Below are 71752 nucleotides of genomic sequence, written 5' to 3' on the forward strand. Positions count from 1 at the left end.
CTATCTATCTATCTATCTATCTATCTATCTATCTATCTATCTATCTATCTATCTATCTATCTATTATATTCATTCTCTTCAATCTGTCAGCAGTTTTCCTCCTCAGAGGTCATTTATTCTCCTCTGGACCTAAAACTGCTGAATAATCAGATCAGCTGCAGAAACAGGAACATGAAGCTGATTGGAGACGATCTGATCGTTTTTATCTGATCGATCAGTTTCTCTCTAATCTCCTGGTTCTGTTCTTTATCACTTCCTGTGGTTCATGATCACTAGTTATATTTACATCACAAATATGTTAAAATCTTTTCTGCTAATGTCAGAAAAACAATTTAATAATAATGTTTAGGGCGTGCCTTGGTGGCGCAGCGGGTTAGCACGCCCCACGTTTGGAGGCCTTAGTCCTCGACGCGGACGTCGCGGGTTCGATTCCCGGTCCCGACAACCTTTACCGCATGTCTTCTCTCCTCACCCTCCTTCCTGTCTAGAAAAAATACGAGCCGCTAGCGCCGCAAAAACTCTTCGGAGAAAAAAAAATCACGATGTTTAAATGAAATAAGAAATTAAAATAAAATCTGCATATAAAATCATGCAATAAGTTATTAATTATGGCAGTAAAAGATGTAAACATGAAATATATTCATAATTTAGCCATGGTGGCCCCAGCATCTTTCAGCCAATCAGGAGACGTTGGCGTCTGATTCAGGTGTTGGAGCAACAAGCCCCGCCCACTAGGGACATGTTCGGCGTTTTGGAGAAACTGTAGTCGGCCATTTTCCAGAAGAGTTATGGATTTAAAATGTTTGTGTGACCTTGAGTACAGTTTCTGTTATGTGTGGAGAACCTTAAATCCTCTTTTTACCAGATCACACAGATACGGTTGTAAGAATTATCAGAGGCACTGTTGCAAATTAAATACAGTTTATTGGATTCACAAGTTCCTTTGGACAAAGATAGTCAGTTTATTTTATTATACAAAAATGACCACATTAAAAGTAAAAGTCTATGCTGGCCCTGGAAACCTCAAGTTAAGAGACATAGTTAAAACCCAATTAAATAAAGTTAGACTGTTTGGGGGAGGAATAATAATAAAGAAAACACAAATACAACTAAATGCACCAAATGTTCCCCAACAAAAACACAGTCACACAAAAAGCCCTGGTGAAACAGCAAAGGAAAGAAAAACTCCCCTTCTACTAGTCTCCTCAATCTGAATAATAGCCTGGGACCCAGAGACAGCATAGGTCCTTTTTTATTATTTAAAAATAATTATAATTAATTAATAATTAATATTATTTAAAAAGACAATAAAAACTCCCCTTCCTTCAACAAAACTAGCAAAAAGAAAACACTTTAATAAATAATAACTATCCCCAAAAAAGAAAGAAATTCTAAACTAAAACAAAAACTGAAACAGAAACAGGCCAACCTGCACAAAGATATCAAATTAGACAAGAACCTTAAGTAGTCAGATAATTATGAGAAACTGTCTTTACCTTCTTTAAACCAGTCAGTGGTGCTCTGTACGTCACTCGCTCTAGAAGTTTCTCTCCTACAATAATCAAGTGGAGGAATCAGAAATAATTCTAAACTCACCTGATGCTCAATGCACTAAACTTCTGGGACAAGATGCCCCGGCTACATTTGAATTAAACAACTTTATGAAATATGCTACAGTTGAAGTCTGTTGGAACCAGCTGCTCATTGTCATAACAGAACAAATATATAAAATTAAAGAGGAATATGGATTATTGAATACAAAATGATTTTTTTATGCAAAACATTTCTATTAGTGAAGTTATGCAGAAATATGCAGATGATAAATGAAGAAGTTTAGGAGTCAAAGATCTGAATGTTTCATCACTAAACCCAAATACCAGCAGCTCCACATCTAGAAACGGACCTGGTTCCTCACAACTCACTGCATCATTTCTGAGAACCTACCAGTCCATTGAACATCACCGGCACCATGAGGCAACAGGAAATGGAGCAGAACCCAGTGACCCGTCCATAACTGTCATCACTCAGGCTGAAAACAACCTTCCAGCTTCTGTAGATCTACTGTAGATCTACAGTAGATCTACAGTAGATCTACAGTAGATCTACAGTAGATCTACAGTAGATCTACAGTAGATCTACAGTAGATCTACTGTAGATCTACTGTAGATCTACTGTAGATCTACTGTCTGCTGTTGCTGCTCTTCACTCCAGAACCAGAACCTGCTGATGCAGGAAGGTCAGTGCTGCAGGTCAAAGGTCACCACACCATGATCTCCAGGTTATCCAGGCACATCAACAGTGAACCAAGATGACCAGGTTTCACCCTACCACAGGAAGTTAGTCTCCTCACTTCCTGTGGACGGCATCAATACACAGCTGCAGCGTATCGATGCTCCATCAGTCTGCAGTCTGATGGTGAAAACTAGAAACATGCAGAGGAGAAAACTGCTGCTGAATTTATTTATAATAAATCAGACAAACTCCAGACTATAAAAGTTTTTATTGAGATCAGATGATGGAACCATCCTGACACCAGAGGTTCTGCTTTTGGTTCTGGAGACACAAACAAACCAACTGAACTGGATTAATGACAAGAAACTGATAGAAATAATTGATCATTTATTAACTGAAACAAACTGACAGTAGATCCTGTTCACTGATAAAAACATCAGTTAATAGTTTAATGTTATAAATGGAAGATTTAAAGTCAACTTTAAACTTTCTAAATAGTTTATATTAAATTTACATCAGTGATGAAGAAACTGATTCAAGTGAAGAAGAATAAAAAAAAACAGTTTAAATCTGAACATAAATCACTGATAAACCATCAGCCAATCAGCTTTAACCAATCAGCTCCAGCCAATCAGCTGCACTCGTTCCCTTTGATCAGGAAGAAAGTTCCCACAGCGACTCCCAGCAGGCCGATGGTCAGACCGACTCCACAGAAGATGGCCGGACCGGGACCGGACTGAGAATTGTTCATCTCCACATCTGGAGACACAGAGAGACAAGAAACATCTGGATGTTTAGTTTAATCAGGATTAATCAGGTTTATCATTAAATTAAAGGTTCCTGTTGATGCTTCTGGTCTAGTCAAAGTCTCCTCACCCCAGGTTCTGGTCTGTGGTTCTTTCAGAGCCAGATGCTTCACTGTGCAGCTGTAGATGTCTCCAATCTGAGGGACGAAGTCCAGCCTGGAGATCTGGGTGAAGGTCAAGTCCTTACTGGGAAAGGGAATATTGATGCTGGTTCCTTCAGTCACTTTCTGACCGTTTCTGGTCCAGGACACGTTGACCGGAGCCGGATAGAAACCAGAGACGTGACAGACCAGGATGTTCTTCTCTCCCAGCTCCACATCGTCTCTGGGGTAAATCACCAGGCCGGAGGGGGCATCTGGGGAGAAACCAGGAGGGTAACTGGAGGAACAGGACCAGATGGAGAAACAGGACCAGATGGAGAAACTGGTCCATGATGGTTCAGAGCAGGACGTCTGATGGTGGACCAGTCAAAGTCTACAATGTTCACAGGACCAGAACAAGAACTGATGACCTGCTCTAATGTAGATCAGTAAATGATAAACTATGGAGGAGGGAACAGATCCAAAGTGAACCCAGTGGTTCTGGTCCAGTTGGCAGCAGAACTCATCTAAAGGTCCATATTTAATTATTCTAAACTGAATAAAAATCAGAGTCTAGAACATGTATGCCTTTAGGACAGGTTCTAGAAAAGTCCATCTCTGATCATCCAGTCAGTCATCAGGTTAGATCTGTGGTTCAGGAATAGACTGACTCTAGAAACGTCACATTCTAGTTCATGTCTAGTTTTCACCTGTGTGGATTTTCTAGAATAGATTCTCTAGTTGATCCTCAAAGCTTCAGGATCTATAGAACTGTGTGAACAAGCAGCTTCTCCAGCAAAGACCTTCTGTCTCTTCCTGTTGTCCATGTCTGTCTGTCCTCTGGACGTCTGTCCAGTCAGCAGGTTTTGTCCCAGTGAAGCTGAGAGTTTGTTCATTTATTCTGATTATTGTTGTTTCTGTCTAAAGAGAGCAGCAGCTTGATCTCCATCATTCAGTCAGAGCCTCACGATCCACATGATGATTTATTACAATAACTTATTGTCATAAATCATCTCTGATCCCAGATAAACTATTGACCAGATTTCTGATCCTGTTTCTGATTCTCACTGCTGTGAAAAACTCCACAATATGGATTTACCAGCAGATCAATAATCAATAATAATGTAATAAAACCTGTTGGCTTCAAAATGATGAGAATTTATTAGTGATGATCAGTTTATTACAGATTAATAATTACTGGATTTACAGGAGGTTCTGGTTCATTTTTCACTCTGAAGTTCATCTTATGGATTTATTTACATTCATTTCACTTAATTCATTTGGTTTAGTGATGACAGATGACATTCATGTAATTAGATATAGAAAATATCTAATTAAAGTTAGATATTTTTAACTTAAATGAACTTTTTAAAACTTGAAACAGTTAAATTTAACATCATGTTTCTATCCTGACTGAAGTCATGATGAAGATTCACCAGAGACTTTGACTATAACAGGAGGAGAAAACAAAAGTGTTCATAGTTTTAGTTTAAAAACTAAAACTGGTCATAGTTTTAGTTTAACTCTGGTTTTCACATTTATAAAGTTTTGTTGTTCTTTACTAAAAATTATTAATACTTGAAGGTGAAATCATTCACACATTGAAACCATAAACTTTATTTCTGTCCTTCCAGTTAAAACAGACATTTTAAGGTGTCAGCAGTTTAACCTTTGACCTCTGGCTGCTCAGCCTGTTTCTATTTGTAGTAAATAGTTTTAGCTCCATCTCTCCTCTGGGTTCTCATTGTTTAGTTTTAATCTGGATTAAATCTGTTTCTGCTGCTCACTCACTATTGGCTGATTACCCAGCTGCTGCCCTCTGATTGGTCAGGGGGCGGGGCTAACCAGCAGCAGGTCTGTTAGAGATTAGAAATAAACTGATGGAAAAGTTTCCAGAGGAACTGGATCAGAACTGGATCAGAACCGGATCCAGACCTTCAGTACGACCTGCTTGGTTTTTCTCTATTATGGGATGTTCCCAGTAACCATCATCGTCTTTACTGGGAGTTTAGGACAGTTATTGTTTATTAATTATGTAAAGATGAAAACGATAAATTTCTGTTTTATTTCTAATTAATCTAATATTATAACTCTACCTCTGACTGAATCTCTGTGGGAATATTTTAGTTATTTAGTTTCTTTTGGTTTCTGGTTTATATTTTAAATTTCTTAATTTTACAAACTTATTGATAGTCAGATGGAATAAAGTTAATTAAATGAAGAGTTTTACTTATATTAATTATTTTATAAATCAGATGAAGACTGAGATATTAATATTAAATGATTAAATAAAATGTGTAATAGAACTGAAATATATAAAATCAGATTATAATATCTGATTTTATATATTAATAAAACTCTGTGTGTTATTAATAGTTAATAAACAGTTAATAGTTATAATATTTGTTTAATATAAACTGTAATAAACTGAAGCATCTTTAATTAACATCATATCTCAGATTTGAGACATTATGATTTTTCCTCACAGACTGGATTTAATTTATTAAACTATTATGATTTATTAATAATAAACAGTTTATTACAAAATAATCAGCTGATCAATAATAATAATAAATCAGTTTAAATGATTATTGTTCTTTACCTTTTTCCACTGGAATGTCCTTCATGCCAATACGACTGTTCTTCAGGTTTGATCTGCAGATCTGTTGTTCACCCACAGCAAATTCATAAACTCCTTCCCTGTAGCTCGTATGAACAACAAAAGGAGGTTGAGGTTCGACTCCTTTTCCCTTCTTGAAGTCGGCGTACCAAACCTCTTCTCCATCCAGAGTGTACATGTCCTCTCCATCAGAGTCTGAACATCCAACGATACTAAGGTCCTCATGTAGAACTAGAAACACAGAGAGAAACTGATGAAGAACCTGCAGCAGAACCTCCAGAACCCAGTGGGTCCATCAGAACCAGTTTGGACCCGGTCAGAACCAGTGTAACTCACCATCAGCAGAGACCCAGAGGACCCCACAGAGGAAGAGGAGCAGCTTCATCATCATCTTCATCATCTGTCAGCTTCAGAGACTCTGAGAGAAACTGAAGCTGCTGCTGAACCAAACGCTGGCAGCAGCCAATCAGAGGGCAGGAGGGCTGTGACGTCATCAGGAGCTAGGCAGAGGAAGGCTGGAGCTCTGAGCTGCTGGAGACCAGGAACTGGTTCTGGAGGAAACCAGTAGAACCAGCAGAACCAGCTGATGGGTCTTTATTTGTAAACTTTGTTCATTTATTCATTTTTAAATCTATTAAATCCTGTCCAGACCTGCTGGTTCTGATCCGGTTCTGATCCAGTTCTGAACAGAGTTGGGTTGTTCTGTCAGTAGGTCCAGTTGTTCCAGTAAATGAGTTTTTATTGAGTTTCTCTGTAGAACCAGAACCGGTCCACTGGACCAGCAGAGACCTGGTACTGGAACAGAACCAGAACAGAACCTGGGTTAGAAAGTTACTGCAGACAGAAAGAGGAGAGAAAGAACCAGAACCAGAACCAGAACCAGTTTCTCTCTCTGATCTTCAGCTTCAGTCTTTTCTACCCGGTAACCAGTGATGCAGAGGTCATGTGACTCTGCTCTGGTTTTTACTGCAGTTCCCATCAGAACCAGTTAGTTCCTCTGACTGGGAGAGAGAGAGAGACATGGCTTCATCACTGCTCTGCTGGCTGCTGATCATCATCACCATCAACGCTGCAGGTAGGATCAATAACTGATAATCACTGTTAATATGATCAATAACTGATAATCACTGTTAATATGATCAATACTCTGCTAGTAACTGATAATCACTGATCAATAATTATTATATGGATCAATAGTCAGGGTTTAAACTGCATCAGTCTGTACAGCAATAAGGATCAATAATCTGATCAATACTGATCAATACTTTAACCTTTTATCAATCTGTAAATCTGGTTGGATCAATAATCTGATCTCTGATCAATACTATAACTAATATCTGGATCAATAGTATTTTAATCTGGATCAATTCTGCTGGAGAATCAATGATTAATAACTGATAAACTGATCAATATTCTGATTAATTATTAATCATTAATATACTAATCATTACTTCAGTCCATTCAAATGTATTAATTGATAATTAATCTGATCAAATGAACACATGATAGGATCAATAACTGGTAATAAATCAATACTGAGGTTCTGTTCTGGTTCCAGATGGATTCATGGAATTTCGAGTGGTTCGTTGTGTTTTTAACTCCACTGATCTGAACGACATTCAGTTCATCGACTCCTACTGTTACAACAAGAAGGAATGGGCCAGGTTTGACAGCAACCTGGGAAAATATGTTGGATACACGGAGTACGGAGTGAAGAACGCAGAACGATGGAACAAAGATCCTTCAGAGATATCAGCAATGAAAGCTCAGAAGGAAGCCTACTGTCTAAACAACGTTGATGTCTGGTACCAGACCAAACTGACTAAATCAGGTGAGTTGATTTGATCATTTCCTGATTGATCCTCTGATCAATTCTGACTGATGATCATTAAACTGGATCTATCAGTTTATTTATTATTGATTAGATAAAACAATAAACTCTGATGTCATCAAATGATCAATATTGATCTGATCAGCTGATCAATACAGATCCAATCACTGCTGATCAACTTATTAATAAACTATTTACTACTGTAATTAATCAATATTAAACATTTTACAGTAATAAATTCATCATCAATATTAAATGAATAGAAATATTAATAATAAACATTTTATTTATATCTGGAAACAACAAAGAAAAAGAAAATAATTTTTCTGTTAATTCATAAATATAAACTATAGAAATTAAATACCAGAAGTTCCATCTAGTTCTAGATGGACTCAGTCTATAACATCCAGATCTATCTGTATTATTATTATTGATGATCTGTGATTTATCTACAATAATAACTTTATTTAATCTGAACTCTGGTCTGTTTATAATTATAATTATTTAATAATTATAATTATTGTTTGGATCTAAACTTTTATTTCCCTCCAGTTCTCCCAGCAGCTTCTGTTCTGGTTAAACTGGTTTTATCATCAATAATCAATGATAATATTGATATAATAACAGAAATAATTCCTGTTACATCCAGGGATCAGTTATGGATTCCTGATCAGACCTCAATAATGAACCAATAACCTGTTATTGATCTCCCAGTGGCTCCCACCGTCAGACTGTACTCCACTACGCCCCCTGCTGGCCACCACCCCTCCATGCTGGTCTGCAGAGTTTATGATTTCTATCCTAAAACCATCAAAGTTCAGTGGCTGAGAGACGGACAGGAAGTGACATCAGACGTCACCACCACTGACGAGATGGAGGACGGAGACTGGTACTACCAGGTCCACTCCCAGCTGGAGTACACGCCCAGGTGGGTCACAATCAGAACCAGAACCAGAACCAAAACTAAAACCTCTGAGACAACTGGGACCAGAACCTCTGAAGTCTGACCCAGTTTCCTGCTGGTTCTGACCCGGTTCTTTTGGTTCTGACCCGGTTCTGTTCGTGTCTCCAGGTCTGCAGAGCGGATCTCCTGCAGGGTGGAACATGTCAGCCTGAAGGAACCTCTGATCACCGACTGGGGTAAGAAGGACTAGAGAGACCTGGAGACGGAACAGCTGAGATAACAAGTCCTGACATGTTGCTACCTTCCTCCATGTCCTCCTCTTCCTCTTCCTCTCCCTCCTCCTCTTCCTCTCCCTCCTCTTCCTCTCCCTCCTCTTCCTCCCCCTCCTCCTCCTCTTCCTCTCCCTGCTCCTCCTCTTCCTCTCCCTCCTCTTCCTCTTCCTCCTCTCCCTCCCCCTCCTCTTCCTCTTCCTCCTCTCCCTCCTCTTCCTCCTCTTCCTCTCTGTCCTCTTCCTCTCCTCCTCCTCCTCCTCTTCCTCTCCCTCCCCCTCCTCTTCCTCTCCCTCCCCCTCTCCTTCCTCCCTCCTCTTCCTCTCCTCTTCCTCTCCCTCTCCCTCCTCTTCCTCTCCTCCTCTTCCTCTCCCCTTCCTCTCCCTCCCCCTCCTCTCCCTTCCCCTCCTCCCCCTCCTCTTCCTCCCCCTCCTCTTCCTCTCCCTCCCCCTCCTCCCCTCCTCTTCCTCCCCTTCCTCTTCCTCCCCCTCCTCTTCCTCCCCTTCCTCTTCCTCCCCCTCCTCCTCCTCTTCCTCTCCCTGCTCCTCCTCTTCCTCTTCCTCCTCTCCCTCCCCCTCCTCTTCCTCTCCCTCCTCTTCCTCCTCTTCCTCTCTGTCCTCTTCCTCTCCTCCTCCTCCTCTTCCTCTCCCTCCCCCTCCTCTTCCTCTCCCTCCCCCTCCTCTTCCTCTCCGTCTCCTTCCTCCCTCCTCTTCCTCTCCTCTTCCTCTCCCTCTCCCTCCTCTTCCTCTCCTCCTCTTCCTCTCCCCTTCCCCTCCTCTCCCTCCCCCTCTCCCCCTTCCTCTTCCTCTCCCTCCTCTTCCTCCCCCTCCGCTTCCTCCCCTTCCTCTTCCTCCCCCTCCTCTCCTCCCCCTCCTCTTCCTCTCCCCTCCTCTTCCTCTCCCTCCCCCTCCTCCCCCTCCTCTTCCTCCCCTTCCTCTTCCTCCCTTCCTCTTCCTCCCCTTCCTCTTCCTCCTCCCTCCTCTTCCCTCCCCCTCCTCTTCCTCTCCCTCCCCCTCCTCTCCCTCCCCCCTCCTCCCCCTCCTCTTCCTCCCTTCCTCTTCCTCTTCCTCCTCTCCCTCCCCCTCCTCTTCCTCTCCCTCCTCTTCCTCCTCTTCCTCTCTGTCCTCTTCCTCTCCTCCTCCTCCCCCTCCTCTTCCTCCCCCTCCTCTTCCTCTCCCTCCCCCTCCTCTCCCTCCCCCCCTCCTCCCCCTCCTCTTCCTCCCTTCCTCTCCCTCTCCCTCCTCTTCCTCTCCTCCTCTTCCTCTCCCCTTCCCCTCCTCTCCCTCCCCCTCCTCCCCCTCCTCTTCCTCTCCCTCCTCTTCCTCCCCCTCCTCTTCCTCCCCTTCCTCTTCCTCCCCCTCCTCTTCCTCCCCCTCCTCTTCCTCTCCCTCCTCTTCCTCTCCCTCCCCCTCCTCCCCCTCCTCTTCCTCCCCTTCCTCTTCCTCCCCTTCCTCTTCCTCCCCTTCCTCTTCCTCCCCCTCCTCTTCCTCCCCCTCCTCTTCCTCTCCCTCCCCCTCCTCTCCCTCCCCCTCCTCCCCTCCTCTTCCTCTCCCTCCTCTTCCTCCCTCCTCTTCCTCTCTGTCCCTCCAGACCCGTCCATGCCAGAGTCAGAGAGGAACAAACTGGCCATCGGAGCTTCAGGACTGATCCTGGGTCTGATTTTGTCTCTGGCTGGATTCATCTACTACAAGAGGAAGGTCAAAGGTCAGAACCAGAACCAGGACACATTCAGAACCAGAACCTGGATAGGACCAGAACCACAACAGAACCAGTACAGAATTAATTCAGACCAGTTCAGATGTTTTTAGAGACGATTTAAAACCAGCTGCATTCATTTAATGAAAGAGGTCAAAGGTCAGAACCAGTTTAAAGCAAGTTTAGATACTTCTGGTCTTTATAGAACCAGAACACTTTAGGCCCGGTCCAAATCCTCTCCCTCCCTGTTCATGTTGGAGGTTAAAGGTCACAGTGCGTCTCTTCATCCTCCTCATCCTCCCTTCGTCCATTTTAGGTTCTATTTCCCCTTTAAGCAAAGTTTGTATTTTTACAGACTTCAGTGAATTACCCACAATTCATTGCTGGTGTTTTGATTCATGGAAATGTTTTGTTGTTTTTCCCATTTTATAGAAAATTTATATCAAATATCATGGAAACATTAGTAATAAAAAGTTTTATTTGATTAACTGAGCAGAAAAAATAATAAATAAAAATAATAATCAAACTGAGGAAAATAAAACAAAATGTCAGAAATAAAAACAAATTTCAAACATTAAATTAAGATTTTAACATGTTGGAATAAAAATTGGGCTTTTATGATTTTATTTAAATAATCTCTAAAATAAATAATTTCACATTAAAATGGAGGCCAGAGGATTAAATATTTCATAATTTAACTCTTCATCCTGTTACTAAACCAAATTATATTAAAACTTAAATATTGAATAATTTATTCTACAACATCCACTTGTACAAAAAAAGTTTTTAGAAAACTTTCTAAAAACTTTAATAAAGTCGCAATTTAAAAATGTTTATTGTCTCAAAATCTGTCAAAATGCAGGAATTGATATTTATTTTTAGTTTGTTTTGCAGAAAATCACCTGGGAAAAACTTTATATATGATTATGAAATTAATATTCCAATATTTTGTTGGAGTGGTAAAGGAAGGGGTTTGGTTTTATCATCATGATTTTTAAATAAATATTGTTTTTCTCAGACTAGAGGAGAAAAAACTGATGAATTTATTGGAACATTTTTGGTTCATAAAGTCACAAAATTCATAGTTTGTTTTAAAAATAACATTTTTGATCCATTAGTCTTTTTATTTTTATTATTTTCTATATATTATATATGTTTGTCCTGAACTTGACCTTTGTTATCATCTCCACTTTATGCTTTTATAAAACATAAAACAGTAAAAATGAGTCAAATAAACTGATAAATTAATTATTAGAACATTTTAATGTGAATTTTTTTACATCTTGAAAATATGGTAAAGTTCACAGAGATCCATCTGTGGCAAAAATAAAAATAAATCAGTTTTCAAAAGTAAATTATGAAAATAATCACGTTTCACTAAACATGATTATATAAAATTTTCTGTATTTAATAAATCAAACATTTTTCTGCAGCAAAAACTAAAAGCAGAAATAAATTTACAGAATAAAAGAATCTGATTGGTCGTTTTTAGCAGCAGGATGTTGAAACAGTGACGACCTCTGACCCCTGATGAGACTTTGACTGAGCCACTCTTCATAAGGCGCTGGGCTTTGGACCGGGCCTGAGAGCAGAAACACAAAAACAAGTTCTGGATCATTTAGAGCAGAACCTGAACAGAACCAGTAGAGAACTGGTTTAAATAAAGATCAGATCCAGTCTGACCCAGTTCTACATCCAGTACCAGTATCAGGTTCTGACCCGGTCCATTGTTTCTCTTCCAGGTCGTATTCTGGTTCCGACCAGCTGAGCTTGGATGGAGGTTCTGGTTCCGGTTCTACCTGCTTCCTGCTGAACTGGACCATCTGATCCAGAACCAGAACCAGAGGAGGTTCCAGTTCTCCATGTGGGTCGGTTCTGGTTCTGGTGGCCCGGCTGCTTCTCTTCATCTTCCTCTAATCATCTTCATCAATAATCAGATTTTAATCTTTGATGTTTGGACCTGAAATAAAATCAATAAACCATCAGAACCTCTAATGTCTTTATAAACTGGACCAGAACCAGCAGGCCCGGTTCTGATCCAGTTAAACCAGCAGTAACACTTTAACCCTGACGGTGGCACTGTGAGCGACCCAGACTGGATCAGAACCAGAACTTCTCTGGTTCTGAGATCCAGTTTGGATCTGAAGAAGAACCAGAGTTCAGACAGAACCAGGTTCTGAAGGCGGTGCTGCCCCCTGCTGGCTGAACTCTGCAGCTGCAGCATGAACTGGTGACCCGGTTCTGATGTCAGAGACCCGACCCGGTTTTATCAAAGGGTTCTGATGGTTCTGAGTCAGAACCAATGGATCCAGGTGAGTTAGACGGACCGACTGAGATTCTCATCATGGAGGTTCTGTTTCCTCCTGGTTCTGTTCTGCAGCCTCATGGCGCCGTCCACATGTTAATCAGCTGTGATAAAAACCACATGGTTGCCATGGTTACAGCATCATGACAACTAAATATCGATCCAACTGTGAAGCTTCATTATAATCGTTTAAAGAAACAACAACTGAGAGGAAAAAATGTTTTTAATAAATGAACAGAAACTCAAACGGCCTAGTCCAAGTCCAAGACCTGCAGCCTGACAGAGATCTGATGACAGTCAGTAATTGGACCAGGTGCAGTGGACTCACCTGTCCAGGTGTTTCTGTCAGACTGAGATCTGCTGGGGAACATTTACTGACTGTTCAACATCCAGGTGAACAGGTTCAACAGGTGAACAGGTTCAACAGGTGAACAGGTTCAACAGGTGAACAGGAAGCTTGATGTTCATCTTGTCTCCAGGTGAGTCCAGGTCAGATAGATGACTCGGAGTTCTGACTCGGGTCATCATGATTCTTCCTGCAGCTCCAGGTGAGAACAGGTGAGCTGCAGGGGGCGGAGCCTCCTGGTCAGGAAGTCTCTGTCTCCTCGGATGAAGCGTCTCACCTCTGATGGAGACAGAACCGGATCAGAACCGGATCAGTCCTCTGGACCGGGTCCAACAGGTTCTGCTGAGTGTCCCTACCTGCTGAGCTCTGATTGGTCCGCTTCCTGCAGGTGAGGATGACCTGCTGCCCGATGACATCACCGCTGCAGAGGGACAGCAGGAAGTGCAGCAGGACGTCCTCAGTGTCTCCGTCTGTCCTCTGGAAGAGACGCACCAATCAGATCAGAGACTCACCTGACAGCCAATCAGAGAGCAGACAGCTACTGACCAGGCTCCGCCCCCCAGGGAACACCTGGACCTGACCTCTGACCCTGACCGCCCTCTGGAGCCCCGCCCACTGGGAATCAGCCAATCCCAGCGCAGCCTGGACCGGTTGCCCCGACAACCAGACATGAGCTTCAGCCGTCCCGTCATCCATCACCAACCTGGAGACAGAACCGGAACAACGGGTCAGAACCAGGACCAGGACCAGAACCAGAGGGCAGATGGTGCCAGGTTCTACCAGCACTGGAGCCAGAACCAGGTGACTGGGTCGGTACCACCTGGTTCTGGTTCTGTTCTCACCTGGCTGTGGCCCGGAAGGCGGCTGATCCACAGTGAGAGCTGCAGACCTGGAGAGGAAGAGGAGGAGGAAGAGGTTAGTGGTGGTACCACAGCAGGCCTGCAGGGGGCGACCAGCTGATCCTCAGCAGGTGAACTTTAACCTTTCAGCAGGTCAGGATGAGACTGAGAGACCAGATAGAAACAGAGGAACTAGAACAAACCCTGAGGAGATCAGGAAACTGATGATGAAGATAATAAAGAGCAACATTCAGCTTCTATAGACCACAGATCTAGAACAAACTACCAGAAAACTGATGATGAAGATATTAATGATCTTTGTTAGAAAATCTATAATCCACTAATCAGCTGGTTTTAACAGTGGAGATTAAATGACAGACTTTCAGCAGATGGAGGAGCCGCATTCAGCTTCTATCCACCACAGATCTAGAACAAACTACCAGAAAACTGCAGCACAGCTGAAACACTGAGTTCCTGTAAATCTAGACTAAAACCTGTCAGGTTCAAACCTCATTAATAACATAAAGAGTCAGATTTAATTTTACTCGTGAACAGAGACGTGTTTAGGGTTAGGGTTACGTGTTTCAGTTACAATCTCTTCCTGCTCTGAAGTTCGTCCTTCCTGTTGACTGAAACAGGATCTGCACTAAATCACATGAACGTTGCAGCTCTAAAGGCTGAGAGGCAAACAGCTTAATTCATTCCACAGCATTTAAATATCAGCTCCTGTCTTTAAGTCTCTGCAGGACTATGAGGTCTAGATCTCAATGGGGTTTACCTGATTAAATAAAGAAATAAAATATGACTATTAACATGACATTTATCTCTGCAGATTTTATCTCAGTGAGTCACAAACTTTGATCTTTTAGCCTTTAGTGTTTTTCCTGCCAGGTCATTTCTCAGTTTGACAAGTTTATAACTTCCTGCAGACAAAACTGACCTTCCAGAAACAGAATCTAACAGCCCTTAGATATAATGATTAGTATTTATATAGGTTTTTATTTTAATTCTATCCAAACCCTCCTGGTTAGAACCATAATAAATGAAACATTAATCAACATATTTATGATTAAACTCATCAAAATGTAACATTTGTTCAATTTTCCTGGAGATTTATTGAAAACTTTGTTATTTTCTGTTTTTATGATTAAATCACCTTGAAATGAGCAAAACTAATAAACTGATTAGTTTCAGCTTCTAATATTAATGTTGGCCATAAAAACCAAAATCCTCCCAGATTTTTCTACAGTCCAGTTTAGACAAACTAAACCAGTTGGAGCTCTGAACTGGTTTAGTGTCTGATTCCAGGTCAGGACTGGTTTCTCTGCCACCATCAATCCAAGGAGACTGACTAGTTAAAACAACAAACTTTGAATGTATTCACCGTCTCCACCCAACTGGCACACACCTTGCAACGAATCAAGCGCTCCCATCCCTTTCACTGCTCAAGCTTGAAACACCTTTGCTGACAATAATCTCTGTTCAGACAAACAACCTGAACTGAAACTTCCTCAAAGACACCATGATAGGAATGAACATTATTCATAAAATTAAAATAGATTTATTATCTGATGTTATGTTGTTCATGTGTTTGGAAACAAATTCATTGCACTGTTTGGAATATTATTTATTTATTTATTCACTGATAACTTACAAGTAAATTATTGAATCATTATTTGACAAACTAGTTAATTAGTTAAAGTTAAGATTAAGTTAAAGTTAAGATTAACTCATTGTGATCTGTAATTAATATTTCTCCTATTTATTTGTAGGTTTTCAACCTGCTCATGTGAACATGTTTGTTCAGAAAAAGAAAGGATAAATAAATAAATAAATAATAAAGTCACTGAGATGAATTGTTGCTGCGTCTCTTCAGAGGAAACTAGTTGTTTCAAGTTTGGGAAAAAGCTGAAGTGGCTAAAAAGAACAAAAACTTGATAAATCTGAACACAGAAACTCATCAGTGGCCAGAGAACAGCAGCACTGAGGAGCAGCAGATGATATCAGATTATAATCCCAGGCTTTAGTCTGGACCAATGACTAAAGCCTGGGACTGTGTGACCGGAACCAAATGAAGTGACCGGTCCATTTGGGTTCTTCTATCATACATTTATTGTTTTTAACCTGAAATTCAGATTATATCCATACCTCTGATTCACATTTATAGAAAAATCCCTTCAGTCCAACTGATCCAGGTTATCAGATTATTATCAGTGAGAATAAATCAATAAATCAATAAATCAATGTATTCTCACTGACAGTGTTTCTGTTTCTCTTTATTATTATTCAGACTTCCGTACATTTTATTACATCCAACTATTTCTACAAACTTCAACTATTTGTGCTAATTCATATATCAAACGTTCAGCTTATTCTGCAGATTTCTGCTATAACTTTTGCTAAATTTCACTATTTTACTTTTTGAAATATTTGTGTTTTTGTGCAAATTTCAGCCCCATTGAAATTCCACAAAATTCTGCTAAAATCTTCTGCTCTTTCACACTAACTACTTCTATTTACTTCAACCTAGAAACTCCATTCAACTTTTAAACAAGTCACCAGACTTTAAACTAGATTCAAATGTCTCAGCTTTATGATATATATATATATATATCTCGGTTTTTCCACAGTTTAAGTTTCATGCAGATATTTGATGTTTTCAGGTTTACAGTTTAATCCTCTAACTGCTGTTAAAGTCTGAACTTTAGTAACTGAACATTTTTTAACTTTTCATGTTTTTAACAAACAAAATGATGCTGTTCATACATATTTAACTGTACAGGAATAATTTATGCATTAAAACGTAGAATGTCTACTATATAGGAACTATTACTGTCATTGTTGCAGGTCTTTCTGTCAAACTCTTCTGGACTACAGACCCGTCACACCTTGTCCTAGACCTTCAGTGGATTTCTCTGTTTGCTCTGTTTCTATCTGTGTCAGCATTCTGCTTGTGTGTACATGCCTACTGGTTTTACTGGTTTTACTGGCTACAAAGGTCTTCTGCAAACTTTGATTTTAGGAATTCATATGTCAAAATGTTCTGCTTCTGCTAATTTATGCTTTTGTAGCTGTTTCACTTCTCAACCTTTTCAACTATTTCAGGTTCTTATGTTTTATTTTTCTATTTCCTTTCTGTAGATATTCGTTCTGTAGATATTTATTCTGTAGATATTCATTTTGTAGACATTCATTCTGTAGACATTCATTCTGCAGATATTCATTCTGTAGATATTCATCCTGTAGATATTCATTCTGTAGATATTCATCCTGTAGATATTCATTCTGTAGATATTCGTTCTATAGATATTCATTCTGTAGATATTCATTCTATAGATATTCATTCTGTAGATATTCATCCTGTAGATATTCATCCTGTAGACATTCATTCTGTAGATATTCATTCTGTAGATATTCATCCTGTAGATATTCATTCTGTAGATATTCATCCTGTAGATATTCACCCTGTAGATATTCATTCTGTAGATATTCATTCTGCAGATATTCATTCTGTAGATATTCATTCTGTAGATATTCATTCTGTAGATATTCATTTTGTAGACATTCATTCTGTAGACATTCATTCTGCAGATATTCATTCTGTAGATATTCATTCTGTAGATATTCATCCTGTAGACATTCATTCTGTAGATATTCATTCTGTAGATATTCATCCTGTAGATATTCATTCTGTAGATATTCATTCTGCAGATATTCATTCTGTAGATATTCATTCTGTAGATATTCATTCTGTAGATATTCATCCTGCAGATATTCATTCTGTAGATATTCATTCTGCAGATATTCATTCTATAGATATTCATTCTGTAGATATTCATTCTGTAGATATTCATTCTGTAGATATTCATTTTGTAGACATTCATTCTGTAGACATTCATTCTGCAGATATTCATTCTGTAGATATTCATTCTGTAGATATTCATCCTGTAGATATTCATCCTGTAGACATTCATTCTGCAGATATTCATTCTGTAGATATTCATCCTGTAGATATTCATTTTGTAGACATTCATTCTGTAGATATTCATTTTGTAGATATTCATCCTGTAGACATTCATTCTGTAGATATTCATTCTGTAGATATTCATTCTGTAGATATTCATTCTGTAGATATTCATTTTGTAGACATTCATTCTATAGATATTCATTCTGTAGATATTCATTCTGTAGATATTCATTCTGTAGATATTCATTTTGTAGACATTCATTCTGTAGACATTCATTCTGCAGATATTCATTCTGTAGATATTCATTCTGTAGATATTCATCCTGTAGACATTCATTCTGTAGATATTCATTCTGTAGATATTCATCCTGTAGATATTCATTCTGTAGATATTCATTCTGTAGATATTCATTCTGCAGATATTCATTCTGTAGATATTCATTCTGTAGATATTCATCCTGCAGATATTCATTCTGTAGATATTCATTCTGTAGATATTCATTCTGCAGATATTCATTCTGTAGATATTCATTCTGTAGATATTCATCCTGCAGATATTCATTCTGTAGATATTCATTCTGTAGATATTCATTCTGCAGATATTCATTCTATAGATATTCATTCTCTAGATATTCATTCTCATGACTTGTTTCATTAGGAACATCATTTTTTCTAGTTTAAATTAAACTTCTTGTTGTGAACATCTAGACCCAGATATTCATCAGTCTAGATCATTTCTCCAATGTTCTCATATTCTACTATTTTAAACACACTTGTGTGTGTTACCTGTGTGTGTCTGTGTTACATGTGTGTGTGTGTGTTACCTGTGTGTGTGTGTGTGTTACCTGTGTGTGTGTGTTACCTGTGTGTGTGTTACCTGTGTGTGTGTTACCTGTGTGTTTTGCCCCCCCTGGTGGCTGCAGCTCCACTGCAGCTGCAGGTGAAGGACACAGACCACATGACCTTTGACCTGGGCCTCAACAGTCTTGCTGGAGGCCCAGTGGGCCAGGTGCATGCTGGGAGCAGGGGGCAGGGCCAACCTGTAACCAGGAGCAACAGAGGGTCAGCAGCAGGTGAGTCCAGGTGAGTCCAGGTGAGTCTAGGTTTACCTGCTGGAGTCTCCCAGTGATGTCACTGTGACACAGCCAACAGGTGAGAGGCAGCAGTACACACCACCTGACCTGAGACACAGGTTAGAGGTTAAAGGTCAGGCTGGAGGTTAAAGGTCAGCTCCAGTGACCATGTTATCTACCTGGAGATCTTCCTGAGGAATCCTGACAGCAGCACCTGGTTACCTGGCAACAGACCTGGTGGGTAGGGGGCGTGGCTTAGGTCCAGGTACACACAGAGGCTCCGCCCACTCTGGTCACACACCGTGAGACGAACACCTGGAAACACCTGGTTACCAATGGATACCAGCTTCACCTGGACAGGTGAGTGTCATAGTTTTTACCTGAGGCTCCTCCCCTCCTGTCCATCAGACTGACCCTCTCTGTGACCCGACCCTGGAAGGTCACGACCTCTGACCTGAAACACAGAGACCAGGTGAAGCGGCTGCAGTTCCTCTGGTGGCCACAGGGGGCGACGCTGATACCTGCAGTCCAACACCTGGGAGACCGAGAGGACGGAGGGGGGCGGAGCCTGGAGAGAGAGAGAGAGACATCAGAACCAGATCCAGAACCAGAACCAGGCCTGGTGGGTCTACAGTGAGCCGTGACCCCCTGCTGCTCTTTAGTGTTTTGCCGATCGATCGGCCACCGATCAATCAGCTGATTTTATGTGTAACTATTTATTAGAAACATGTCAGCAGCAAAACAGACATGAAGGAAAAACATTATTTTGTACCTCAGTATTTTAACAAGCTGGAAAAGGAAGAAACTCATAAACTCTGATTATTATTACATCAAATAAAAAATAAACATTAATTAATTTTACATTTGATCAAACCACATTGGCGCTGTGGGAGACGGCTGCCTCTCCAGTAGCTCTACAGTTTTTAGTTTTTAGCTTTTTTCTTAAACTTCTTAAGTTGCTGTGTGTGCTCTTTATTTATCCCATGGATAATTTCAAACCAAATACGCAACCAGGAGACTTTTTTCTCACTTATTCAAGAGAGGAACTGCTGGACTGGAGAACAATGGGACAAGCCGGCATAAGGCACAACATTCCGGTGGAGCTGAGGAGGAGACCGAGGGGCTGCAAGGCTGGGGCTAAACTGAAGGCCAAGCTAGTGGACAATAGGAGGCTATACAAGCCATCGATTCCCACTGTGATCATGGGGAATGTGAACTCGCTGCCGAACAAGATCGATGAGCTGTCTGCACTGAACAACCAGCGGATCTACAGAGAGAGCAGCTTGTTCATCTTTACAGAGACATGGCTAAACCACCTCGTGCTGGATGCTAACGTGGACCTGCCAGGATTCACCGCTGTGAGGGCTGATAGGGACACGAAAGCGAGTGGTAAAAGAAAAGGTGGGGGACTCATCATGTATGTGAACAACCGATGGTGTAACCCAGGACATATCACTGTAAAGACTGTTTGGTGTTGCCGGGACCTGGACCTACTAGCCGTTAGCCTGCGGCCATACTACCTGCCGAGGGAGTTTAGTCACGTGATCTCCATCTGCGTTTACATCCCACCGAGAGCGGACGCTACCACTGCATGTGAAAAAATCCACTCTGTCACAGCAAGGCTACAGACACAACATCCTGACGCTTTTATTATAATTTCTGGGGACTTCAATCATGTGACTTTGGACTCTACTTTGGCCACTTTCCACCAAGCTGTTGACTGCCACACTAGGAATAACAGGACAATCGACCTCCTGTATGCCAATGTGAGGGATGCATACAGAGCAACACCCCTGCCCCCACTAGGGAAGTCAGATCACAACCTCGTTCACTTACAGCCACTGTACACCCCCCTGGTCCAAAAGCAGCCTATAACATCCCGCTCCATCAGGAGGTGGTCCCCTGAGATGGAGAGTGCTCTGAGAGACTGTTATAACACCACGGACTGGGATGCACTGTTCAGCCCGCATAGCAAGGACATAGAGGGGCTCACACACTGCCTGACGGACTATCTGAACTTCTGTGCAGATGTGGTATCCCCTGCCAAGACTGTCCGCTGTTACCCTAATAACAAGCCATGGGTAACGCGGGAAGTCAAAACTGTCCTCAATAAGAAGAAGGCTGCCTTCAGGAGAGGAGACAGGGAGGCCATGAAGGCAGCACAGCAGGAGGTGAAACAGTGTGTGAGGGAAGCAAAAGACAGTTACAGGAGAAAGGTGGAGCAGAAGCTGAGAGAGAACAACATGAAGGAGGTCTGGGAAGGTGTGAGGACCATCACTGGCCTCAACACAAAGACCAGAGTCGTTGGGGGAACAATGGAGAGGGCAAACGAACTGAACAACTTCTTCAACAGGTTCAACCAGTCCATGGCCCCCCAACCCCCTCTCTCACTGCAGCCACCCCTGCTCCTTACCACACACCTCCCCCCAGACAACACTACACTGACAACCCCCCCACACACCTCAGCACAACCCCCGCCCCACATCACCACAGACCAGGTCAGAGAACAGCTGAGGAAGCTCAAGCCCAGGAAAGCAGCAGGGCCGGACCAGGTGTGTCCAAGGCTGCTGAAGACCTGCGCTACTGAACTGGGAGAGCCACTACAGCGGATCTTCAACCTCAGCCTGCAGCTAAGGGAAGTGCCCACCCTCTGGAAGACATCCTGCATCGTCCCAGTGCCCAAGAAGAACAGGCCCAGCGAGCTGAATGACTTTCGGCTCGTGGCACTTACTTCACACCTGATGAAGACGTTGGAGCGGCTCTTCCTCGGCCTCCTCAGACCCCAGGTGGAACATGCCCAGGATCTCCTGCAATTCGCCTACCAGTCAGATGTTGGTGTGGAGGATGCCATCCTCTACCTGCTGCACCGGGCCCACTCCCACCTGGATAAGGGCAGCGGCACGGTGAGGATCCTTTTTTTGGACTTCTCCAGTGCCTTTAATACAATCCAGCCCCTTCTGCTCCAGGATAAACTAAACAGCATGGGAGTAGACCCGCACCTGGTCACCTGGATCCATAGTTACCTCACCAACAGGCCGCAGTATGTCAGGCTGAAGGACACCGTGTCTGACACTGTGGTCAGCAGCACAGGAGCCCCCCAGGGCACAGTGCTGGCCCCTCTTCTCTTCACCCTGTACTCCTCTGACTTCCACTACAACTCGGAGCTGTGTCACATACAGAAGTATGCTGATGACACAGCCATAGTCGGATGTATCAGGGACGACAGAGAGGAGGAGTATCGCTGTCTGGTGAGGGACTTTGCTCTCTGGTGCCACACAAACCACCTGGAACTCAACACCGCTAAGACGAAGGAGCTGGTTATAGACTTTGGGAGGTCCAGACCAAAGCCGAGACCAGTCGCATTAGAGGGAACTGAGGTTGAGGTCGTGGACTCCTACAAATACCTCGGGCTGTGGCTGGACAGTAAACTGGATTGGTCAAAACACACTAGCCACCTGTATGGGAAAGTGCAGAGCAGGATGTACTTCCTGAGGAGACTGCGGTCCTTTAACATCTGCAGCAAACTGCTCTGGATGTTCTACCAGTCTGTGATTGCCAGTGTCCTCTTCTACACCGCGGTGTGCTGGGGAGGCAGCATATCCAAGAAGGACACGTCCAGACTGGACAAACTGACCAGGCGTGCCGGCTCTGTGGTCGGCATGAAGCTGGACTCTCTGGTGACGGTGGCAGAGGCGAGGACACTGAACAAACTGCTGGACATCATGAACGACAGCAGCCACCCTCTACACGCCGTCATCAGCAGCCAGAGGAGCCGGTTCAGTGACAGACTGCTGCTTCCCAAGTGCCGGACCAATAGATTTAAGAACTCTTTTGTCCCCCATGCCTTCAGACTGTACAATTCCTCATTGGGGGGGGGGGGGGGGAGGTGACACAGGACAGAGGATGGAAGGAGTAGTGACCCCTTGTATTTTTCTCCATACTTATCAGGTCAAACCACATAGTGCAATACGATATCACTGGTCAATCTATCCGCCAAATTCTTATATTTATTTTGTGTTGTATTTATATTCATTTATATTCTTATATTCTATATTCTTATTCCTTGTTTCTTGCATAATTTAAGGTTTTTCTTGCATAATTTAAGGTTTTGGTTACTCACATTTGGTGTGTACCTTAGTATTTAATTTGTATTTTGTATTCTTTTGCACTTTACTTACTGTGTGTTAACTTTGTTTTTTGCCTGGGAGCTGCTGGTAACTTCAGTTTCCTGAGGGAGTCTTCCCAAGGGATCAATAAAGTACAAGTCTAAGTCTAAGTCTAAGTCTGATCTTGTTTACATGTCTAAATATAAACATCTACACATTAATAAGCGTTAGCCTCAGTTTACACATTAGTGCTAACGCTCAAACATATTTCTATATCTTGTGAAAATAACCTCCTTATATTTCCTTTAAATTGTATTTTGACTTTAATTCCTTATTTAACTTGTTCCATAATTTCTCCTCATGAACTGAAATACAGAAACTCTTGTTGTTCATAAACTATAAATCTTTAAGTTTTATCTCTAATAAAAACATGCTCTATATGATCTCAGGCAGAAGTTTATTACATCCCTTAAACATAAGTTGAGTTATTTTAAATTCCACCAGATCTTCAAATTTAAGAGTTTTAGATTTTAATAATAACAGGTTTATTTTCTCATAATAACCAACATTATTTATGACTCTAATGTTTCTGTAAGATACTCAGTGGATATAATTAATTTTGTAATTAATTCCCCAAACCTCTGAACAATATGTTATATATGGCAAAATCAGAGTATGAGGTGATTTATTATTAAATAAATATATTTAATAAATCCTGGATAAAGCTAGAATATTTCTGGCTTCAGCCAGGATTGATTTGCTTTAACTCAGTTTATTCTGTAAATGTTTAATTTGAGTTTTCCAACTGATTTTGTTAATTATTCTGAGAAACTTATTAACATAAATAAACCATGTCTAGAGTTACATCTGCCTGAACTTGAATTTCAGTATTTTTGTAACAATTTCCAACAACAAAGATTTCAGTCCAAATTTAGTGATTTATTGTCAAACCGTTTCTTTAATTTACTGATTTCTGAGGCGACTATGGAAAGTTTTCATCAGAGACTAGAATATTTGTGTCGTCAGCAAAGAACACAAATTTTGATCCAGTGACCCCTCGGTACCAGGGGCGATTCTAGACACAAGCATCACAAGATCATGACAAAAACCTCGCAACAGCGTTCCAGAGGCTCAGAGAGAAAGGTTTTGCCCTTAATAAAGATAAGTGTGAGTTCAACAAATCTAGGCTGGAATTTTTTTGATTCATCTTCCAAGCTGGTGGCATATCTGCCGATCCAAAGAAAGTCGCTGCAATCAAGGAAGCTAGCGCGCCGGAAAACCCCACCGAGGTGAGAAGCCTGCTAGGCATGGCGACATACTGCTCATGTTTCTTTAAAGACTTTGCTTCTATTTCAGCACCACTTTGTGAACTTACCAAGAAAGGCACACAATGGTGCTGGGGTTCAATCCCAGCAAAAGCCCTGCAAAACCTGAAAGACAGCTTAACCAGTGAGACTGTGATGTCATATTTTGACCCTTACAAAGACACAGAATTGGCCGTAGACTGAAGCCCTGTTGGCCTTGGAGCTATTCTTTATCAACTTGGAAAGGAAAGAGAGACACACTATAGCATAAGCTAGCCACGATCTAAGTGACGTTAAGAGACGCTATACTCACAAACGGAACGAGAAACATTGGCAATAGTATGGAGCTGTGAACATTTCCACCTGTATCTGTATGGACATCCTTTCACTTTAGTTACTGACCACAAAGCGCTGGAAGTAATTTGGACCAACCCTCGTTCAAAACCACCTGCAAGAATCGAACGATGGGGACTAAAGCTTCAACCATACAACCTTCGAGAAGTCTACAGGAAAGGGACGGATAAACCAGCCGACTACATGCCAGACATCTGATCCCTATACGGACCGGAAACCACACAACAGCAACAAAGGTAAAGAGTATCTTAACTTCCTGGCACAACATGCCACAAAGCCATGACTTTAACTGACATCAAAGAGGCAACACTCACAGAGACAGTCCTACAAAAGGATGTTGCACAACTAAGAGACAACACCTGGACCAAGTCAAGGATGACTCACAAGACATCACCATTCTACAAAAGTACAAGCAAATCTGCAACGATTGGATGACATTCTTTTTCGTGGCACTAGAATCGTCATCCCCTCAGGTCTGGAGGACAGAGAACTACAATTAGCCAACGAGGGACACCAAGGAATCATCAAGACAAAGACATTGGTCAGGTGTCTGTCATTACGCAATAGCCAGCCCCACCCACTCCTCACAACTTCTCCTGGGCTGACTACTGACCAGTTCTCTGTCTAACAGGTCCGGAAAATCTCTGAGACCTGGGTATTACCCTAAAAGAGATCTATGAGAGATAATCTGTTCAAACTGGTGGCGAAAGCGATTCGTCTAGCTCTAACTACCTCCGATCCAGAAGTTACGACCCTTTACAGTTAAGAAACAATCAGCTGAGTAGCCCTCGCAGCTGCATAATTCCAATAACCACTTCTGTTAACGGTAGCTCGCTTTCTAAAATATAACTCGCTCTTGGAACCGGCTAGATTAAGTTTAGTGACTAGGATATAAGTCCCAGGGTCATTATTTACACTCACCAAAGGAAATTATGAAGCCACCTATTTCCTGGAATCATGTACATTAGTTTTACCTCAATTAAAAGAACGGAAAAATGATCAAATGACTCAATTAATTCCAATGTCCACCAACCTCATTAGAATTTTATAGTATAAATTTATTAAGCAAGCTTAAGCAGGGATATGTGACATACAAATCAGTAATCAATTGTATATAATTCAAGAGCAGTATAATAAAATCCACATGTATAACCATATTATCCTGTCTCTTTTCTCTAACCTATGTCGCAAGTTCTGAGATCGAATTTTTAGGGAGCAGGTTCAACTCACACCCAGTTGTTAATGGATCTTTAGCAACAGGAACATCCAGAAGTCTTGGTCAGAGTCTTTGTCCTTATGTGGAAAAATCCTCCTTAGAATAGATGCAAAGCAGAACTGGTCCAAATCCTTCGAAAACCCAGCTCTTTTATCCCTCCGGGATCTTTGTCTTTTCTCCAAGTCTGTTGCAAAGTTTGAGATTGATGGGTGAGGCAGGGCCGACGATCAAATCAGGAACCCGGGCTTTGGCGGTCGGATCTTGTCCCTTCTTGGCGGCGTGAAGTTTCAACTCTTCCCGTGGATCAGAGGTGCGGTCCGTTGCTGTTTCTTAATCTGCTTCTCCGTGTTGACTCTCTTTCAGCGCCGCGGACTAAGAACCCCTCCTTCCTCTTTTCAGTGCGCCTTTATACTTTCCCTTCCCATATGTGTGTATGGAGCACTTTGGTCTACGTGACTTCCTGAACATCTGCTGAGTTTCACAGGAAACCCCGACGGCCCCTCCTGTCTGCCGAATATTGTGGAAAGCCCCGTCCTTCCCCAACTTGTTGATCTTAGCTAAACGCACCGCACCACCCATCCTGTGCTTCCTGGCCATCTGTTCAGAATTGCTTGCGACATTTCCTGACAGCAGGACCTCACCCATAAATTCCTCTTTCTTTCTCTAACTCACTATATTATCTGTTACTAATCATTAAACACATTCAACTTGTATTAAAACATCACAACTTTGATATTCATTATGAATTAATCACATTTTTCACTTATTATAAATCATCAAACATAATCATTTCATTGTTGTTGTCGTTACAGATCATTATTCAGAAATACATTTCAGAATGTTATTCAGTGATTACTCAGTGATTACTTATACCCATATCGTACATATACAAATTCAATTATTATTATAATCAAATCACAAGATTGCTGTATTTCTCTCAGGCCCTCATGCACCTTTTCTGCGTGTACCTGGAAAGATCTCACAACCCCATGCCAGTTTTCTTGACACAGGTCGAAAGCATGGTTCCCTAACATGGACCAAAAAGCAGAGCTTGTAGTTAAGAACTGTTTAGCCTGTCAGCCAAACACCCCAGTAACCTTGAGCCCCTCCGAATGTCAGAACCACCAGAATCACCGTGGCGTACAATCAGCGCTGATTTCTATAGCCACTGAGTTCTTGCTAGTTATAATGGAGGAGTACTCACGCTATCCAATAGCTGAGGCTGTTGGGTCTATTTAGCAAACACTGTTATTCCTGTCCTAGACAAATATTTTCAATGTTTGGGATTCCCTTCAACAGTGAACATTTTTCAAAGTTTCTGACAGACATGGGCTGCCAGCACAGGAAGATGACATCTCTATGGCCTCAAGCAAACAGAAGAGCAGAGCTTTCATGTGTTCATTGGGAAAAGCAGTCAGAGTCTCAATGCCAAGGTATCACATGGCAGCAGACATTAAACACATTTCTCTGTGAGTATGTGTTTACTCATGGAGGAATGTGTAAACACTCCTCATCGTTCATAGTACCACTATGTGGTACTATGTGGAGAACCGCTCTACCCCACATAGCTCCACCAAAGCATCTCCAGCAGAGCTCATGTCCAGTAGAAGATCTACACAAAGATTCAAATCTTCTCTAACGTTGTGACCAGGTGATCAGAAACCGAGACCGGACTGCAAAGGCAAACATTAGACTTAATGCAGATGTACGTCATTGTGTCAAGCCCAACACTCTCAAAACTGACGACACCGAACTGTACCGACAACCGAAACGCAGCAAGCTGGCAGCATCCTACAACAGTGACCCCTAACCTGTAACCTTCACGGCTCCATGGTTACAGCCAGAAACAATCGACATGCGATCACAATAAACTCCTCCTTCTTCATAAAGATCAGTGCCAGTGTCCAACATTCTTCACCTGATTCTGGAAATGAAGATACAGACGTTACTGTTCCCCACCACCAGTCCAGCCCAAACGACACCACAGACGCCTATCGGACTTAAATACCTGTGAGGAGGCTTGAAAGGATTTAAGGACTATAATTTTATCAATGCATTACTTCAACAGTTTGTGTTCAACAGTAATTGAGGGCTAATTTACATTCTGACATAGCAGATCACACCAAATAAAGCACTTGATTGGTTTTTTCTCTCAGCTCTAGATAGCAGTGCTGCTTTGTGTTGATTTGTTTAGAAATGGTGCCGTTATGGTCGTCATGGAGTTGTGATGCGTCTCAACACTGAAGGACATTTTGTTTACGACAGAAGTAAAAAAAAAAAAAAAAAAAAAAACTAAGGCTGTTTTAAAATGAGAAATTGCTTGGTAAAAAAAAGGAGTGATGTAATGTAAACAGTGATGCTTATGCATTTATGTTACAGACTGTCAGTGAACGCACCAGGAGAAAGACTGAGAGCCAAGTGTGTTACAGAGAACAGAAAACATCGAGACAGATTGTAACCATTATTGCTGTATGAGAAGCATTTCGTCTAACTTGACCAGTAAAGCAACATCAACTCCAATCCAGTTTATTTCTTTATAAATGTGTAAACATCACATTTATGTCTTTCATTCATTTGGAGGAGATCAGATCTACAGTTAGAGGATGTGTTGAAACAGGGAACCCAAACATCTGGAGACCAAGATCTACTTTTTCTGTCACCTGAGATCCTGATGACACCAAGAACCTGAGGCCAGCAGGTCTCAGTCAGTTATGGCAGATCTGAACTTTGACCTCAATATGAGAAACTTCAGCCTGACAGCAGGAACCACAGAGCTCTGAAGGTTAAAGCCACATCTTGTGATGTTAGGATATTTTTCCTCCAACAGGATCCAGAGGAATCAGCTCAGATGTTGGATTTTATTTTAATGTTATTTAATGTTGCTCCTCATTTTCCACAGTGGAGCTAGAAAGGTTGATAAAGGTTATTATTTTGGAGAAAGTTTCATCAACATCAATATTTTATTTCGTCGTTAAGAACGCCCGTTGCCGTGGCAACCGTCTGCGCCCCGCAAGACGAGCAGAGATTACGTTAAAAACATAACATTCAGCTCGTTATGATATCAGGTTTTCAGACTTTATATTTATTTCTCGATTATTAATCAGCTTAATAATCGCTTAGTGAAGGATGATTAATTTAAACTCCTGCTCTGATAGTCAGTCGGTATCTGAGTCCCTTTTTTTTTATCATTGAACGGAAACGTACCAAGTTGCCCAACACCTTGTTGAAACAATAATTACAGAGATTATTAATTTGAACAGGTTTTGTTTTTTTATTTTTATTCTTTAATAAAGTTGAAATCGTTTTGGATCTTTGGATAAGAGCATCAGAAGAGGAAGTTCTGGTTTCAGCCTCTTGGCGTTCAGTTTGATCGACGTATTGATTATCTCTGTATTAAAACATTTTGTGATATCTGGCAGCCATTTATATCTTACATAGAAACAGTTTCAGCAGATAAATTTATGTAAAGGTCAAATGTTTCTTGTTTCATTTATGCACAAACCTTAACTGACATATGAACAAAAGGTGGATTAGATCTGGAGTAGGAGGGATTTCTGGTGTGTGTGTGTGTGTGTGTGTGTGTGTGTGTGTGGGTGTGTGTGTGTGTAAAACAACAACCCTTTGATGAAAATAAAAACATTCATTATGTTCTAACATAAATAATAATCTTTTTAAACTTTTTAAAATCTATTTATATTAAATTAAAGTCCATTTAATGCCCTCTCTTCCCCCTCAACATCAGCCACTGACTCCAGTTACACTCCCCTGGAGTCGGGTCTGACCAGAACCAGAACCAGAACCAGGTTACCTGAGTCCAGGTGTGCGGCAGCAGCAGGGGTCGGGTCAGAGTATGGATCCTCCAATCAGGTCGCACCTGGAGGGAGGAGTCAGCATGAAGCTCCACCTCCTTCTGCCCAGCAACGCTGCAACCAATCAGAACACTGGAATCCTGTTGGACACACAGAGGACCAATCAGCTGCAGGCGGGACAGGAAGCAGATACCAGAGTGAATAAACCATGAAGAGCTCCAGAACCAGAACCAGGTAACCAGTAGAACCAGTCCAGAGGGAACCATCCATCAGGTGTTTTACCTGAGTGTTTGGTGCTGTGAGTCTGTAGACGGATCCAGGCTGGAGGAGAGGAAACCATCGAGATGAAACACCTGAGAACTGCAGCAGCACCTGGAGACACAGAGAGAGTAGAGGCATCAGGTAAACACCTGGTGGTCGTCCAGGTAACCGTCAGGTAACCTCCTCTCTCTCCTCCTCACCTTCTCCTCCCTCCCTGGCTCCGCCTCCTTCTCCACCATTGGCTGGTTCTTCGGGTCCCGCCCCCAGCTGACCACTGGACCAATCAGCAAAGCCGTAGCAGAGAAGCCCAACTGAAGCCCCGCCCCCTCATCACTGCCACCAATCACTGTGTTCCTCCAGGCCACGCCTCCTTTAGACTCCACCCTAATCACCATGGAGATGCAGGGACGGGGGGGCTCCCCCTCCTCATGAGCTGTTACCATGGCAACGGAGGAGGAGAGCTCTTCATCACATCGTCTTTTCTTCAGACATGAGCCTTCATCATCACCTTCCTCTTCCTCCCTCTGGAGGTTGTCACTTCCTGGCTCCGCCCCACTCATCCTCAGGTGTGTTGCCATGGTAACAGAGGGGCTCAGGATGATCAGGTGATCCAGAGAGAACTGCAGGTAAACTCTATAGAAACAGGTAGAGTCACAAACACCTGACTGAGGTTGCTGGTCAGATTCCCCTGCAGCTCTGAGCATGCTCAGTAGCGCCCCCTGCTGGTTCTGGTACCAGACATGAACCGGGTCAGAACCAGCTGGTTCCAGTACCTGCTGGTTCTATTGGAGATGAAGCCGTTCTGGTCCAGGTGTCGGCAAGACGGGAACTCTGATTGGAGGAACCGCTCCGTTACCATGGTGAAGCTCCGCACACACACCAGGCTGCCTGAAACACACACACACACACAGGGAGACAAAGGGTCGGTTCTGGACCTCCACAGTGAATGACCCGGTTCTGGTCCGGTTCTCCATGATGGTTGGATTCACTCAGCAGTTTAACATCATTGTTACGGTGCAACCAGTAAGGCACAAGGACAAAGGCATATATGAAAAAATATTTTCTATTTATTTTTCAAAAAGTCTTAACAAAAGCCTTTCAACAACAAATCTAAAAAATATAACGAATTGGGCCCAAAAGAAATCAACTAAGGCAGACCTAGCTCAGGATAACAGACCAAAAACTGACCTCACAATGAACACATGAATTTATACACAGAGATGACACAGACAAACAATGATAACTCATTCATTTGACGACACCACAACTATAAAAACAAAACAAATAACACCAAAATATTGAGCAGCTGTGCTGTTAGTAGAGACTCTTCATCATCAAGTCCTGCTTCCAGCAGCCTGATGGTTTGTTCCACTTCCTGGTTTTTGCCTTTCAACCTCAGCAAAACAAAGTAGTTCATGATTCACAGAAACAAAAGGAGTTTATTAAATGTGTGCATCCATAATAGTAAACAACCTCATGCAATAAACACAAAAAGAGTGAAATTATAAATATATTGTGTGAAAACATTGAAATAAATACTAACACTGGGGAACAGATGGAGGAACCTCCACAATCATCATCATCATCATCAGTAAAATGTTTCAGTGTCTGATGGAGGAAGCAGCTCTACAGGTTTTATCTCCATCAGAGGATCAAAGATCAACCAGCTGATAATCTGACAGATTAATTTATTATTATGACAGGATTAATAATCTGCTTCTGACTTAATGATGTCAGTGAATTAAACTGGATTTTTTCTGATCTCTGCTGATGGTTTTTCACTTCATTCCTGTTAGATAAAGGGTCTGATGAATGAATGAATGAATGAATGAATGAATGATCATGAAATCATGTTGGGTTTATAACCCAGTAGAACCAGATCAGCTGGTTAAACCAAACTGGGTCCAGTTAGAGACTCTGAACTGGACCTGAAGATGGTGTGTGTTACTGTGTGTGTGTAGACGTGTGTGTGGTTCCTACCGATCCAGGCGGTGTTGAAGGCCGACCTCTGACCTCCATCCTCCTGCTCTGTGGTTTCCGTGACGACGCAGCTCACAGCTGCTGTAGCGTCTCTGAGCTCCAGGCTCTGTGTGAACTCTGACCTTTCAGAGGGGAGCTGGAGGACGCCGACAAGCAGGAGGGGGCGGGGCCTAACAGGAAGGATAACATGAGACACTGAAAGGGGGCGGAGCCTAAAGCTGGTTCTGATCCGCTTCCTCCCAGCTGATAGTCCTGATGCTGCTGAGTTTACCTGAGACTGTCTCCTGTCCTGGGGTCAGAGGTCAGCGTCCTGCAGGACCAGGAGAGAGCAGAGTTGACCTGAGACGAGCTGAGGACACCAGGGGGCAGCAGAGAGGACCAGCAGGACGACCGCAGGGACTGGAGGACATCTGAGACACTGAGGAGCTGAGGGACAAACGGGTCCACCTGGTACTGAGGACAGAGGGACAAGAACCCAGGTCCATCTCGCTGCAGCAAACAGGAAGGGGCGGGACGGACCGCTGGCATTTGGAAATGGGACCATTACACTCCAGAAGTGAAGGGGGCGCTGTTTCCTATATTATCTGTGATATATCTTCACCTTTAGGAAGGATTTTCACTCTCAGCATGTATTTAAACTTTTCTCTTTTATTTACTTCAGCTCAGCTCACAGTTTTTAACAGATTCTGTAGCTTTCTGTGAACTTCTAAATCTGCTCCTTAGTCACATCTTTTCAGGCCTGATACTGCCTCTAGTGGCGTGGGGTGGTAACACAACTAATATAATTACATTACTAAATCAGAATAGCACAAAGTCTTTATTATTTACTATTAATTTAGGCATTACTGGAACCATAAAATATAAATTATCTTATAAAACACCATAGAGCTAATTAAATGACGTAAAGATATTTATACATATATTATATATAAATAATATATATTATAGGAGGCATAAAAGAAATAAGGAGACATGAACTGCAACATAATGAACTATAATAAAATCAATTTGTAATGTAAACATAAGAAATTTAATTGAGCAAAAGTCAATAATGAACAGAAGAAAAACTAATCTGGTTGTTAAACACTCAACATTGTCTTGTACACAACCTCTAGTTAGGTAACCCCAAGAACATTTCTTAAAGATATAACTAGTGTTTTTAGCAAAGTTGAGCTGACTGTCCAGGAACAACACAAGGAATTTAAAATTAGCCTCAGTTTCAACAGGTTGGAAATCAAGTAAAACTGGAATCACTTTCAGGTTTTGTTCATGTCATTTAATTAGCTCTACTTCCTAAAGGAAATGAAAAGGCATGTTCTTTTGTGAGGGACTTTATCTTTTACTGTTAGGCCTGTCAATTAATCGTACAATAAATTAAAACTATCGACGTCATTTTAATTATCGGCATTATCGTCTCTTCTGACCTTTTTCTCGTTCTGTTGATGACACCGAATGAAAAAGGCTCAACTCCGGTGCTCTCCACTGACCCTCCCTTCTTCATTTCTTCAGTGTAAAGCCCAGCACACACAACACGATCTTAGAGCTGTCAGCCGATTGTCGGCCCATTTTCAAAACCTGACAGGCCACACATTAGCAGACAGAAATCCTAGGTATAACGGTTCGATCGGGTTCCTTCCTGCCATGTGGTGTCCAACAATGGGCACAAAATAATGGCTACAAGTTCAGTGAACTAATTGTAAAACCAGGCATTAATCAATGCTTTACTACAATCTACCTGCAATGCATGTGGCTAGTGTCAGTGTAAAGTCCTGACTGAATGAAAATCATTAGAACCTATTTATGTCACTGTTAAGGAAAAAGGATTATTTTAGTGCTTAATACAGTTAATCTTACGACATGTGTAAAGTTATATTTAGTACTCTTATTTGGAACAGTTTTGTGTTGAGCATTTGGGAAGGAGCTGAAATAGCAGGCATTCAGCCAAGCAGGGGCCTCCCCCACACACAGGGCAATAAAATTAGCATTCAAAATGGGGAGAACTAAGGAAGTTTGGGGGAAGAGACTTCAGAGGTGTCTGCGAAATCTCATCTTAAGATGTTTGGCGCCAGGGATGCCCGTACCAGACAGAGATGAGCACTAAGTGGTCCGCCCTTTTACTGAGACAAAAAACAGACACCTTTGCCATAAATGAGGGGAGTTTCCAAGTTTCTCTGGGTGCCTGAGGGAGTTTCCAATTGGTCAAAGAACGGAACGCCTTGGCTGCATAAATTAAATAGGGAAACACCTATTTGGTATAAGATTACGTATAAGGAGGAAAAGAGAGAGAGCGGCCGCTATTTTTTGCCTTTTTTTCTTTGTCTTTGTTTCGTGTTTTGTCTGTCTTCCCCTTTGTTTGTCTTTATTTTTATGAGAAAATGCATATCTCTGTTCCTCTGCAGCTTTGTTGTTCATTGCTTTGTATGGAATAAAACTCTGTGATCTGTGACGTCAACACGCTTTGTTGTTGTTTCGTTTTAGCAGCACGCCGCCGCTCGTGGAGGATCCCGGGGAAAAATTAAAGAGGAAAGAGCCAAACGTTTTGTCCAAAGTTAACGTTAAATTACCTAACGAAGAACAGCTGAAAAGTTACCGGGTTTATCAACTGCGGTAGCAATTTCGCTCCAACTCCTCCTCTTGTCATTTCTATATTCTTTGTGTAACCTAAGTGTCATTTTAAACCTTCATGTCCTCTGATTTTCTACTTTTGCCTTTTAGCCTTAATCTCGCGATGTTTTAATAACCTTAGGAGTGATTCTCGCGAGATTATTTAGCCAATCGTGGCTAAGTATTGGGGTCACGTGTACCGTCGCAGTTTATTGGCTCGGTATATTAGCTGGAGCGAAAGGCATGAAGGTTAGATCGCGTCGGAAGGAGCAGAGCTGGCAGGTCAGTTAAAGCGTAGTATCATTTAATGTCTGTAAATATGTACGATGCTCACTTAATGTACTGAACTGTAGGAGCCCATTATTGTGAGCCGGAAAGGGAGATGGAAAAGATCCGGTAGTATGACACAAAACTGCGGAACTGGTGAGTGTTGTTATGAATGACTTAGCGTTGGCTTGTAATCACTGCTATTGTGTAGCCACTAAAAACTGATTGAACATTGCTTTTGATAACCAAAACGGGTAATTGAAGTATTTATTGAGCACTGGTTTGTATTAGTATTTTACATTTCATGTTAATTGATAATATGGTGTATATTTATTGAATGTTTCATGAATGTAATTTATATTGAATTTTAGATTTATTGCAATTGATTGAATATGATAGAATTATTTATTGAACCGTGTATACACTAAGAATATTAGAAAATATAATTATATTGAGGAAGTGGTCCTGTTTTGTTGTTCAGGCCAGATGGATGGCGAGCTATGAGACCAGGCCTAGAGCCAAGGAAAGAATTCACCTGTTGGTGATTAAGGACTGTTTACTTCTCCTACCCAGCCGGTAGGAGAATCCTACAAAGGACTCTGCTCCTTCTTTGATTGGACTTTCATTTACCCAAGACGTGAATCAAGCTCCGGATACTCGCCTTGTTGGTGAGCCTGATTGATCCCCATTCGGGGTGGATGGACTAAGGGGGGGTGTGAGATGAACTTTAACTTTGGGACCGATTAATTAATTAGTTTTTTTTTGTCGTTTGTTGTTTTTTTTCCCTTGTATTTTTCTTTTTTTTATTTCATTGTTTTTTTTCCCCTTTTCTTTCATTCATGCCTATGTTTCATATCCCAATGTGTGGTTGTAAATATAATATTCACATTGCAAATACAAAATACTCGCAGCTGCAAAACTCTAGCCTACCTGCTCCTTTTTTGAGTCGTACCTACTCTTCTGAAAAAGGGAAGAAAACCTAGCCTGTCTACTTGGTTAAAAGCTATTTTATATTGAATAACAATTCAGTTATTTTCAAATATGCTACATTTGCATGTTGAATAAACATTAATGTTGTTTCCACATATCATCTCCAATGTCCGCTGGACTTCGGGTTGCGCCGTGTCAGCTGTTTGGGATTCCCCTCCGTAATTTCCCCTCAGAAAACACAGAGGAGAATCCGCGCTTTCTGATTGGCTGCCTGTCACATTCATCAGGCTGCGTTAAGATCCCAGTCGGGGAAAAACCTGATTTGGATCGGAGCGGCAACGACGATCTACCGTAACACACCACACAATCTTAGAAAGACCAACGTTTTAAGATTGTTGTAAGGGGAAAAATAGGAGCAAAAATCATATAGTGTGAACTATTGCATCAGGTAGTCGATGTGCCCATCTTCTCTATTTAAATCTAATTATTACTGAAGGGCAACATAATATACAGACTTCATAATCTGCACTCTTTTGGTTGAATGCAGTATTTATTTCCACTTTGGCTTTATGTTGTTTAGTTTTTATTCTAGTACATTCTTTGTTAATGGAGACTGAGAATCCATTTTATTTTTGTTTTTGGTTGTTTTGTTTATTTTGTTTATCAGCTCCAGTGTTAAATATTCTTTTGAAAATAAAGTGTATCTATCTTTGGCAGGAAATCGCATGCATTATTACGTCATTTCCATTAAATCAGTGTAAAAAGGTCTTCAAACAATATTATCGTTTATCGCAATAATTTTTGAGACAATTAATCGTTCAGCAAAATTTGCTATCGTGACAGGCCAATTTACTGTAATGCCGAAATTAATAGTAACAAGTGGCTGGGGAGAGGGAAGTCTGGGCCTCCCTTCTGAAGCTGCTGACCCCACGACCCGACCCCGGATAAGAGGAAGAAAATGGATGGATGTTTAAATACATGGATCAGCAATATGGGGGCTAATCTGTCATTTTTTGTGACAGATTAGCAGCACCAGATTTTATTAATAGTAAATAATAAAGACATTGTGCTATTCTGATTTAGTAATGTATTTATATTAGCTGTGTTACCACCCCACACCACTAGAGGCAGTATCAGGCGCGAAAAGATGTGACTAAAGAGCAGATTTAGAAGTTCACAGAAAGCTACAGAATCTGTTAAAAACTGTGAGCTGAACTGAAGTAAATAAGAGAGAAAAGTTTAAATACATACTGAGAGTGAAAATCCTTCCTAAAGGTGAAGATATATCACAGATTATATAGGAAATAGCGCCCCCTTCACTTCTGGAGTGCAATGGTCCCATTTCCATATAAGGTCAGAGACTGACAGCGGTCCGTCCCCTTCCTGTTAGCTGCAGCAGGTCCTTCTCACCTGGTCCAGAGGACAGCGGTGAGGCCTGTCCAACATCTCAGAGTAAATGTCTCTCTGTCCTCTCTGTGTCCACAGAGTCTCTGATAGTTTCCAGGACAGGAGACAGACGCAGTGAGGAAGAGGAGGATGAAGAGGAGGACAGGGGGGCTCGCTGGGGACCAGACTGGAGACAGAGGGACAGTTAGTGGGACATGTTGGAGACATGAGACGCAATCTGACAAAGTGACGCCATGTTTGTTATTAATTATAAAAACTACGACAGAAAAGATCAGAGAGTTTCACAGGAAAAAGTTTTAATTAAAATAACATCTAGAAAGCAGGAAGTAGATCAGCTGTTAGCTTGGACAACATTAGCATGTAGCTGAGCTGCAGTTTGGTGTTTTTAGCTCTAAAATAAAACACACACACAGTTTCTCTATCTTTGTGGGGACTTTCCACTGATTTCCACTCATTTCTACAGTCAACCAAAACTCAGTTCACATTTAACTCTGAACCCAGAAATGTTTCCCCTTATGGGGCCCAAGAAAATGTTCCCACCAGGAGCAAAAAACACATTGTACACAGAAAACGGTACACACACACACACACACACACACACTGACTGATCCTCAGCAGATGTTTAAATGATCTGATCATCACTTCTATAAATGAGGATAAAAATCTTCTGTTTTTTTTACGCTCTTCCTGTGTTGGAAACATTTTTATGGTTTTGGTGTTGATTCCTAATTGTGAAGTAAAATTAGAAAAAAAGAAAAGAAATAAAGTCAAAAGGAGAAAAGGACAAGAAAGAGAGAAGACCTGCGCTCACTGTGTTTCACACAGACAATAAGGAAAAAAGCAGAAAATAAAAACAGAGAAGAAGAAGTTTGGTGACTGATCAGATCCTGGTGGATCTATAGACGGTCAGGCAGAAACTGAGTTATGAGTCGGACTGATCTGGACCAAACCGGACCTCCAGCTGAACCATTAACACCTGCTGGCATGACTGGACTGAAGAGTTGGATTATATTTATGGATGGATTGATGGATGGATGGATGGATGGATGGATGGATGGATGGATGGATTGATTGATTGATTGATTGATTGATTGATTGATTGATTGATTGGTGATTTTTATGATTGATGGTGAACTTGGTGTTGATAGAAGTTCAACTATTAATTTATTGAGGATTAGATTAATAAAAATAATAACTTGAAGATATTTATATATTTATGAAATAAATATTTATGATCAATATTGAAAAGTAAACATGTTTATATTTAAATAAATATAAATATTAATTTGAAATGTTGCACTTTAAAGTTAAAGAATTAACTTTAATTACTTTGTGGTTTGTTTATAATTTATATGGTTTGTTAACATTTTCTTTGTAGTTTGAGTGAAATTAATTTATAGTAACTTTAATCCAGATTATTAATACTTATTTTTCTCTTTTGGGTTTGTTTAAAGGTTTTACCTTCTTCTGGACCAACTGTAAAACAATATCCTGACACACTTATAAATAAATGGAGGATAAATGAATGAAACTGTTTGGTCCTCTGAGTGAAATCTAGTTGATAAAATCTACATAGATCCATCCATCGTTTCTCAAGAGGAGAAGATGAACAAACTAAAGGAAAATCAGAATCTAAGTGGTTAGGGTTCACCTGTTTATCAATTTATTTCCCCGTTGCCATGGCGATTTGTTGCCACTGTAATTTATAAATAAATTTATAAATAAATTATCCAATAAACAGAAACTAATTTCCTCGTTTGTTTGTAGGACATTTTATTAATGATTTTTATCATTAATAGGATGAAATATTTCATAAACAATAAACTAATTTTAACACAATCAGTTATGAAAATATAATTATTTAAAGAGTCAGTTCGGTGTATAAAGACGGTGTATAATTTCACACATGCGCAAAATGCTGGAGGCCAAAAAGACACTTTTTTCTATTAACAATTACGTTGACATAAAACCTAGAGATGTGGGTGTTATTAATTTAGTGCGATGCACCACAGCAAAGGGAAAAATAACGCAAAAAAAAAACTGTCAAAGATTAGCTCAAAACTGCACATATTTTTCCTTTTTCTCTCTTTCTCGGCTGCGCTACTTGCAGACTTGTTGCCATAGCAACTGACTGAGAACAACGGCACGGAAAATTCTAATGTTTCAGAATTCAACACCAAAAAACACGCAAACATATTTCCCACACAAATAACAGAACATTCAGCCTGTTAAAGTTTTATATTTATAAGCCTGATGTTTATTTTGCGATTATTAAGTGATAAGTCTGAACACTAGTGGTGGTTCTGATCCGTCAGAGTTTTTTTTGCGTTTATTTAATTTTTTAACTGAACCAAAACACACTGAATTCCACAGCACACCCACATGTTAAGATTGTCAAAGTCAAGCTAGCATAACTGACCTCCTTCCCTCCCTCCTGCTATCTTTTGTTTTATGAAAACTTTATCCAGTTGTCCAACTAGATACAAGATACAAACACTAAGCTTTTTAGGATGATTGACATGCCCATGAATATGTAATTTTACTCTTTTAAGCCATTGTGTTACAGAAAATTAACAAAAGTTGTTTTAGGGTATTTTTACTCGGATCAATTAAAGACCAAAATTGAAACATTTGTCACATTTTCAACTAGTGCAGTTCACTTTCACACTGTACTGTGTCAACCAGTCTAAACTAAATGAAAAACTTGTTCACCCCCTCGCCTGTGGGGGCGCTGCATGAAAAACCACTGAAAGAAATGACACGAAAATCTCAAAAAACATGATATGAACGTCCTTCTTCACAAAATGTAAACAAAATTGGAGTGGCTTCAAATTTTAGCATTTGTAGGATTTCTCTTTTGTCTTTTGTAACCATGAGTCATTTCTACCACTAGTGCTAAACTAGCAAGTTTGTTTTGGTTGTATTTACCCAAAATGCCCTGTGCTATAGTCCGCTTCCTGCTTTTGGAGCAGTGTCTGGTTTGCTTGGTGTTCACATATATTTGAACCGCACTAGAGTTCACTTTAACCGAACCGAGACCGAGATTTGTACGTGGACTAGAGTTCATGTTTTTGGTTCAAATCAGAGTTCAAGTGTATGTTCACACCTCCCATCTTTCTAGACAAACAAGAGTTGGATTGTAGCAGACTAAAGGCAGATAAGGAGACAAATCAAAGCAAGGAGAACCAGTCAAAACAGTGAAAGTGATTGGGTTGCAGTAGACCAAACTCTGACAACACGATGCATCTTCATCACTGTTTGGTGAGGTGCAGGAATGTGTCCTTCCAGCTGGAAACTAGAAAGTCACCAGAGTAGGTCTGTGGTGACAGATTGGACACAGATTACGAGGGTTTGGCTTGTGCTGGTGTGTTTCTGGGCAAATTGGTGTTATGAGCACACATCCAACTCGACTTTTCATCCAAAAGACTGTTTTTGTACCTTCCCAGAGCCTAAAATGGACACGGTGGGAAGGTGGAGGGATGAAAAAGGCTTGAAGACCAGCGGTAGAAGGATGGAGGGGGAGGCAGCTGCAGCCAGAGGATGAATGAGTGCTACTATGTCCTCTGGCTCCAGACTCTGTTCACATGTGTGTGTGTATGCGTGTGTGTGTGTGTGTGGTTGAACGGGGCTCCTTGAGGAGAGGCCGACAACCTCTCACGCTCATGCGGACAAGCAGCGATTATTTTTGCGCAAGTCTGAAAAAACACACTGCTGCTCAGTTTGGTCCAGTGCAGACACCGTAGGAAATCAGAAAAAGGCTGTGAAGAGTTCAATCTGTTGGTTTTAAAGAGTTTAACGTCACAAAGAGACAAAGAACTTTATTCGTTTCAGAGACACTTGTGAGCTTTGATGTGTTGTTCCTGTACATCCTAACGAGTTTTTTTTTATTTTGTACGGCACATTTCAGATCTTATTTGTTATGAAAGTCACCTTGCTCTTGAATTAACCAGAATGAAGACATTTGGAGTAATGTCCAATGGGTAGTTGGAGAGAATGGAGAGTACAATATTTGGAGAAAACCAAACTTTCCAAACCAACTTTTGGCAACTAGCAGTTGTGCTGGAGTCTAATTTTTGGAAGTAGGTATGTTGTGACCACTTCCTACTCTGGAGTTGCAGCCATGACATATACCATATATTTGCATTCGCACAGTGCGCTGTATTTATATCTGGAATTCAATGGAGCCTTTTTCATTCATAAGACCGGTCAGAACATATTTTGAGGGAATTCAGTGACATTAAGGCTGAGCAGTATGGCTGAGAAACGTATCATAATATAAGCATTTTTATCAGTCGATATAGCTCATGATGCTATTATGCTGCGCGATTTATCATTATGCTAATGAAACCTGTGTCTTGAGTCATATCCCTGGTTATTTTAAATAGTTTTATGTAAATCTCATGCATCACATAGACTACACCACTGCCTTACAGGAAGTATTCAAGAATCAAACATGAATCCATTTGTCCATCAGATTGGTGAGTAACAGGACATTTATAGTAAACATATCAGAAGGCCCAGTGGCCCAGTCAAAGTCCAAACCCTTATTGAAATGGCACACTGAGAGATATTCAGAAGCAAACAAACCAGAGTAAATGTGACTGCTAGGAGTCATTGGTGCAATAGATGGTTCTACAGCAACTGAACCAGGAGTTGTACCATCTCCAGGTTTCACCTTTGTTTTATTACGACAGTATCAATTTTTCTAAGTGTATTTGAATGTGGAACCCTAGAATTGAAAAGAAGTGTACCCTCTATTTCCTGCCAAAAATGCATTTAGGGCTGCATTCACACCAACCCTGTTTGACTCAATCAAACTCTGGTTCGTTTGTGTAGAAAGTCCGGTTTGTTTGGGGAGGTTTGAATGTGTAATCAAACTCTGATGCGGAAGCTTTTGTGTCGTTTTCTTCAGTAGTTCTTGGTGCAGCGCCCCCACAGGCAATGAGAGGAACAGGTTTCTCAAATGGTTTGGTTGATTTGACTCAGTGCAATGTGAAACCAAATCATGGCAGCTGAAAATGTAACAAATATTTCAACGTTTGGTCCCCAATCCAACCAAATCTACTGGACAACCAGGTTTGAAAGCACCCTATATGTACAGTGCTATTCTTAATTAGATAAATATTAGACCTGTTCATCAAACCTTCTCCTTCCAGTCTGCATATTGAAAACACATTGGTTGTTTTTTTTAAGGTTTAGGATAATAAAACAATAAAACGTTGAAACAAATGTTAAAATTTTGGTCGCCAATCGAACCGAGTCTACCAGACTATCAGGTATGAACATATTCATCAATCCTCTGTCTCTACCTGCTGGTCCTTGCAGTGCACGGTCTCAGGGTGCCGATCTTTGACGTTCACTGGACGGATTACATCTTGGATATGTCACCAAACCATTTGTCATAGGACAAATGACCATGCGGACAGTCAATCACACACACACTCCTTTGGGTAATTTAGAGAGACCAATTAACGCAACAGTCGTGTTTGAGCTCACTGTTGGTTATTTTTGATGCTTGGATTTTGATAGCTCCTAATGTCTTCCATCTATACTAAAATCATCAACTCATGAACCCAAAGTCAGAAGAGTCTGAATTCGTACTTCTCATCCTGGCCGGTTCAAGTCTCCTGAAAAACACAGAGAAAGGAAAAGCAATTTGTCAGGCCAGACTGGCACTTTGTTTTTGAACGTGGAGGAATGTCCAGGTCTGAAATATCTTCTCATCTCGGGGTCTTTCTTCCTTTCCTTCTCATTTCTTCATTTCTGTGTCCCTCTGTAGACCTATCGCCCCTCCCACTTCGCTCCCCCCTGTCAAAATAAACACGCTGAGAGCTGGCCTTCTTTTCATTCAGACGCTCCAGGTCCACAAGGCTAATTTCAGGCCCCACTGTCCTCCAATATTTGTGTGTGTGTTTGACTGTACCTTTGTAGTATTTATAACGCTCGTTGAAAAGCCGCTTTTTTACATCCCGCCATTGCTCTTCCTTCTCCTCGTTCGGTACCATGATGGTATCTGACATACCCGGCACTGGCTTTCTCTCCGTTCCTGGCAGATAGAGGGGCCGTCGACCGCTGCTGGGGGAACTTTCCTGGCTCGTGGAAGCTGTCGGACAATCACACCTTTCATGGGCCAGAGAGAACGCCGCCCATCCGCCGGCATACAGGCCCAGGCCAGGGAATTTCTCTCCTTTCAAAGACCCTCTCTTGCTCCATTTTCAGTCTCTTTTGTAACTTGTTGAATTCTTAAATCATGTTAGGATTTTCAAAGATATCCCTGGCAACAAAGAAAGACGTCTTGAAGGATCTCAAACACGGCAGACCAAAATTAGACTCAGATGAAAGTAGATTTTTAGAAGCGGATTCAGGAATCTCTTTTCTTTTAAGGGTATTTTCACACCTGATAGTCCGGTAGACTCGGTTTGATTCAGCAACAATTGTTACATTTTCACTGCGCTGTGTCAAACAATTCAAACCACTTGAGAAACATGTTGTAGAAGAACCAGTTCTTCTTGGTGTAGAAGTCGTTCTTCTACACCAAACAAATGGTGTAAATGAACTGGACTTTTTGTCATTCAATCAATCATATTTGTTTGGATCACACATTTCAGTAACAAAGCAGTTCAAAGTGCTTTACATCTTCTAGACAAACGGACTAGAGTTGGTGTGATTGCACCCTTAATGTTTTATAGGTTCAAAAGGTTTGGTTGTGGTAATTTAGCAAAGACAACATAATTTCTTAATAATCTTTGTTTGTTTTCCTTCCTTGATCTCCGCAAATTTTCTCCCCACATCTTTCTCCTCAAGATCTAACTCCCTGTGGGTCAACAAAGCCACCTTTTCATGGTTTAAAATTAGCATCACCTTCGTTGGGCCGCGGCTTGTAGCAGAGGCCATCATGAGGAGAGAGCGAGAGAGAGATTTTCTAAACTTGACCCTGAATTAGTATGTTCTGTGAAGACCGATTTGGAAAGGCTCGGTTTGGAGGCATGAGAGGTGCAGTTGTGATGTTGAGTTGTGTGCTTCCCGTAAGGGTGGTGAGTAGCTTTATTCAAAGAGCAGCTGTAAAAAGGCCAAAAAAAGATCAAATCAGCATGGAGGAAGCTCAGAGGGACGACAGCAGCGGTAAGGGCAACCTGGGACGTGGAAAACATTAAACACCGTTTCAAACATTTGGAGAATTTATGGGCATCCTGGGAGAACATCACAGAGCAAGTCTTCAAAGTGCAAACTGAATGAAAACGGGTAAAAAGCAAACAAGTTTGATTCCAACTTGTCAAGCTGCAGGAATGCAAAGCAGACACAATTTAATGACTCAAAGACACTTTTGTGCCTGAACATGATCAACCCGTACTCAGTTTTTTGACGTAGATACAGTAAATCAGGTTCAAGGCGAAAGTAACGGACAATCATCGAATCCAAGACGTGGATAGAGATGGAGACAGGATGTCATCGGTGCAATAAGTCCGTTCTCGCTCCTGAATATTCCACGATCAGCTGTTAGGAAAGTGGAAAGGGAACAACTGCAATTCAGCTAATAAGTGGTAGGCTTGTTAAATCACAGAGTGGGAACACCGAATGCTGAGGAAGACGAAGTCAGCAACTTTCTGCAGTTATTGGATCTTAAGGTCAGAGTTAGTGAGAAACCCTATGACTTTCCTACTTCCACTGCTGGCTTCGGAAAACCTTTCTGTTCATCTTTTTAACTTTGAAATAAGAAATTTATCTCCATAGTACAAACTGAACATGTAGTTTTACCAAATACTCAGCGGCAATCGTGTTCCTTATTTGCCTATTTAGATTATTTGTTCTTTACAACAAATCACAAACAATTAAGATAATCCTAGTTTAAAATGCCATAAATTTAAAGTGGTAGTGTAATAAAACATTCCACAACAACCACCTGAAAGTCATTTAGTCTTCTTTCAATTCAGAGTGAATGTAACTGAAAAAGTTCAATAGAAAGCTCCACAGCTTGATTTAAGGCAGAGGAACCTCCAGAACCTTCAGAACCTGGTAGAACCCAGTATACAGGCTGAAAGCTGGTCGGACCGGTCCAGACCAGAACCATCACCTGTGGGCCAGCTGGGAGGCCAGGTTGCAGGTCCAAAGGTACTGGTCCACCCCTCGGTTGCTCTGCAGCAGTAACTGTGGCAACACTCCGTCTCCAGGGCAACCGGGCTCTCTGGAGGCTCCGCCCACTTGGCTGAAGGCCGACACCCTGAGGGAGGAGCTGAGGCAGCAGCAAAGCATGCTGGGAGGGAAGTCAGGGCTCGGCCGGAACAGGAAGTGGACCTGATGCAGCTGGAGAACGGAGTACAGAAGGTCAGGGGTCAGATCAGAGGTCAGGAACCAATCAGAGTTCAGTAGCAGTGCTCACCTCCACCTGATCTCCGGGTCTCAGTTTCCTCCAGGCTGGCGGCTGATAGGCCAGGCAAAGCCCCACCTTCCTGTCCAGCAGGTAAAGCCCCGCCCCCTCACTCACCACCTCCGTCACTGTGCCCTATCAGAGGAGAGAGGCGGAGCTTAGCTCTCAGGTAAACATTGCAGGTGTTTCACTGCAGGACCAGATTCACTGGAGAACATCTGGACCAGAACCGGACAGGCAGGTCCAGAACCGGGACAGGAGCAAAGGGTTGTTACCAGGGATTGTGGGACAGCCAATCAGAGGCCTGCTACATAGTGACAGCCAATCAGAAGCCTGCTAGATAATGACCATGACTGGTTCTGATCGGACCTGAACTACATAAAGATCTGAACATTTAGCATTAAATGAAAATCATAGTTTGAAAACTAAAGGCAGAAAAATAATTTCCCAACTCTGAAGCTGCCAGAGAAAATATTTATTATATCTAAATGTTAAACCCAGTGGGGCCTTTGGTGTCTCTGGAGGTCAGGGTTCATGACCCCTGACCTCTGGGGTTCCACAGTGGAAACAACTGATGCAGACAGACATGATGCTGCGTTCCAGTTATAGTTGCAACTGGGAAATTCTGACTTCCCAGTTTTAAAATCATCAGCAACACAGGTCAGATTTCCCAGTGGGAAACTGGGAGAAGCTCCAATTGACCCAGTTACCATTTACAAGGCCAACTTCATGCTTCAATATGGCCGCTCTTCCTGTTAACAGTTCAATATGGCCGCTCCTCCTGTTAACACAGGAAGTCGGAATCTGAAATCAGCGCTACATTTAGCATCTGCTGCTCTAAGATGAACAGGTTCAAACTGGAGTTAGCAGATGGAAAAAAATATGAAAATCAGAACCCTCCTAGATAATAACAGCCAATCAGAAGCCTCCTAGATAAAAACAGCCAATCAGAAGCCTCCTACCTGGTAGCTGATGACGCTGGAGCGTTTGATTCTCCCTCCTGATTGGACAGGAAGCTCCTCAGGCTCTGCCTCCTCCTGGTCCTTCTGCAGCTGGTCAGAGTGGGCGGGGCCAGTAACAGAGAGGGGGAGGGGCTCCGGCTCCTCTGGGTGTGTGTGTTCCTGTGTGTGTGTAGCCTCAGAGTGTGTGTGTCCTGGTGTGTATCCAGTGTGTATCTCTGAGCGGTCGGTCACACACAGGATGCTGTTTCCTCTCCATCCTCTGAGAACACACACTCTGAGAGCCGTAACACACACTGTGACACCAACACACACACACTGGGCCCACCACAGCCTGCTGCCCTGCACACACACACACACACACACACACACACACACACACACACACACACACACTATTCCATGATTGGTTCTCTGAGCAACTGAATATTTGTGACATCATCCAGCCAATCAGAACCATGAATCACCATCATAAGTTCAAAGGTCAACAGACTGTTGCTGATCAAACTGTGACCAAGTCTGCCTGTCGCCATGGCAACACCAGGTGGTCTGACATCATCAGGATGCTATCACCTGTCCTGATGATGTCATCAACCAGCCAGGTGGACACAGAGACACCTGAGAGGTTAAAGGTCACAGAATGACAGAGGCTCAGAGGAGGAAGGAGCCAGGCCTCATCATCATCATCATCATCATCATCATCAGTAGAGCTACTGGTTCTGATGGTTCTGATGGTTCTACTGGTTCTGATCTCCACCAGAACCCTCTCCCAGTACCAGCCCACCGGGTCGGGTTGCCTACCTTCACCAGAACCGGAACCGTCTGCTGTTGGTCCTCCAGACAGAAGAAGAAGAAGCAGCTTCCTGAAACCTCCAGCAGGGGGCGCACCGAGCCCACCTGACCCCACACTGACACCCGCTGACCTCTGACCCTGAGACAGAGAGGGGACAGAGGCAGAGAGGCTGGTTAGAACCAGAACCAGAAGAACCTCCATCAGCTGATGAAGCTGATGATGAAGAGGAGGTGAACAGGTAGAATCTACCTGGACAAACTGAAAACACCTGATGCTGCTGGACCAGGAGAGGAAATTATTCAGGGTTCTGATCAGTTATTGATCTGCTCTAATAAGAACCTGATCGATCAATGTGATCACTGATAACCAATAACCTGATATTTCACTCAATTCTCTTTTTAAAATATAGGGGGAAGAAAGGAGAAAAATGTTCGACTTCATTACACCAAGAAACTACAGTATGTATTATCCATGCGCCTTTTTATGTGTAGCTAAATGCTATTATGTCAGTACTTAATGTTTGTACATGGAATGTTAATGGCATTCACACACCTCTTAAACGGAGAAAGGTCCTAACATATCTTGAAAGGACACATGTTCAAGTAGCTTTGTTACAAGGAACCCATATGGATGCTAAAGAACATGCAAAATTGCAACAGGGTGTTTTCAACCAGGCCTTCTTCTCCTCCTTTTCATCTAGAAGTAGAGGTGTCATCATTCTGATCCGGAAAAATGTACCATTTAAATGTGTAGATTGCATAAAAGATACCGGTGGGAGATATATTATTGTGAAGGGTATTATGTTTGGGGAGGAGATTGCCTTTATGAACGTTTACTTTCCCCCTGGGCAACCAGGTACATTTCTAATGTCTGCTTTTACAAAACTTGTGGAATTGAACATCAAGAATACAATTGTGGGCGGAGATTTTAATTGCCATCTCTCCCCCTTGATTGATAAATCTCCAGCTGGCAAATGTCGTATCTCATCTCAGGCCAAAATGGTCTCGACTCTGTGCGAGGAGTTGGCATATGTTGATGTGTGGAGGACGCAACATATAGCAGATAAGGAATTCACATTTTTCTCCAAAGTACATTCTTGTTATACAATAATTGATTATTTCTTTGTCCCCAGGCAGTTCCTACCATCAGTCATTTCCAGCTCAATCGGCAACAACATAATATCAGACCATAAGATAAGATAAGATAAATCTTTATTGTCATTGTCACAAGGACAACAAAATTTAAAAGGTGCCATCAGTTAGTGCATATGCTTAAAAACAAAAAATAACTGTCTCACAATTCACACACAACGCAAGAATTAACAAATAACTGGTAAAAAAACAAAACAAACTAATAAATAAGAACAGCGGGGGGCGCTGTGGAGCCGCGAATCAAATGGCAGCTTAAAGTGGATGCTCCGTGTGACCTGCACCAAATCTTCGATAAAACCCAGGATTAGAAACATAATTTGGATCTGAAGATGTCAAAATCGACCACTCTTAAGGATTGTGATATTTTCACACGAAAACGCGGTTCCCAAAAACCAACTAAAACTGATATTTCGGGAACAGATCAAGACAAAGAAGGTGCCGCTAGCATTGATAGCATGTGTGACCTTAGCACGGTACTAGCTGAGCTTCGGTCGTTACATTCCGAGTTCGGTGGATTTGGAAATAAACTGGACAGCATAGATAACCGTATGGGTGAAATGACGAAGTCCATTGCTTCTCTGGAAAAAAACATAGCAGAGGTGAAGCAAAATGTTGCGGCTAATGCTACTAGACTGGAGGAAGCTGAAAACAAAATCGTGTCGGTGGAGGAACTTTTAGAAGCTAGTACGGCTAGTCTGACCAAAACCCTGAAGCGAATATCCGACTTGGAGGCGAAGACCGACGACCTGGAGAATCAAGGCCGAAGGAAGAATCTGCGCCTTTTTGGGCTCCGGGAGAGCGCTGAAGGTCAGCGGCCTTTACTGGACTTTATACGGGAGATGCTGCCGCGCTGGCTGGAGACCGATAGATCCTTCATCATTGAGAGGGCCCACAGCACTCTGGCACCTCCGAAGCCGAACCAGCACAGAGCCGTCCTCATTCGGTTCCTGAATTTCCAAGATCGGGAATTTGTTATCCGCTCTACAAAACAACGCAATATTCAATACAAGGGGAATTAAAGCTGCGAGCAGCCTCGGGCGGCCCTCGCAGCAAGCGCCGCTCCGGCCTATTGGCCACCGCGGGGGTTCCAGCCACCGCAGAAGCTCTCGCACGATTTCCAGAGCCGCAGCCAACTCCCCACCACAGAAGCTCTGCCGCAGTTTCCAGCACCGCCGCCCGCTAGCCACCGCAGAAGCTGTCGCGCATTTTCCACGCCCGTCCACCAAGCGACGTGCGTGAATGCGTTCGGCGGCGCTCCCCGACGACTGTCAAAAAATCTGGTGCAGATCGGTCGATGCGTCGAGGAGATACAGCCGATGTATTAACTTAGGGGGCGCAGTGGAGCCACATTACATCTCAATCCCGTTGGGCTCTTTAGAGGTGAACAAAGGTCATACATATCCAGTTTGGAGCCAATCGGATGATCCATGCTTGAATTAGAGCCAAACGTATGAATATGGCGAGGGACTGATATTCGCCATTTGGCCACGCCCACACGGTTCAGCCAGCAGCGAGCAATGACAGAGCTCATCATCCGAATCATCTTGATTAGGTCAAGAGAGCCATAAACGGAGCTTTCCAAGGAAAAAAACGGCACTTCCGGTTCCGAGGGGGCGGGGCTTAGATGACGTCATAATGTGATGACGTAGGATCGACGGGCAAGCCTCCAGGATCACTCAGGCCAAGTTTGATGCAGCTCGGTCAAAATATGTGGAATGTAGAGGCAAACGTATACGAACGGCGTTGCCGCCATTGAAAACTCTTGGCACTTTAAAGCAAGCGAGATCAACTTCCTATCTGTCATCCAACACAGAATCACCTTGATTAGGTCAAGAGAGCCATAAACAGAGCTTTCCAAGGAAAAAAACAGCACTTCCGGTTCCGAGGGGGCGGGGCTTAGATGACGTCATAATGTGATGACGTAGGATTGACGGGCAAGCCTCCAGGATCACTCAGGCCAAGTTTGATGCAGCTCGGTCAAAATATGTGGAATGTAGAGGCAAACGTATACGAACGGCGTTGCCGCCATTGAAAACTCTTGGCACTTTAAAGCAAGCGAGACCAACTTCCTATCTGTCATCCAACACAGAATCACCTTGATTAGGTCAAGAGAGCCATAGATGAAAGTTTCCAAGGAAAAAAATAGCACTTCCTGTTCTGAGGGGGCGGGGCTTAGATGACGTCATAATCTGATGACATAGAATTTTCAGGTATCACACCAGCATCACTCAAGCCAAGTTTGGTGCAGCTCGGTCGAAACATGTGGAATCTAGAAGCAAACGTATGGCATCGGCGTTACAGGTCACTTCGCCACGCCGCCACGCCCAGCTGCTATCTCAAAGCCGGTCAGGGTTGGAATCCTGAACACACCAACATGTCTTCTGTGTCTGGACACAGTTTCATGTTGATGAGGTCAAAGGGCTAAGAGAGCGACCGCTCACAGTAAAACATGACACTTCCTGTTCTCAGGGGGCGTGGCTTAAGTGATGTCATCATTTCACCACAGGGTATTTTAGGACATCCGATGCCGATCAATCACTGAAAGTTTGGTCCCTCTATGTGTTTTTTTATAGGAAATATAAGAGTTTCGTGTTTCATGGCGAGTAGGTGAACTTTGACCCCTGCTAACCCCCCTTCAACATGCTCCAAAACTCACCAATTTGATAACTTTAAATCAAACATGCCTTATGATCAGACTGACCGAGTTTGAAGTCGATCAATCGAAATCCCTAGGAGGAGTTCGATCAAATACGAAGGCTGTAAACGTCAAAATCGAGGAAAAAAATGGACGTTCAAGACAAAATGGCCGACTTCCTGTGATAGTTGGCTAATAACATTAAATGTAAGTTCTGAGTCTTTTGGTGAGCTCTACAAGTGTACCAAATTTCATGTCTCTACGATGAAATACGTTCATACCATTGTGTCAACAGAAAATTGCTAGTTGCCGCCGTTGAGCAATTTTTTTTGCGATTTTTGCGACAACCTTAAAATTCAAAATTTTGAATTTTTCTAGTCGCGACCGCCAAGTTTGGTGAGTTTTTGAATATGATAAAGCCCCCAAAAAGGCACACGAAGAGGTGGGAAGAATAATAATAATAATAATAAACAGTACAGATACAATAGGCCTTCGCAGCGCTTTGCTGCTCGGGCCTAATTAAAGCTGCAAGCAGCCTCGGGCGGCCCTCGCAGCAAGCGCCGCTCCGGCCTATTGGCCACCGTGGGGGTTCCAGCCACCGCAGAAGCTCTCACACGATTTCCAGAGCCGCAGCCAACTCCCCACCGCAGAAGCTCTGCCGCAGTTTCCAGCACCGCCGCCCGCTAGCCACCGCAGAAGCTGTCGCGCATTTTCCACGCCCGTCCACCAAGCGACGTGCGTGAATGCGTTCGGCGGCGCTCCCCGACGACTGTCAAAAAATCTGGTGCAGATCGGTCGATGCGTCGAGGAGATACAGCCGATGTATTAACTTAGGGGGCGCAGTGGAGCCACATTACATCTCAATCCCGTTGGGCTCTTTAGAGGTGAACAAAGGTCATACATATCCAGTTTGGAGCCAATCGGATGATCCATGCTTGAATTAGAGCCAAACGTATGAATATGGCGAGGGACTGATATTCGCCATTTGGCCACGCCCACACGGTTCAGCCAGCAGCGAGCAATGACAGAGCTCATCATCCGAATCATCTTGATTAGGTCAAGAGAGCCATAAACGGAGCTTTCCAAGGAAAAAAAACGGCACTTCCGGTTCCGAGGGGGCGGGGCTTAGATGACGTCATAATGTGATGACGTAGGATCGACGGGCAAGCCTCCAGGATCACTCAGGCCAAGTTTGATGCAGCTCGGTCAAAATATGTGGAATGTAGAGGCAAACGTATACGAACGGCGTTGCCGCCATTGAAAACTCTTGGCACTTTAAAGCAAGCGAGATCAACTTCCTATCTGTCATCCAACACAGAATCACCTTGATTAGGTCAAGAGAGCCATAAACAGAGCTTTCCAAGGAAAAAAACAGCACTTCCGGTTCCGAGGGGGCGGGGCTTAGATGACGTCATAATGTGATGACGTAGGATTGACGGGCAAGCCTCCAGGATCACTCAGGCCAAGTTTGATGCAGCTCGGTCAAAATATGTGGAATGTAGAGGCAAACGTATACGAACGGCGTTGCCGCCATTGAAAACTCTTGGCACTTTAAAGCAAGCGAGACCAACTTCCTATCTGTCATCCAACACAGAATCACCTTGATTAGGTCAAGAGAGCCATAGATGAAAGTTTCCAAGGAAAAAAATAGCACTTCCTGTTCTGAGGGGGCGGGGCTTAGATGACGTCATAATCTGATGACATAGAATTTTCAGGTATCACACCAGCATCACTCAAGCCAAGTTTGGTGCAGCTCGGTCGAAACATGTGGAATCTAGAAGCAAACGTATGGCATCGGCGTTACAGGTCACTTCGCCACGCCGCCACGCCCAGCTGCTATCTCAAAGCCGGTCAGGGTTGGAATCCTGAACACACCAACATGTCTTCTGTGTCTGGACACAGTTTCATGTTGATGAGGTCAAAGGGCTAAGAGAGCGACCGCTCACAGTAAAACATGACACTTCCTGTTCTCAGGGGGCGTGGCTTAAGTGATGTCATCATTTCACCACAGGGTATTTTAGGACATCCGATGCCGATCAATCACTGAAAGTTTGGTCCCTCTATGTGTTTTTTTATAGGAAATATAAGAGTTTCGTGTTTCATGGCGAGTAGGTGAACTTTGACCCCTGCTAACCCCCCTTCAACATACTCCAAAACTCACCAATTTGATAACTTTAAATCAAACATGCCTTATGATCAGACTGACCGAGTTTGAAGTCGATCAATCGAAATCCCTAGGAGGAGTTCGATCAAATACGAAGGCTGTAAACGTCAAAATCGAGGAAAAAAATGGACGTTCAAGACAAAATGGCCGACTTCCTGTGATAGTTGGCTAATAACATTAAATGTAAGTTCTGAGTCTTTTGGTGAGCTCTACAAGTGTACCAAATTTCATGTCTCTACGATGAAATACGTTCATACCATTGTGTCAACAGAAAATTGCTAGTTGCCGCCGTTGAGCAATTTTTTTTGCGATTTTTGCGACAACCTTAAAATTCAAAATTTTGAATTTTTCTAGTCGCGACCGCCAAGTTTGGTGAGTTTTTGAATATGATAAAGCCCCCAAAAAGGCACACGAAGAGGTGGGAAGAATAATAATAATAATAATAAACAGTACAGATACAATAGGCCTTCGCAGCGCTTTGCTGCTCGGGCCTAATTAAAGCTGCAAGCAGCCTCGGGCGGCCCTCGCAGCAAGCGCCGCTCCGGCCTATTGGCCACCGTGGGGGTTCCAGCCACCGCAGAAGCTCTCACACGATTTCCAGAGCCGCAGCCAACTCCCCACCGCAGAAGCTCTGCCGCAGTTTCCAGCACCGCCGCCCGCTAGCCACCGCAGAAGCTGTCGCGCATTTTCCACGCCCGTCCACCAAGCGACGTGCGTGAATGCGTTCGGCGGCGCTCCCCGACGACTGTCAAAAAATCTGGTGCAGATCGGTCGATGCGTCGAGGAGATACAGCCGATGTATTAACTTAGGGGGCGCAGTGGAGCCACATTACATCTCAATCCCGTTGGGCTCTTTAGAGGTGAACAAAGGTCATACATATCCAGTTTGGAGCCAATCGGATGATCCATGCTTGAATTAGAGCCAAACGTATGAATATGGCGAGGGACTGATATTCGCCATTTGGCCACGCCCACACGGTTCAGCCAGCAGCGAGCAATGACAGAGCTCATCATCCGAATCATCTTGATTAGGTCAAGAGAGCCATAAACGGAGCTTTCCAAGGAAAAAAACGGCACTTCCGGTTCCGAGGGGGCGGGGCTTAGATGACGTCATAATGTGATGACGTAGGATCGACGGGCAAGCCTCCAGGATCACTCAGGCCAAGTTTGATGCAGCTCGGTCAAAATATGTGGAATGTAGAGGCAAACGTATACGAACGGCGTTGCCGCCATTGAAAACTCTTGGCACTTTAAAGCAAGCGAGATCAACTTCCTATCTGTCATCCAACACAGAATCACCTTGATTAGGTCAAGAGAGCCATAAACAGAGCTTTCCAAGGAAAAAAACAGCACTTCCGGTTCCGAGGGGGCGGGGCTTAGATGACGTCATAATGTGATGACGTAGGATTGACGGGCAAGCCTCCAGGATCACTCAGGCCAAGTTTGATGCAGCTCGGTCAAAATATGTGGAATGTAGAGGCAAACGTATACGAACGGCGTTGCCGCCATTGAAAACTCTTGGCACTTTAAAGCAAGCGAGACCAACTTCCTATCTGTCATCCAACACAGAATCACCTTGATTAGGTCAAGAGAGCCATAGATGAAAGTTTCCAAGGAAAAAAATAGCACTTCCTGTTCTGAGGGGGCGGGGCTTAGATGACGTCATAATCTGATGACATAGAATTTTCAGGTATCACACCAGCATCACTCAAGCCAAGTTTGGTGCAACTCGGTCGAAACATGTGGAATCTAGAAGCAAACGTATGGCATCGGCGTTACAGGTCACTTCGCCACGCCGCCACGCCCAGCTGCTATCTCAAAGCCGGTCAGGGTTGGAATCCTCAACACACCAACATGTCTTCTGTGTCTGGACACAGTTTCATGTTGATTAGGTCAAAGGGCTAAGAGAGCGACCGCTCACAGTAAAACATGACACTTCCTGTTCTCAGGGGGCGTGGCTTAAGTGATGTCATCATTTCACCACAGGGTATTTTAGGACATCCGATGCCGATCAATCACTGAAAGTTTGGTCCCTCTATGTGTTTTTTTATAGGAAATATAAGAGTTTCGTGTTTCATGGCGAGTAGGTGAACTTTGACCCCTGCTAACCCCCTTTCAACATACTCCAAAACTCACCAATTTGATAACTTTAAATCAAACATGCCTTATGATCAGACTGACCGAGTTTGAAGTCGATCAATCGAAATCCCTAGGAGGAGTTCGATCAAATACGAAGGCTGTAAACGTCAAAATCGAGGAAAAAAATGGACGTTCAATACAAAATGGCCGACTTCCTGTGATAGTTGGCTAATAACATTAAATGTAAGTTCTGAGTCTTTTGGTGAGCTCTACAAGTGTACCAAATTTCATGTCTCTACGATGAAATACGTTCATACCATTGTGTCAACAGAAAATTGCTAGTTGCCGCCGTTGAGCAATTTTTTTTGCGATTTTTGCGACAACCTTAAAATTCAAAATTTTTAAATTTTCTAGTCGCGACCGCCAAGTTTGGTGAGTTTTTGAATATGATAAAGCCCCCAAAAAGGCGCCTCTTTGGGGGGGCAGAATCGTAATAATAATAATAAGAAGAAACAGTACAGAAACAATAGGCCTTCGCAGCGCTTTGCTGCTCGGGCCTAATAATAATAAGAAACAGTACAGAAACAATAGGCCTTCGCAGCGCTTTGCTGCTCGGGCCTAATAATAATAATAAACAGTACAGATACAATAGGCCTTCGCAGCGCTTTGCTGCTCGGGCCTAATAAACTTTTCTTCACCCAAGATCTTTCAGCAGAAACCATCCGACAGCGAGCTGAGTTCGATAACATCAGGAAGGCTTTTTCTGAAAAAGGAATTCAATATAATCCATGCAAAATGAGGATCCTCCACAAGGGGAAGATACAGCTGTTTTCATCTCCTAAGGAAGCTGGGGATTTCCTCCGCACATACTGGAGAGAACTGACTGTACTGGTGAGCGATTCAGTTCCTGAACCACAAAACCAGCTGCTTATATCTGATATCTGTTTTTCTCTGTCTCAGCTGACACAATATCCAGTTAGTTTTTGGTGTATGTATAAGTCATAGGTAGCTACGGAGTGACCTCGTTTTGGCTTTTATTTTTCTTCTCTTATGCGGGATAGTTCTATATGTTCGTATAACACTTTTAGCAAATACTTTTGTACTTGCTGCTTATGTATGTCACGTTAATACGAAATATCTTCGGTTAAACGCCTCAGAAGAGGGAATTTATGGTTATTTATGGGTTCGCTGTATTAATGTTTCTACTATGGTGTATGGTTCACGGGCAACACTGTTGCTTTTGAAGTGGGCCTCATAGTTCAGCTACTCCTCTTATTAGTGGATTAGCAAAAGCCCCAATTTATTAATCTGAGTAAGGGAGGGGGGAATTAAGGGTTATGTGTCACTTTCTGGTTTTTTTTCTTTTATTTAGTTACTTATTTTATTTTACTCAAATCTGTGTGTATTTTCCGTTAACTCAGCGTCATGTTTTGTTATTAACATTCCAAAAAAAAAATAAAGGATGGAACAAGTTAATACTCACATTTCTTACATAAAAATTACAAGTTGGAATGTGAGAGGTCTTCGGAATCAAACTAAACTGAAACAGGTTATAAACAGGATTAAGCAACTTAAATCAAAGATAATTTTTCTTCAAGAAACACATTTAACAAATTGTGAGATAAAGTCTGTTAAAAATAGATGGCCGGACCAGGTGATATATGCATCATATGATAATTATGCAAGAGGTGTAATTATTTTGATCCATAAAAGCATACCATTCCAAATTGTAAGAACAATAAAAGATTCAGCTGGTAGGTATGTAATTGTCCAGGGTAATATTTTCTCATTTACTCTAAATTTAGTGAGTTTATATGGTCCAAATGAAAATAAGCCAAAATTTTTTGAAGACCTGTTTCTTACTATATCTACTCTTAAAGGACTTTATGTAATTGGAGGAGATTTTAACTGCACTTTAAACCCAAATATTGACCGATCCATTGGCCCAGATGCTTATAAAAAGCAAACTAGGAAATTAATAAGTCAATATATATTGGATATCAACTTGGTGGAAGTGTGGAGAAAACAAAATCCTGATAAAATAGAATTCTCTTGTCACTCGGGTATACACAGGTCCCGCTCACGTATAGACTATTTCCTTGTTTCAAGAGAACTTTTATCAATGATCAAACAATGTCAGTATGACAGCATAGTGATCAGTGATCATGCACCTATCTCACTGAATATTCACATAGAAAACTTGGTGCATAATACACCTCGTTGGCAGTTTCAAGCAAAATGGCTACAAGATGAAAATTTTGTCAGATTGATAGGGGAGAAGATAGATACTTATTTTGAATTAAATACGGGTCAGACTTCCGCCTCAGTGAGATGGGAAGGATTCAAAGCATATATTCGAGGTGAAATTCTTAGCTATACAAGTACAAAAAACAAACAACAAAAGAAGCGAATGGAAATTCTGGGTAAACAAATGAAATTTTTGGAATTAGACTTAAATACCAATGATGACCAAACAAAGCAGAGTGAATTGTTACGTTTGAGAACTGAATATAATAAATTATCTTATGAAGCAGCAGCAAAAAGTTTAATGTGGTTAAAACAATCTTATTATGACCAAGGCGAGAAAGCTGGGAAATTATTGGCGTGGAGAATTAAGAAAATACAAAGTGAAAGAGCAATTAATAGTATAAAGACCCCCTCTGGTAGGGTAACAGTAGATCCAGCTGAAATTAACAATAGCTTTAGGCAATTTTATGTAAATCTATATAAATTGGAGTGCCGCCACGCTTCGGAAGAACAAGACATGTTCTTAGATCAACTTCAGTTTCAGACACTTACAGAAGAGACAAAAAAGGAATTGGATACGAATTTAACGATTGAAGAAATTTCACAGGCCTTACAAAGTATCAACGGCGGTAAAGCTCCTGGGCCAGACGGTTTCCCTATTGAATTCTACAAAACTTTTAAAGAAAAACTTATAACCCCGCTCTTTAATATGTATGAAGAAGCATTTAGAAGTGAAGTTCTCCCACCTACTCTGAGACATGCAATGATCACACTGATGTTAAAGCCTGGTAAACCCCCTGAGGAGTGTTCCTCATTTAGACCAATCAGTCTGATGGGGGTGGACACTAAAATACTTTGCAAAGTTTTAGCAAACAGACTGGACCCCTTTATCTCGTATTTAGTTCATAACGATCAAAATGGCTTTATACCAAAACGTCAAGGGTTTCACAATATAAGAAGAGTCCTAAATATAATTCATGAGAAATTTGACGCTAAAGATACTGCTTTATTATCACTTGATGCCCGTCAGGCCTTTAATAGAATTGAATGGTCATATCTATTTAACGTTCTTCCGAGGTATGGATTTGGTTGCAATTTCCTCAAATGGGTTAAACTTTTGTATACAATTCCTGAAACCAGTGTTTGGACAAATAATTTAGTCTCCAAACCTTTCATATTACAACGTTCCACTCGCCAGGGTTGTCCGTTATCTCCGATGTTATTTGTCTTAGCTATAGAACCCTTTGCAATGATGATAAGAATGCGAACTGATCTATTTGGCATTCAGTTGGGAAACCAAGAGCATAGATTGGCATTGTATGCTGATGATCTGATCGTTTTTTTGACAAGCTTGTCCATTAGCATCCCAAATTTAATGCAACAAATAGAGTTGTTTGGTCAGTTTTCTGGCTACAAAATAAATGATTCAAAGTCCTCTATCCTATTTTTGAACAGGGACGAAAGACTGAACCCGGTTATACAAACCCCCTTTATCAATGCAAGAGAGGGATTTGTGTACCTTGGTGTTAAGATCACCTCAGACATTAAAACAATTGTATCAGCAAACTATGATCCTCTGGTCAGTGAAGTAAACGAGTCACTGAATAATTGGATGATAATGCCCATATCAATGATTGGCTGAATAAATGTGATTAAAATGAATATATTGCCAAAATTTTTGTATCTTTTTCAGACAATTCCTCTGCCTCTTCCAAAACAATTTTTTGATGGTTTAAATGGTATTTTCAGTAGATTTATTTGGAATAATAAAAAACCTAGATTAAGACTTCGCCTGTTGTACCTGCCATATGAGAGAGGGGGGTTGCAACTTCCTAACCTTAAATTGTATTATTGGTCCGCCCAGCTACGTTCAGCTATGTTTTACTTCTCAACCGAATCACCCCCAGCATGGATAAAAATTGAACAATTAATAACAAACCTTAGATTAAATCTGTATTTGTATTCCGCAAGACCAAAGCAACTGATAAAAATGACAAAAAATCCCTTTCTGAAAAACACAATTGATGTTTGGTATAGGACCTATCAATATATTGGAGATACCCCTTCCATTTCCTCTTTCTCACCCATCTGGGGGAACAGATATTTTAGGGCAGGAAGAGCTGATGGAGGTTTCAAAATCTGGGCAAATAAAGGTGTACAGAAACTGGCAGATCTTTATAAGGATGACAGGCTTCTTACATTTGAGCAGTTACGCCAAATATATAGCATTCCAAAGAAACACTTTTATAAGTATTTACAAATTAAACATTTTATTATGTCGAAACATAAAACGATTGAATCCAAACCACCACTATCATACCTAGAGAATATTGTGCTAGGAAATTTAGAGAGGAGAGGTCATATTTCTTTATTTTATATAGCTTTACTAAGGCACGATGAGGAATCCACTGCAGATAAATTGGATGCATGGAGAGCTGACATCCAAGAGGAGATACAAGTAGCGGACTGGAATACTGCATGCGTAAAGGCCCAAAAGCAATCAACCAATACAAGCATGAAACTCCTTCAGTACAAGTGGTTGATGAGAACTTGCATAACTCCAGTCAAATTGAACCGCTGGGCCCCTAACATCCCAGATATCTGCTGTAAATGTTTGGTTGGAAGGGGTACTCTCTTTCACTGTGTATGGGAGTGTCCAAAGTTACAACAATATTGGAACTTGGTTACGCAAACTTTGTCAGAGATCGTTGGAGTGAATGTACCTGCTGAGGCCAAAATGTGTGTTTTGGGTATTTATTCAGAGAACTGTGTTTTTAATTCCAGACAGTTAAAATTGATTGACTTTGGACTCCTGCAGGCCAGGAGATTAATATCTCTATACTGGAAAAAAATGGATATACCATCAAATCACATGTGGGTGAAGGAGATGTCATCCTGTATGGCTCTGGAGCGACTCACTTATATTGTCAGAGGAAAAGGAGCGAAATTTGAAAAGACATGGTCACCGTTGACCGAGTTTCTGAAACGTTACAAAGGACATTAAGAGAACTGTGCAGAGATGGCTGGGTTTTTTTATTTTTTATTTTAATTTTTTTCTTTTTTTTCTCATTGTTTATTAGTGTTTGTTTGCTTTGGGGACCAAGTTATTTAATGAGAATCTGTGTTAAGTGTATCACTGTCACTTGTTCTTTCTTTTATGTTATAAAATTCAATAAAAAATATTCTTCAAAAAAAAAAAAAAAATAAGAACAGCCACATTCTCACATCCATCATTTATGATGATTAATGGTTGTTTTTGATTGCATTTAGTTTTGTTATTGCTGTCGGGTAGAAACTGTCTCTGAGACGGTTGGTTCTGGTTCTGGTTGCTCTGTATCTTCTGCCTGAAGGCAGCAGTGTGAACAGAGAAGGTCCGGGGTGAGAAGTGTCCTTTGTGATGTGTTGTGCTTTTCTTAGACAGCGGTCGCTGTGCAGGTCCTCCAGTGAGGGGAGAGGGCAGCCAATGATTTTTTGGGCTGTATTCACAACCCTTTGGAGAGCTTTCCTTTGAGCCGTAGTGCTGCTGTTATACCAGGCGCAGATACAGTAGGTCAGTATGCTCTCTATGGAGCACTTGTAGAAGGACACCAGCAGCTTCTCCTTGATGCTGTTCCTCCTGAGAACCCTCAGGAAGTTCAGTCTTTGCTGGGCCTTTTTTATCAGCTCCAAGGTGTTCATGTTCCATGTGAGGCCCTGCTCAATGTGGACCCCCAGGAAACGGAAATCAGCTACCCTCTCCACACATTTTCCCCCAATGGTTAGTGGTGTAATGTCCGTTTTATTCCTCCTGTAATTTATTATGAGTTCTTTTGTCTTTGAGTTGTTGAGGAGCAGATTGTTCTCCCTGCACCACTGCAACAGCTGCTCCACCTGTAGAGGAATATAATTATATTAATAGTTAAAAATTATGTTTGTTGGTTGGTTTCGCACTAAGATATGTTTTAACCTAAAAGAAATGTATTGTGTCAAATGGATTGGGATTATGTAAGAGTGGAAATACTCTTTATGGAGTTGCGCTGAGGAAATCTGGCGCCATAGAAAGTCAAGTTGACCTGGCTCCCAGCTTTCCTTGGCGTGCGAAGCCGAAGTGAGACGGAAAGAATGTCTGGGGAATAAACTGTTTGGATAGATAAGAATAATAATTGACTTGTTTTGCACCTTTGAAATGGAGCAGATGTTGGAGGTCAATAGGTCTGAATGTTTCCAAGGAACTTCCAATACACATCCAGTGTAAGACGGAGCCAAATGAACTACGTAAATGGAGGAAAGCAACGCCATTGGTCGGGGCTTTCCAATACACACCAGCAGAGCTCGGATCCTATAAAAAACTAATACCAGAAGTAGAAGTCGAGAGATTTTGGGACTACTGTAACGATGTGTATGTGATGTTTAGTTCCGCAGATGTGCATTAAAATCTCTTCTCGTTTTGACTATGAGCAGATGGAGTTCCGAGTCTTATTTAACCTTTATTTATATACTCTATGAGTTTAGGCACCTTTAAATTCCTCAATACACCTCTCCCCTGTAGGCGGACTCGTCGCCTCCTGAGATGAGCCCCACCACTGTGGTGTCATCAGCAAACTTGCTGATGGTGTTGCTGTGGTGGGCAGAGGTGCAGTCGTATGTGTACAGACAATAGAGCAGGGGGCTCAGCACACAGCCCTGTGGAGAGCCAGTACTAAGGCTGAGGGCAGTGGATGTATGTTTTCCCACCCTAACTCTCTGCTGTCGGTTGGTCAGGAAGCTCAGAATCCACATGCAGGTGGAGTGAGGGAGGCCCAGGTCCCCCAGTTTGTCCACCAGTCTGAGGGAGGATGGTATTAAAAGCAGAGCTGTAGTCTACAAAGAGCATCCGCACATAGCTCCCCTGCTGCTCCAGATGTGACAGAGCAGCATGGAGGGCCGTGATCACAGCGTCCTCTGTGGATCTGTTGGCTCTGTAGGCGAACTGGTGGTGGTCAAAGCCAGGAGGGAGAAGTGCTGTGATGTGACCCCGGACCAGTTTTTCAAAACACTTCGTCACCACAGGGGTTAGTGCCACTGGCCGGTAGTCGTTGAGGCAGGAGATGTGAGGTTTCTTGGGTATGGGGACTATGGTGGAAGATTTCAGGCAGGATGGGACTGTAGACAGGGCTAGGGACTGGTTGAAGATCCTGGTGAAGACTCCAGCCAGCTGATCGGCTGAGTCTTTCAGGACACGTCCAGGGACGCCATCAGGTCCAGCAGCCTTCCTTGGGTTGACGGCCCGCAGTGTGCGCCTCACCTCGTGCTCCTCTACTGCGAGGGGTGTGGTGTTGTGGGTCGCTTGGTGTAGTGTGGCTGCCTCTGTTGGCTTCACCTCAAAGCGGGCAAAGAAGAGGTTCAGCTCCTCTGCCAGCGTGGCGTCGCCTTCCGCAGCTGCGAGGTTGGTCCTGTAGTTGGTGAGATGCTGGATTCCCTGCCACACCTGCCTGCTGTTGTTGCTGTCAAGGTAGCCCTCTATCCTCCTCCTGTAGTCAGACTTAGCCATTCTGATGCCGCTCTTCAAGTTAGCTCGGGCTGTACTGTAGACGGTCCTGTCCCCAGACCTGAAGGCGGTATTCCTGGTCTTTAGCAGTCGCTGGACCTCCTGAGTCATCCAGGGCTTCTGGTTTGGGAAGACCTGGATGCGTTTATCCACAGCTACAGTGTCAATACAGTTCTTGATATAGCACAGTATACTGTCTGTAAAAACCTCCAGGTCCTGATGTTCAAAAACATCCCAGTTTGTCGAAACAGTCCTGCAGCTGCTGTGTTGCATCCTCGGGCCAGGATTTGATGGTTTTGGTGATGGTAGGAGCAGTTTTCCTGAGGGGGGCATAAGCAGGAATTAAATGCAGGGACAGGTGATCCGACTGACCCAGGTGAGGAAGTGGTCTAGCCCTGTAGCCTAGCTTGATGTTGGAGTAGACTTTGTCCAGAGTGTTAGCCTCTCTTGTAGCACACTTTACATGCTGGTGGAATTTGGGGAGCGCTGTCTTCAAGTCTGCATGGTTGAAGTCCCCGCTATGATGTGCACAGCATCTGGATAGATGCTCTGCAGATGGCTAATGCTGCCATGCAAAAGTCCAATAGCTGTTTTAGCATTAGCATCCGGTGGGATGTAAACAGCGGTTACCATGACTACGGTGAACTCTCTGGGGAGGTATATTGGTCTGCATCTAACAGTCACATACTCCAGGTCTGGGCAGCAATGGCTGATGACAGTCGCTGTGTTAGTAACCAGGTGTTGTTCAGGTACACACAGAGCCTCCTCCTCTGCTCTTACCGGAGTCCTTCGTTCTGTCGTGGCGCTGTACTGTGTAGCCTGCTAGCTCGATGGCAGAGTCCGCTACGTCTGGATGCAGCCAGGTCTCCGTGATCAGAAGAATACAGCTGTCCTTCACTGCGCTGTGAGATGCAGCCTGTAGTCTCAGTTCATCCATCTTGTTTGCAAGGGATCTGGCGTTGGAGAGAAACAGGCTGGTGGTTTGTGTGGTTGCCTCCGTAGCCTAGCTAGCAGGCCGGCCCTGCAGCCCCGCTGCTTCCTTCTCTCTCTACTCCGCCAACGCTTCCTCCCTGCTGGGATGGTAATCCACGGCGCGCCGGGGCTCCTCTATGTCCCCCGGAATATTGAACAAGCGTTGAAAATCAGCTGTAACATCTCGTTCGTAGCGGGCACCGATCGTCAGGAGATCGTCCCGACTGTATATTTTGTTTGTCCGACATGACGGAACACAAATCAACACGTTCACAAGCAGCCAAACATAACATAGCACCGACCGAGAGAGCAATGGGCCCTGCAACTGCGTACGCCGCCATCTTGGGAAAAAAATAAAAATAAAAAATGCGCCTGTGTACATTAAATGTAACATAGGAACTGTGGTCAGTCGATCAAGACGGTGGCACTTTGACTCCTCTATTTTATCTGATGGAAAATTTAAAACCTATTTTGCAGAGGAATTCAAACATTTTCTTTCAGTTAATGCAGCATCCACCGATGATCCATCATTACTGTGGGAGACCTCCAAAGCTTATTGCAGAGGCCTCATTACTACTTTTACAAATGGTAAAAGACGCAGGCAAGCAGAACAAAGATTAATTCTGGAATCCAAATTGAAGAAGGCTGAGCAAGTCTATCAAGTTAGACCCACCACGGAGAAACTCAAAGAAACTCAGACTCTCCGCTCAGCACTGAACTGCCTGCTAACAAAAGAAGCAGAGAAAAAAATGAGATTTGCAAAACAAAAACTGTACGAACACGGTGACAAGCCTGGGAAATACTTGTCATACGTGATCAAAAAGAAATCAGATTCTCAAAATATATCATTCATTAATGACAGGAATGGCAAACAGCTCTTTGACTCAAATGGTATTAATAATACCTTCAAAAATCTTTACGAGAATCTCTACAAATCCCAGGTCTCTGTTGACACTACAGAGCTAATGAACACCTTTTTTTCCAACTTTAACCTTCCTTGTCTGACAGAAATCCAAAAGTCGACACTAGACAGTCCTATAACTATTAAGGAAGTCACGGAGGCCATTAAAGGTCTTCAGCCTGGAAAAACAGCAGGGCCTGACTTTCTTATTGTAGAATTTTACAAAGAGTTCGTCACTCTACTAGTCGAACCACTGTTGCACATGTTTAACGACTCTTTTCGGAAGGGTCATTTGCCCATGTCATTGAGGGAAGCCAATATATCTCTAATACTTAAAAAAAACAAACCACTGGAAGATTGTGCCTCATACAGGCCAATTTCCTTATTAAATGTAGACTTAAAGATCCTTTCAAAAATATTAGCAAAACGTTTGGAGATTCTACTCCCAACACTTATCAATGAAGATCAAACTGGCTTTATTAAGGGACGTAGCTCCTTCAATAACATGCGTAGGTTGCTCAACGTGATCCAGTTCTTCAGTCAAAGTGCAATGCCTGGTCTAGTTGTCTCCCTAGACCAGGGGTCTCAAACTCAATGTACTCGGGGGCCGCTGGAGGTAGAGTCTGGGTGAGGCTGGGCCGCATTCACACACACGGCCTCCTCAGCAGAACCTTTCTGATTGCCTATTACCATATTTGGCCGTAGTCAGGCGCTGTAACAGCCGTAATTGTGTAGTGTCTCTTTAAGATACTCTAGTATTGCTAATGATGTCAGAAGTATGCGCCACGGCTTCTCTGTAGAGAGCGTGGGAGAAACGTGCTAGATGGACATGTTAGCTCCCTAACTTTTTAGTAATGTTACGGGTTGTTTGGACGCTGCTCAATTTTCATGTCTGATAATATAGCAGCCGTTCAACCGGCTTTGTAAGGTTGGTGAAGAGAGTGTTAATTAAAGGACAACACTGGGGAATTCCCAGTACCAGTGTGGTTGTGAGTTTTTGACCGTCCTGACGAATCTGCCACCTCCTCTCCTCCCTTAAACACAACCCAAGCGTTACAGCGCCTAACCTTAATTACGTTACACTGATCAGCAACTTCCGGGTTTAGACTGGATGCTGAAGCATGTGAAGCGGGAGCGGCCACGGAAATTGCACATGTACCGCATGCAAATAATGACAAATAGAAAATGCAAATAGGCCCGGCCGATGTCCTGCCCCCAAGAGCAATATACTCCACCGTGATTGGTAAGTTCGTTCAGCTCTGCACACAACACTGAAAAGTGCCAATTATATCAAACTCGTGGGCCGCACTAACATTAAACTTTCATATTAAGGCGGGGGCCACAAACTATCGTCCCGAGGGCCGCAGTTGGCCCGTGGGCCGCGAGTTTGAGACCCCTGCCCTAGACGCTGAAAAGGCATTTGATCGTGTTGAGTGGTCATATCTCTTCTACACTTTGAGAAAGTTCGGTTTGGGGGAAAATTTTGTCAATTGGATCAGAATACTTTACAGCGAGCCCTGTTCAGCTGTTATTGCTAACGGTTTACGATCGCCAAATTTTCAGGTGCGGAGGGGAACACGCTAAGGCTGCCCCCTTTCGCCTCTGGTTTTTGCTCTAGTTATAGAGACTCTGGCGGAGGCAGTGCGACCCAAAAACTGTTGCCACAAAAGATTGAACCACAGATTTACTCACTGCCTGATCAGATTATTCTTTCCCTGCCGTTCAGAGCCGGTAGTCTGACCATTGGAGAGAGAAACACAAGATTACTTTAGAAGAAGAAGAAGAAGAAGATTTTTTTTTTTTTTGATTTCTAACAAAACATTTATTATACAATAATCTAACAATACATTACATAATCAGGTCAAGGATACTAAAAAAAATCACAATAAATAGTTACAATAACAACTGGTTATATTTTAGTTCTCCCTGATTAGAAATGGTGGACAACACATAGTTAAAACCCCACAGTTCTAAAAAACCCTGCAAATCCCCGGTGGCTCTGTGGAAACAAAACTCCAACCTCAACCTGGCCTTGGTGTTAACCTTCCACAGAGCTCCACGTCGAGTTCAGGTCCAGCCTGCATTTTGTCCCGTCGAGTCAAATAAATAGCCATCTTGGCTTCGGCTATTAAATAATTTAAAAGACGAGATTTAAAACTGCACAGTGCACAGTGGCGCAGTTGGTAGCACTGTTGCCTTGCAGCAAGAAGGTCCTGGGTTCGATTCCCGGCCGGGGTCTTTCTGCATGGAGTTTGCATGTTCTCCCTGTGCATGCGTGGGTTCTCTCCGGGTACTCCGGCTTCCTCCCACAGTCCAAAAACATGACTGTCAGGTCAATTGATTTCTCTAAATTCTCCCTAGGGGTGAGTGTGTGTGTGCATGGTTGTTTGTCCTGTATGTCTCTGTGTTGCCCTGCGACAGACTGGCGACCTGTCCAGGGTGAACCCCGCCTCTCGCCCGGAACGTAGCTGGAGATGGGCACCAGCACCTCCCGACCCCATTAGGGACAAGGGTGAACAGAAAATGGATGGATGGATGGATGGATGGATGGATTTAAAACTAGTGGATCGGCTGTAATGTACACCATTGATAAAAACAGAATTGGTAAAAACCATGCTAAAAAGGCTAAAAATGCTCGTTAAAAAATTTAAAAAACCAGTTAACCGTACACAATCCATAAAAACGTGAAAAACACTCTCGGACAAACTGCAAAAAGGACACTCGTTTAAAACCCCAGGACCGATAAAAACGAGTTGGTGGCGATGGCGCCGTGAAGAATCCTCCACTGTAAATCACCAGTCCGTGTTTTTATCGGAGGTTTGTACAGAGTCCTCCACTGAGGTTTCTGACTCTTGAGTCTGTCGCTCCACACACTGATATTTCTTTTGTGGAGAGTTCTTTTGTTCAGGAGTTTTACACAATATTTGTATTTTTGGCCCCGTTTTGCACAAGTCCAGTCCTTCGTCTGGACTTTGAAGTAGAGGACCACCGTCCTCTCCGAAATCCGGAATTATAAACAGGTCCGGGAATGGGTCAGTCGGATCGGGCAGGCAGTCTTTTGTGGAGTGCAGCTGCAGGAGCCGCCTCTCCCCAGCCGTCATCTTTACCTTCACCCGGTCCATGAAGCGCTGTGTGAACCTGGCGGACCGGATCCTCAGCAGTGAGCCGACTCCCTGGATGTTCCCAAAATCCGGTCCAGCTACTCGCACCAACCGTCCCAGGGTCACCATTCCGGACCTGACCAGCGCCTCAGCAAGTCCTGGTGTGGCGCCGTCACGGACATCTAGTCTCGCTCCATACACTAGCGGTTCTTCTAAAAGCCAATGCAGAGAAATTTGCGTCCTTGATCTGTGCTGTTTAAAAAGAGCACACGATTTAAAAACACTTTGATAAAACTGAGGCAACCCTTTTAACTTTAAAAGACTAAAATTAGTTTAAAACAGAGCAGCATCCAGCCCCAGGCAATTAACACGCCTGAGAATGCAGCTGGCCACGTCCTTCCATACAGGGGAACCTGTCAAATACTTCTGGAGGAACTGTAATCTAAAAGTAGCTGCTCTACTGGCCAGGTGGACAAGGCCCTGGCCCCCCTCCTCTCTCGATAAAAACAAAACAGACTGTGGCACCCAGTGTAGACCGTTCCAAAAGAAATTGACCATCTCTGATTGGACCTTTGCCAGTAGGCCAGATGGTGGGTCTAACACTGCAAGTTTGTGCCACAGTTGCGAAGCAACAAGGTTGTTTAAAACTAGCACTCTGCCCCGGTATGACATCTGTGAGTGCAGCCACTTCCATTTTGACACCTTGTTTTGTATTTTTTGTTCAATGTTTTCCCAGTTCTTACACACAGTCGTTTTATTGCCTAAAAACACACCCAAATACTTAAAACCATCTTTCTTCCATAAAAGACCCTGAGGGAGAACTGGGAGCCCGTCAGACCACTCGCCGACAGCCAGGGCTTCGCTTTTCCCCCAGTTCACCCTCGCAGCGGACAAAGTAGAAAACTTTTCCGTGACCTCGGTTAAAATACTGACATCTCGCTGATCTTTAATAAAAACAACAACATCGTCAGCATAGGCAGATAAAACCACATTGTTTTTAAAACCAGGCAAAACCAGACCATAAACACTCGAGCGTATTTTCTGGAGGAGAGGTTCCAGGGAGAGTGCGTAGAGCATCCCCGAGAGCGCGCAGCCCTGTCGAACGCCTCTACACACCCTAAAAGGAGCACACATGCTGCCGTTGATCTTCAGCACACTCTCAATGTCACTGTACAGAACCTGGATCTTGGCGATACGACCCTCGCTGAACCCAAACCTCCTCATGGTTTTCCAGAGGAAGCCGTGTTCAACGCGGTCAAAAGCCTTTTCTTGATCTAGTGAAATCAAGCCAGTCTGCAAACCCAATGAACCAGAGACCTCCAAAACGTCCCGAATGAGGTAGATGTTATCTACCATGGACCTGCTGGGGACGCAATAGGTCTGATCCCGGTGGATGACCTGCTCCATAGCTCTTCCTAGCCTCGTGGCCTTGGAGAGGATCTTGTAATCTGTGCAGAGGAGGGACACAGGGCGCCAGTTCTTCATGTCCTGCAGATTTCCCTTCTTGGGCAGCAAAGTGATAACTGCCCTGCGGCAGGACAAAGGGAGTGAACCAGTAAGCAGGCTCTCATTGTGGACATCGAGCAGGTCTTGGGCCAGAAGATCCCAGTAGGCCTTGTAAAACTCCACAGTGAGCCTGTCAATGCCTGGGGACTTCTGGCCCTGCATGCTGAGGAGGGCTGTGTGGAGTTCTTGAAGCCCCAGGGGGCGCTCCAGGTCAGTGTTGGTCTCCTCGGAGACCTGAGGCAGTTCACTGCAGAACTCCTCGAACAGTTCCTCGTTTTCCTCATATTCACTGTTGAACAGAGACTGGTAAAACTCCACAGCCCTCCTCCAGATCTGCCCTGGTTCACTCAGTTGCTGCCCCGTGTGAGTGGATCTGCTTCCTCTGCCCGTGCTTCCTCTCCAAGCTGAAGAAAAAGCCAGAGGGAGCATCCATCTCTGTGATGTTCTGGATCCGGGACCTGACCAAAGCGCCTTGGACTTTATTCTCCAGCAGGTTTGCTAAAACTAGCCTTTTAGATTTGAGAGCTTCAATATGCTCTCGATTTCCTGTGGATTCACTAAGTCGTTCTAATTCCACGATGTTCATCTCCAGATCTCTGATAGATCCGGTAATGTCATGGGTAACATTAAGAGTGTGCTGCTGACTCAGCAGTTTTATCTGAACTTTCCCATGGTCCCACCACTGTCTCAGACAAGTAAAATCAGCCTTTCTCTGTCTAAAACCATTCCAAAAATAACCTAAAATCTCCTTAAAACCCTGATCATAAGTTAAAGCCGCGTTAAAATGCCAGTAAGCGCTCCTAGGTAAAATGTTTCTAATAAAAACTACCTAAAAGCAACGAGTGATCGGTAAAAGCCACCGGTAAAATCTGGCATGTTTTAAACACGTTAAAATGGTGTTTAAAACAATAAAAACGATCAAGTCGAGCTAAAGAGATTCGGTTTTCCTTAATGTGGGACCATGTGTACTGCCTGGAGCCTGCATGCATCTTCCTCCATACGTCCACCAGGCCGTGAGATGAGACCAGCTGACCCAGAGCATGCTGGGCTGCTGGATGTGGCTCTGCATGATTACGATCTAAAAACTCGTTTTCTGTACAATTAAAATCCCCACCTATAAAAACATAATCCTCAGACCCACAATCACCCAACCTTTCCCCCAATTTGTTCAAAAAAACGCTTTTTCTCTGCATTGGTGATGGGAGCATAAATATTAATAAAAACCATGCTAAAATGATCAAACTTTGTTTTAACTAAAAGACACCTCCCCTGAACGACATGCACCACTTCTATTGAGTTTGGGGTGAAAGCCTTAGAGAACAGGAAGCCCACCCCTGCACTCTGGGAGGCACCGTGGCTTAAAATGACCTCCCCCCTCCACTCTCTGCCCCAGTCTGTTTCAATTAAATCATCATCTCCTTCCTCTCAGCCACCAGCTTGCTGACCTGCTTGCTGGCCTGCACAGCAGCCACCACATTTTTTCTCTTACTGCGCCTCTTTATCGGGGCAGAAGCTTCCAGCTCCATCTCCTCTTCTGCCTCACCTGTCTCTCCCTCCACTCCAGCTCCAAAAAACGACTCCACACTGTTCTTTCTTTCATTCTGTCCACCTACCTCCACCTCTCCTTTCCCTCCCTGATCTCCACACACTAACTGCTCCTCACTGTCCTTCACCTCCTCCTGCTCTCCCTGCACACCGTCTCTCTCCCCCTCTACACTTTCACCACACACCACCGTGCACCCCTCCGTTCCCACACACACACTCATCCCACTGTCCACCACTGACACCTCAACAATACCGTCTGCTGGTTCTTCTGCAGCGGGTTCCTCCGCAGCAGCCGCGGGTTCCCCCGCTGCACTATCCTCACCAGGTGAGGCTCCTCCTGTTCAGCAGCAGTGGGCTGCTGCTTCGCCGCACCCGGCAGAGCCGGGCCGGCCCTCTTAGGACACATTTTTATGATGTGACCCTCCTGACCACAACCAAAACACCTCATATTAGAGGACGTGGCAAACAGAACATAATCAAAATCATCAATCCTCACATGAAACCGTAAATTGAGCTCCTCATCTTTACGGTTTAAAATCATAAACAGTTGTCTCCTATGAGACACAACGTGTTTTAGCAAAGGTGATTTGCACCCCGTCGGAACTTTTCTAAGCGGTGACACC

The 71752-nt window shown here is 42.9% G+C and overlaps 3 protein-coding genes across 5 annotated transcripts; 1 reads left to right on the forward strand and 2 right to left on the reverse strand.

Annotated features, from left to right (window-relative positions):
• Positions 1-2481: 2481 nt before the first annotated feature.
• On the reverse strand, positions 2482-6262 carry LOC116732270 (H-2 class II histocompatibility antigen, A-U alpha chain-like). The gene is made up of 4 exons (XM_032582326.1): positions 6075-6262; positions 5721-5969; positions 3109-3393; positions 2482-2991 (listed from the first exon to the last, which is right to left on the reverse strand). Exons 1-4 carry the CDS (start codon positions 6136-6138, stop codon positions 2864-2866), a joined length of 726 nt encoding a protein of 241 aa, XP_032438217.1. The 5' UTR covers positions 6139-6262; the 3' UTR covers positions 2482-2863.
• Positions 6263-6693: 431 nt separating this feature from the next.
• On the forward strand, positions 6694-12422 carry LOC116732268 (H-2 class II histocompatibility antigen, E-S beta chain-like). The gene is made up of 6 exons (XM_032582324.1): positions 6694-6813; positions 7297-7569; positions 8284-8497; positions 8642-8709; positions 10333-10446; positions 12180-12422. The coding sequence occupies exons 1-6, from the start codon at positions 6759-6761 to the stop codon at positions 12203-12205; spliced, it is 750 nt and encodes a 249-aa protein (XP_032438215.1). The 5' UTR covers positions 6694-6758; the 3' UTR covers positions 12206-12422.
• Positions 12423-12947: 525 nt separating this feature from the next.
• On the reverse strand, positions 12948-30531 carry LOC116732266 (CST complex subunit CTC1-like). 3 transcript variants are annotated; one of them, XM_032582320.1, is made up of 12 exons: positions 30218-30531; positions 30039-30128; positions 29822-29896; positions 19489-19535; positions 19348-19421; positions 19147-19282; positions 19004-19075; positions 18787-18934; positions 13931-13977; positions 13635-13791; positions 13445-13565; positions 12948-13367 (listed from the first exon to the last, which is right to left on the reverse strand). In XM_032582320.1, exons 1-12 carry the CDS (start codon positions 30458-30460, stop codon positions 13267-13269), a joined length of 1311 nt encoding a protein of 436 aa, XP_032438211.1. In that variant the 5' UTR covers positions 30461-30531; the 3' UTR covers positions 12948-13266. The 3 variants fall into 3 exon arrangements, 2 of the variants coding, with proteins under 2 accessions (XP_032438211.1, XP_032438210.1); XM_032582319.1 differs by having other exon boundaries at positions 29756-29896; XR_004341751.1 differs by lacking the exons at positions 12948-13367; positions 13445-13565; positions 18787-18934; ... (5 more) ...; positions 30039-30128; positions 30218-30531 and having other exon boundaries at positions 13672-13791; positions 13931-18773.
• Between the last annotated feature and the right edge of the window lie 41221 nt (positions 30532-71752).

This window comes from Xiphophorus hellerii, chromosome 14, assembly GCF_003331165.1.
Source record: "Xiphophorus hellerii strain 12219 chromosome 14, Xiphophorus_hellerii-4.1, whole genome shotgun sequence".
Lineage (NCBI taxonomy): Eukaryota > Metazoa > Chordata > Actinopteri > Cyprinodontiformes > Poeciliidae > Xiphophorus > Xiphophorus hellerii.

Coding starts and splice junctions, on each gene's coding strand:
- LOC116732270 (XM_032582326.1), bottom strand. CDS start 6,138: ATGATGAAGATGATGATGAAGCTGCTCCTCTTCCTCTGTGGGGTCCTC. Junction 3,394..5,720: donor GGACATTCCAGTGGAAAAAG/GTAAAGAACAAT, acceptor GTTTCTCCCCAG/ATGCCCCCTCCGGCCTGGTG. Junction 2,992..3,108: donor ACCACAGACCAGAACCTGGG/GTGAGGAGACTT, acceptor CTGTGTCTCCAG/ATGTGGAGATGAACAATTCT.
- LOC116732268 (XM_032582324.1), top strand. CDS start 6,759: ATGGCTTCATCACTGCTCTGCTGGCTGCTGATCATCATCACCATCAAC. Junction 8,498..8,641: donor CAGCTGGAGTACACGCCCAG/GTGGGTCACAAT, acceptor TCGTGTCTCCAG/GTCTGCAGAGCGGATCTCCT. Junction 8,710..10,332: donor ACCTCTGATCACCGACTGGG/GTAAGAAGGACT, acceptor CTGTCCCTCCAG/ACCCGTCCATGCCAGAGTCA.
- LOC116732266 (XM_032582319.1), bottom strand. CDS start 30,460: ATGGTAACAGCTCATGAGGAGGGGGAGCCCCCCCGTCCCTGCATCTCC. Junction 19,283..19,347: donor CAGGAGGGGAGGAGCCTCAG/GTAAAAACTATG, acceptor AGGTGTTTCCAG/GTGTTCGTCTCACGGTGTGT. Junction 13,978..18,786: donor AGGGGGGGCAAAACACACAG/GTAACACACACA, acceptor CTTCCTCTCCAG/GTCTGCAGCTCTCACTGTGG.